Source organism: Dermacentor variabilis, chromosome 7, assembly GCF_050947875.1.
Source record: "Dermacentor variabilis isolate Ectoservices chromosome 7, ASM5094787v1, whole genome shotgun sequence".
NCBI lineage: Eukaryota > Metazoa > Arthropoda > Arachnida > Ixodida > Ixodidae > Dermacentor > Dermacentor variabilis.
The window spans coordinates 121,424,861-121,496,949 of record NC_134574.1 but is presented as its reverse complement, the minus strand read 5'-3'; the positions used below and the strand labels follow the sequence as shown (position 1 = coordinate 121,496,949).

At 46.0% G+C, this 72,089-nt stretch overlaps 2 long non-coding RNA genes across 2 annotated transcripts; both read right to left on the bottom strand.

The window, feature by feature from the left end:
- Window positions 1–32,371: 32,371 nt before the first annotated feature.
- Window positions 32,372–36,167, bottom strand: LOC142587089 (uncharacterized). The gene is made up of 2 exons (XR_012829354.1): window positions 36,098–36,167; window positions 32,372–32,502 (listed from the first exon to the last, which is right to left on the bottom strand). It is a non-coding gene; the product is annotated as an uncharacterized LOC142587089 (long non-coding RNA).
- A 13,569-nt stretch (window positions 36,168–49,736) lies between these two features.
- LOC142587088 (uncharacterized) lies at window positions 49,737–58,528 on the bottom strand. The gene is made up of 3 exons (XR_012829353.1): window positions 58,439–58,528; window positions 57,250–57,334; window positions 49,737–49,817 (listed from the first exon to the last, which is right to left on the bottom strand). It is a non-coding gene; the product is annotated as an uncharacterized LOC142587088 (long non-coding RNA).
- Window positions 58,529–72,089: the final 13,561 nt, after the last annotated feature.

The following is a 72,089-nucleotide window of genomic DNA, read 5'->3' as shown; positions in this document are numbered from 1 at the left end:
AGCATAAAATTTTTCTGCACAGGTGTATGCACGTGCCCTATTCTGTACCACTAAACTCGCAAGAATCAAAGGGGCAAGCATTAACCAGCCTTACTGCTGCCGTTACCATCATCATCATGACACCAATAGAAAGACAGTGCTGCGTTTCAGGAAAGGGAGTGCCGGAGGGAAAGGCGTGATAGCGAGGCTTGAGGCTTACAATAAAAATAGCATTTACAAGACATGTTCAATGCCAAAATATGCTGCATATCGCTCATCCTACTTTGGCATTGCGGCAAGCTTTTACACGTTTGAGCATGTCACAGTTTGTGTAATCATTGCTATAAAGCTGTACAAAAGGTCTATTCGCTCTGCAATCTTTATTTTTATCATGGTGGGTTAAAGACCCACTTTTCATTGGCATCTGCACCACATTTCGCCCGATATGTAATTTTGCCTTTGTGGTTCACGACATCTTCACGCACACTGAGTTCTGCAGAGCATTGGATCTGCATTGTTCTACTGCTGAAGAATTAGAGCCCCATTATGAGACGAAAATATATAGGATTTGTCCATACAGAATAACGCTGACCCCCCCCCCCCCCCCCGAAAGAAAATACACTGAACCACTGGCACATGCACCAACAGTGAACACAGCAAACACTGTGAAGTATTTTTTTCATGCAAGCCAGCACACTAAGATTCTCAATGCATTTTCATTTTGCCGTAAATGCATAGGCACATCAGGCTTGGCGCGACATCCACATCTCGCACTGCAACGAATTGTGCAATGCCTTGCTGTTTCATAGTGCGGCCGATACATGACGCATGACCAAAATTCAGAATTATGCATACTAAGTAATTTGTGCTACGTACTAAGTAATCTGATAAAAAACCCCCAAGTTCTTTGTGAGATTAGCATTCACAGGGTACTTCACACAATTTGTGATATCCGTTTATCTATTTATACTTCATTAACCTCCTTCCCCAAGAAGTGTGCCATATGGAAGGCACCCTGATAGACAAGTAGAACAATCGGTAAAGTGTCAGCAACCAGCGAAAAAGTCAGTATCATAGGCTGCCGCATGTGTGACGTCGGTAACAAAATTTAAATCGGCTACACAGAAGTGACAAATTTGGCAATATGGTGCGTCTAGACATTGCTTCAATGCTAATCACAGTAACGCTGACATTGAAGGCACCTTAATTCCTACGTACGTTCCGTCGACATACCCGACTACGTTCGTAATGTTTCCGCGAAGTAAGAAGCGTTCTTTTATAAATGCCCGCTCAGCCGCAGTCTTCGGGAAAGCCAGCCACCGCTTCAGCACTGCCGCATCAATAAGCGCATCAGACATCGCTGACACAGAGGCTCACAGTAGTTTGATGACGTCCAATGTAACGCTCGGCGCCGACGCTTCCCTGAAAACTCCCAGTCCCGTAAAAACGGAGGGCGCAGAGGACTTGCTCTTCAACGGTGAGCGAATGAAGCCCGCCACGCTGTCTCCACAGACGAGGGTCTTCGCCTAGCTCGTCACACAGCCAGCACACTGATGTCTTCGACAGGCCAAAATGACGCTGAAACTCCACGGCGGTCATGCACGCGAACGGGTCCAGACGGTCATACTGACGCTTGCTGCCGCTGGCTGCAATAACACAGGCTGCTGCCGCCGCCGCCATGTTCCCGAGTTGAACTCGGAGGGGGTTTCGCGATGTACGAGTTTAGCACGAGTTCGCCTGTCAATCAAAGCCAGAGGTCACGCCCCGCGCGAGGCACGTAACTCTTGTGCACGCACCCACCACGGTTGGGCCACGCCCAACTTATCTTTCGGCAACAGCGACGCGGTGCCGAGCTGAGAGGCATCAACAATATTCACCACCGACATAAAACACGCACAACGCACTGTCATCGGTGATGTACTGAGCACCACTATCAAAACCAAAGCGTTGACTGTCGCTGGCTTATGCATACATCTTCTCGGGCTGAGATCGCCGCACAACACGGTTTCATTGCCTGCATTGTGGCGCGTAGCGCACAGTAAATAATTATCGTCACGTCACTGTAGCTGCTCACAAGGCGTCGATGCGGCGAGGGGGACGACGATGCTGAGGAGTGCGTATTGCAGCAGTCGTCTGAGATGGCTGCTCTGTCATCGGTGATGAAACGGAGCCACAGCGTCGTAAACACGATCAGCGTCCGAGAATCGCTCGCTCTTCTAGACCCAGTGCAATGGCATTTCTTCATCACAAGCACTGCGCACTCAACAGTTCCAACACCTTCCTCAGTTCGAAGTCTCATTTCATAACCGCACACAAGAGCCCTCACCTGCCAAAATGCGATTGCTGCGGTGTCGTTACGATATCCTTCTGCGATCGCTGCTGGCTCCAGCATAAGCAATCCGCAAGCACCTTGGTGCGCACAAAACACTCAACTACTGCGTACGTACATGCGCTCAGAGGCACTTTCACTGGGCAAGCGATGACAAGCGATGAATTGTGTCGATGGGAAGCACGCACTTCTTCGCAATGCATCGCCGAGGCTTCGCGCACAAAGATAAACTGGTACATTTTCAATAAACTGCGTCACTACGGCCACTACGGACCGCCATTTTGCATTGACAGCCGTTGCTCCCGCATTTATGACTAGTATGTCGATTTTAGTTGGTGAAGTGGAGGCCTTAAGGCGCCTGCGATGAACAGCCGTACAACGGCGCTGCGTTTCTATTCCCCTAATAGAGAAAGAACGGTGATCACTGACATTATTGAGAATAGCACTGTAGCGCCCCTAGGCGACTTCTCACCGTGTGAACTGCCTCGTGCGTGCGACCCGCTTCAATGTATCCGCTTCTAAGCTTTCGCCTCACTGTCGCCACTCGCGGCAAGAAGTACAAAATTTAATAATTTGCTCGATCTCCGTTTGTCATCACAAATTTCTAGCATTCAAAACGAAAAACAGACACTTAAAGAAATAAAAATGTTCGTTATTTTATTTGTTGTACTTTAACGTATTCGTTTGAGCGAAAGCGTAGGTGCGAGAATGCGCCGCATGTACCCTGTTCGCATTCGAACGAGGATAGAAAGATATCGCCGAAAGAGGAGCCACGCCCTTGACGCGCCCGGGAAAGGCGTGGCAAGCGGCTCACGGCAAGTGTGCAGACAGACAGCGGCACAGTCACAGTATTGCTAAGTTGCGATAATCCGTTGATAAAAATACGCGGCGCTGGCGCGCTTCGTTGTGCAGCCTTCTGCGCTTGAAACGTGGAAGCAGCGTGCCGCGCAGGGTGCGCTCATGTTGTCATACGCGGCTTTTTGTCTACATAATTTCTTGCCTGTAGCTTTTGCGCGTTCCGCGCTATCTCCGTTCAATGACTGCCGTCGAGCAAACTCGGGTAAAACTCGGGTGAACGAGAAACTCGGCGCATCCTGCATAGCACCCCAGGACTATTAGTTACGCTTTTTCTTAACACGCAGGTAGCCGTCGCAATAAGCAACTGCAAATGGCGCAGAGTCGTGAAGCCTGGCTTGGAAACTATTTTGCACAAGATGCTGCGGAAGCTCACAAGGTAATTTTGAAAATATTGGTTGAAGATGCCCGTTTTAACTAATTTCCAGTGTGCAGATGCGCATGGAAGAAGAAGCATCGTTCATCTTGGATCATAACACCATAATGTACGGGTGCTTAAAACATGCAGGGTGAGGTCTAAGAACCTATTCTGCCTGTCAAGATACTCTTGACATGTTAAGGTAAGAGCTTTTAGGCATTTGCGGAGAACGGAGTGGATTGACGATGTGGCAACCACCGAGCAAGCACTGTCACGTTTTAAGATCAGAAAATATTCATCCACGTATCTGAGCACTTTTGCAACCGCTGTTGTTTCCAAGCGAAAGCCCAAAATTCTGTCACCATGCAATACCAACTGGCCCGCCCATCTGTTTTGTTGTGCTCCTCGTCCACATATTTATTTCTACGTGGTGCATAATTACGAACGTTTTATTTACGTAAGATAATATGTAGTATATTTGTGTGAACAATGAGCAAAATGCATAGCGAAAGGCATCAAGTGTGCATCTGAGTACATCTGTCTGCTTTTAAAAAGGTAACAATCAATGTGGAGCCTTCTATAGTCAGTAAACGCGAGTTTATAACACAAAAAATAGGCAAGGGTATTGTTTCGTACATCTTAATGGCAGTGCGAATGTTCGCAGATATTTATTATAATAATTACTCAGTTTTTGTCCCGGTGTTTTATGTTTTCAGCTATTTCACCTAATTATGCTTTTATAGAACATACCTAATAGGCTACAGCAATTTCACTCAAGGCCTTGAAAGCAAGGGCGGCATCCTCTAAGACAGAGGCACAAGGCCTTTTAAGTTTCCGGGCCAAAAAGTTTGGGACGCAAACCACCGGCTTTACAAAAGAAAGCAGGAAGGTCTACGAACGAACGCGAACAGGGCATTGTGTTATGGGTGCGTGAAATCTAAAAGTCCTTATAAACTTGACCAGTAGTGCCTTACATAAAATATTATGTTGACATACAAGATCCCTTGCTACATGGCCCATTGTCGAATAGTTTATTGAACAGCACTTTTGCATTGCAAGAGCTATACCTCGCGTGGTCATCAGAAAACAATATACTCCTGTTCTTCAGGAATGTGCTGTATACTGCTACAGCCACTGTGCATGCTGTTATGAAACAGTCATCCCGTTTTCACTGCTTTGCCAGACGTGGTCATGGTCATCGCATATCGCATTTTTATCTCTTGAGTGCCATATTCGCTAGCGTATGTGACGGCATCGTTGGTCTATATTATGCGTGCAGCAAACACTTTAGCGCGCACTCAAATACACTTGAGCGAAACTAACTGTATTGGCGTTTACAAACATTCATCTACAAATAGAAGATGAACTCAAGCAGTGCCACTTCTTCTTACGATCATGAAGCTTGCCGTCTACAGAAAAATTTCACCACCGAATTCCCATTAGCTTCCCTTGAGGGCGCAAGATTGCCAAAAACTATGCTCCCATCTCTTGCATTGATTGTTTCACAGTGTCCTACACACTTCACATGCTTGCCCAATGAGGAAAACCATCCATCCGTCCCTAAGACGATCACTATCGAGGCAGCGCCAGCAGCAGCGAGTAAATCCACCTTCGTGCTGCGTCACGCTTCAACGCGAGCTACTCGGCGAGAACACAGAACACAACGAAACTGCCAGCACTCGCAGCACTGAACCACCATCACAGATAGCTTTCACAAGGCGGATCGGCACGTCTGTTATCACCGCGAACTATGCGGCGAGAACGCAGAGCACACGAGGCTGTAAGCAGTTAAGGTTTCAAGACACGGCCCTCGCGGCTCTGCAAAACGCAGCCTCCACTGGAGTGAGGTTGATCACAGTTCACAAGGGAAGGACGCGGATGAATCGGGTGCTAAAGAGCGATAACGGCTTATCATTATCGGAACGTCATCAGCGCAGATGGCACCGCCACCTGCAGTACTTTGCTCCCGTCCTCAATTAACTTTGCGCCGCCGTTGGCGCCAGTTCATATCGCCGCTGGGCTGCCGTTTGTGCTCATTGGATCGAATTTTAAAAAACTGATAACCCAACCGGGCTGCGTGGAGATTAGCAAGTGGAGCAAGCTTACGTGTTCTTAGACAACTACCAGAGCAGTTGCTGCGTAGTAGGTTTTCTCTTCATTAGAGCTTGTATTCCTCTGTTGGATTGTTACATATGGCAATAATGAGATTGGCAGCCTCTTGCTCTTGTTGATCGCTGACCACTTACACTGCTGTCTGAATTGAACCCAAATTACAGCTGAAGGGGGACGTTTCCTTCTGTCGTGCGACGCTCAGCGAATATTTAGCATTCCATCAAAATCTAATGGGCTATCTCTAGACGTTATTTTTTTTGCGACAGACACATGTGTCCTTCTGTACCTAAAGCAGTCAAATCCGCTGTGAAAGACCTATGCACTGACTATTGTGTTATTGTACATCTCTGCCATCATTACTTCTTCTCACTGATTACATTTCTTTCCTGATTACTAGAAATTTTTTTACAGTTTTTTACAGCGAAATTTGTATATGACTAGCCTTCCGTAGTTTTTTCGGCGTCTGGTAACAGAAACAGTCTTAGCGATTTCTATCAAACCCATACGGATGCAGTGCGGCGACGCAGATGCCAAGATGCGCAACAGGTTAGAACGCTCACTGTGAAAAATAGCGTGACACCAAGGTTATCGCAGTATATAAGCTGGAGAGGTACGGGCGCTAAAAACCGCTGCATTATCGGTGGGGCGGACACGTATAGTTGGTACGCCTGAACAAGAACATGCATACGAGGAGCACTGGAGGGAACAGCCTCGAGAATGCAAACGGCGCCGGCGCGAAACGACCACCAACAAAAAAAAAGAAAACGTTCCGCAATGCAGAATAAAAACTACAATGGTGAGCCCGAATACCTGCGAACGACCAACGACAACAGACTCGTAACGCCAAAAATGACAACCATTCCACTCTGCGAAGATGGAATGGCAGCGAAAGCACTTTGCTTTTCATCTGAGAGCTTTGACTGTCTCCTGCTTTCGCGGCCATTCCATCTTCACAGAGTGGAATGGTCGTCTTTTTTTCTTCCATTTTACCGCCTCAGTTTCTACTTCTTCCGTTTTCATGAGTGTAGATTTGCATTACCAATTACACTGCACTTGGTTGCCAACACTGTTGATAGTTTCTCAATTCGTGTTCGTGCTTTCGAAGTGCGGATATTTGTCTACTTTAGCCGTCATTTCTTTCATTCTTGTTCATGAGTCCTTGTTCAATACAAGTAATAATCTAGCCTTGTGCCATTTCAAAAGCAGCTAAACTTTCAGAAGTTGCACCACATTACTTGTGATTTTATTGTCGGCCCTGATACATATCGGGCAACCAACTTTCGGAGAACTTCATGCACTGAAGTATCGCATTCTAGGCACAGAAAGGTATATGCGCAGAAGCGCTGGCGCCGTTACTACTTTCGAAATTCCTGACATTAACTACTATTTATCGTAGCCCGGAAGTGGTCGCTTTCACTATAGCCACGTTCCGCTTCCACTTTATTCTCAGATTACGTCGATAGACGTTTCAGTTTGTGCTTCCTTCTTTTTTGTATATCCGATGTATTCAAATTACTTGACTATAGTATGAAGACATGCTCATAAATCGATACCGTCATTAACCGTATATTCGATAAAGACCATAATTCTCTTACTATCTATGCCAAAATAGAGGCCTAGATATGTCACTTCATAGCTTTACATCCGTACGAGTAGGGGACATCTGTTGGTAATGGCTGGCTAGCGCTCTGAAAGACAAATGCTTCGCAATCTTCAATTATTCTTCACTTGTATACGGCGGAGCGCAAACTGACTTTTAAAGGGTGAGCCTGGAGCTAGAACAAATGAGTGCAGCGCGTGTTTTTCAACAACGTTACCCTTCACCAGAAATTCTTGCGAATTGTGTCGTTCGGCTCAGGAAAGATTGAAGGGTCACCGAAGGTTTTCCGTTCCTTCTCGTTACCTGCAATGTACACATACGACCTCCAATATTAGCAACGTGCGGGTTTTGCTCCCCGCGTCGCAGCAAAAGGTCCATTGCTGTGCACGTGTGTCTGCTTCTAATTGGCGCTGTCGGCCGAAGATACTCGTGTCCTCGTAGCAGCCGTAGCAGGCAAATCACGTGAGGTATCCACGTCCCCTTTGCCTGCCTTCTGGTGTGCCGCGGAATACTTAACAAAAATATTGCCGAGGTCCTCAGATTGCACTGAAGGTCAAGTCTCATTTCTGCCAGAGCGCTTATTTTGGCTGGACTTATGGAGGGCACAGTCATTTTCGCAGATTTCCAAAGGGTGTTTGGTGTCCGGACAGATTTTCGCCCTTGTTAGCGATGTGTTTAATTTTCACAGCCTGCTTCTTTTCAGGGCAAAATATGCTTATGTGGTAAAAGTGACGCTTTGGCAGTCAGTTTTTGCACGCAGTAAATGCATTCTCGTGGCTTTTTGGAGTGTGCCGAAGTCCAACTTGCAATGTCTCGTTAGTGAACATTCTTGCATATGCCATAGTGCTTAGTCTATTGAAAATGCTTTATGTAGCAATAGTTCGCGGTAATGTTGACATCACGTATTCAATTCAACGAAACTCGATCTTTTCTCGATCACGACAAGTACGACCCTCGCATACATCACTACCTTCATAGAAATGGCTGCCGGAGAACAGAGGATGCTCAGTTTTTGCCAGGTCCGTTACAACGCAAAAACCTCGGTCATGGCTTGTAGGGCAGATTAACCTCGCCACACGGGAAGTCCTGACATTCCTCAAGGTCGCTTTTGTTGTGGAGTCAGCATCCGCGAAACAAAGATGTGGATATTATTCTGACATACTTTGGAAGCACAATGATTGCAAGGAACATGTGAACTTCATTTTGCTCTATTTAGAGAAATGTTCCTTACTTTTGTAACCAGCGACGCTTGGCTATGCACGAAGTCCGTTGTCTAAGTAAATGACAAGCGTAAATGGTTACATGCACCAAAGATCGGCAGAAAAGCCTCCCGCAATAAAACTGCAACCGAAGCTTCGGCACTGTATAGAGCTTCGTGAGTAGTTGACATCAGGTGGTCCACAACGGGATAAACCACATACATTCTGTCGGCAAATATTTGTGAATGAACAAAACGCGAATAAATTTTTGCACCAGTTCAACCCATGCACAAAACGCTGCAGAATATTGCGGTTTTATCTTGAATTAATGTTGAAATATGCGAGGCGTCAGAGCTGACGTTGTAACAAGTTCTAAGACAACTTGAATTTTGTATTGATGAATAATTCGTGTGCATAAATTTGACTGACACTCACAAACATCCACTGCACATCTGGTAGGCCACTCTAGCTTATTGTGTGAAATGAACCTCCTGCGGTCTTGTGAATGTGTTGTCATGTCCTCGACATGAAATTACAAAAATATGAAAAAGCGGCCAGTAATTCATGCACTGCGTCAATAAATTTTGAATTTTATTCTGCATAAAGGTTATTTCCTTCACAATGACTCCCATTTGGGCGGTAGGCTTGTATACTCATAAAAATTAGCTATACGATTTATAAAGTAGCACATTGTGCATACATTCCTGTTCCATCTAGACTTGGCACTGTTGTACACAGCAGGCAATGGCACGCTGCCAATCGTTTATTCCTCCAAAGAGCTATTTGTTTTGCTCTATTAATAGGTCACAAACGTGCAACGTTTGTTTTTTTTTTCTTTGACACAACTTTTAAGTACGTTCACGTGCGAGCAGATGCGAGTGATTGCGCAAGACACGGTAATATGGTCTTGGAAGGTTACACGCAAGCATATTTTTGGCACATATATAAGCACAAAGTGATATCATTAGGACCTCCGCTTCAACAAAACGTAGCTTGTGCACATAACGGATAAACACCTTTAAGAATGTATTGGCGTCAGCGCACACTTTGTCCCTTGCGCACGTTCAGCCGTCAATTGCGACTTCGCAAAGAATCAGACAGTAGCGTAATATAATTTTATTCTCGCGTCCATCCAAGCTGCCGCGATCCCTGCTGGAAGGCTTGACAACCATCACCAGTGCGAGCGCGGTGTTGATTAGAGGAAGCCGGTCACGTCCAGTGCAGAACTTACGTTTTGTTTGTCCGGTTGGGACAGCTTGACCGAATACCGCATGTGCTCGTAATGGTGGGAGGCTATGGTGTACGTAGCTTATTCGTGTACGTACTCATTGCCAAAAATGAAACTCTAGCTTACTATGCCTAATATAGGAAGAAGTTTTGTATTTCAACGCCCAACACAATTTGACAACGGCAGAGCACTATCCTTATGAGCACAAGATTGTAAGTAGAATTCTGAGCCGCTGCGAGCGCATTTTACTGGGCGCGAAATTTTCATTAAGTGTAAGCTCTGTGACTAGGTTAGATCACTGAAGACAGCATGGGAGCTTCATATAACAATAATTTAGGAAAAACTTAACTCTTTTGAATATTTGTAGCCATCGTAATTAACCTCATATTTTATTCCACACATCATTTCTCTTGTATCCACCAAATTTGAACTTGACTTTAGTGCACATATTTATCATATAACGCTTTCCAGCACCTTATAAAGTAGCAAGAAACAGTTCAATAACAAGAAACGGGTGGCGACGCCTCTTCGAAGTTCTCGCGCCTACTTGACGTCAGTGATTTTGACAGCATCGTTTAGGGCCTTGTTAATTATTTAGCGGTAAACATAGTCAGCAATGCGTTATTAAGGAGCCTAACATTGAACACGAGGACATTGTTGAACGTTCGTCGAAACAGCGCAAAATACGTAAAATACCAACTATGAAAAAAAGGGGAATATTTTGAAATACGTGACCTCTCAGTGATTTACTAGGGTGTAGGATTCGATGCGCAATTTAGACACTTTAACGGTGACCTTCATTTTCTCTTCTAATATTGAACCTATCATTTCGAAATGAACGCCAACAGCATTCTGAAAGAACGCATTATCCCTCTAAACTGGTTTAGTGTATTGCTTTGTTGTCCCTTGAAGGAATATTTTGCAAAAACTGCAATTATCTGTCGCTCCTACATACAGTCCGCGTAAGATTTCCAATCTTTATGCAAAATTTCATTTTTCTGGAATGTGGAGCTCATAGAGGACATTGCACAACGCTTACGCTAGGCTCGAAAAATACCTTTGAAAAGCTGTTCAACGCGTGTAAGTGTAAATTGAACAATTTATTTATCCTACACAATTCTAGTTTTTGGTGCTCGTAATCTGTAACGAAGCAATGTTTGTCTGCGATAAAGAATTGCTGCTGTGTTTGTTTCCAGAAGAGTAGCGGTAAATTTTCGTAAGCGTTTCATGTATCGCCTCTGAACCGATAAAAGGCATTGCTTAGCTATATTTACTTAGGTACTGCTTGCGCAATACAATTCAAAATTTTCAGGCGCATAGCCCCAAACATACCCCAAAGGTTAAATATACGCTCCGTCAATCACCTTGTTCTCTTAGGACGCCGTCAAACATGCATATAACGTTTTCCTGCGCTAATAGCCCTACTAACGGATCTGCTGTAAGACATCACTGCCCCATGCCTCACGAAAGCATATTTGCACGAAAGCATAATTTGCATTGGGGTGTCTGACGCACCAATACAAATTACGCTTTTCGGTAACGTTCCAACATCCATAGCGATCTCGCTCTTACCGCAAGAACAGTCACAATCTGTGCCATTTTTCAAACAGCAAACTTTATCCGGTAGAGCGCACTCCGGATATACGCACGGGTCTGGATCTGAAATACAAGATTTAAGTTGATGAGTCACTAATTCTTACAGAAATCTTTTTTTTGTGCAGATTTGACCAAGTTAACAAATGAAATGAAATTGTTCCTCAAGATTTCTTGAACTAAGATGTGCGTAAATATTTATATTGAAAAAGATATTCAAAATTTTGCATATAAGTACAGTAAGTGCTTGGAAAGCTTCATGGCAATATAAATGCTCTCTTTCTTTAAGCTTGAGTATAAAAACTCCTGTTCTCAAACCAAAGCAATACTTGCAATTGGTTATTTACGCCAATTTAGTTTGATTCTAAAAACGCACTACCTCACCAATGGGTACAAAAATGCGTTGCAGTCACTAAGGAAGCTCTCAGTATGTCACACAAAAAAATTACTGTCGCCTCCTCATTGGAGACGAGATGGGGAGGCAGAGTAGATATTGTAGCTAACTGCGTTTGCATCGCTTGTTTCAGGCCATACGAGAGGGCCCCTCAAGAATTCATTTCTCGCAGCAATATGTCCTCCGTTGTTCTTCTTTTTTGTGTGTGTAAGAGTAAATCATTAGAAAACGCCAAAAATTTCCCACAATGGCCATGCTGACTGCTTTCCCTGGAGCCTGTTGAAGGGTGCTGCAGAGTAACCCATTTCAGATTTGGTCACAATGCTCACTACTACGTGAGCTATTATATGTGGCCGACATTCGCTATTCCTTATCACGATCTGGGACAGATATTTCAATCCTTAAGCTGAGAAATAACATGCGTCAAAACTTTCTCGTCAACGTTGCCCTTGGCCGCCGCCTCGCCTCCCCCCCCCAAAAAAAAATATGCATGCAGGAAAGAACGCCCGGATTACTGCAGAGTCTAGTGCAGGGCAATTTCATCTTCCTCGTAGTAGTATGAATTCACTATTCTATTACAATGTACCACGAATAGAGCCTCATTATAGCAGCTACACACTTATGACGGCGTTGAATCAGAATCTAACTGCTGTTTTTTTTACATTTTCAGTTATACAACTTGGCAGTATTTCCTGAAAAGCGAAGCATTGACAGTGATAACAAGGTTTACGGTGGTCCTTGGCACTTTTGACGGTGTTTTAAATGAGCATAGCTGCGAGGGTTGCGGCCTGGCCGCTGCCAGGCGTCTCACGACGCTCACGTTATGAGGAGCGTCACTGGTGTTGCAGGCATCGCGCCTGGAGATACAGGAAACGGTCAGCTTCAGTCAGCGCCCCATAAATTACTACATAACGTAAGCTTGACGTGTATTGCTTGTCCCGCTCAGAGCAGTGTTTACACGCAGCAGCTCAGCAGGAACGCTGGTGCTTTCATGCACGGTGCTATCAGTTTCACATCGTCCACGGAGATACATATTGACACGTGTACTTGTTTGTCTTTATCGGGCGGCATGTACGACCGTCTAACAAATGTTATCGCACAGGGCAGGACGCGCCTGCATGTATTGGAAGTTTCTGGAATATTATCGATAGTTCCATCCGCCGTCTGTCAGCAAACCTTGTGTATTCTGATTGCATGTGTGCGCGACGTGAATAGTGTAGAACTATGTGGAAGACACGCGGGTCCCGCGATTAGTCTGGAACGTTCGACGATTGATGTATAAAAGCCGACGCGTTTGACCCGTAGATCAGATTTTCAACGATCGCCGTCTGTGTTGGCCGCTGTCGCCGTTCTTTGAGTGTAGCCTGTTTTTGAGGGCACAAGTTCGCCCAATAAAACGCTAATTTCGTCCTTCCCAGTTTGACCGCCACTACTACATTACATGTAGTGGAGGTGCTTGTGCGTTCATGTACCAAACGCCCCTGCAAAGCCGTGATCCAAGCGCGAAGCCCGAGGACAAAACCAGCATCGTCCAAGACCAGCATGCTTGTGGCAGACTGCAAGGGCTGCCCCTAGACCACGGACTTCAGCCTGAGACGACAAAGAAGATCGTGGCCAAGACAACCCTAGTGGCTGCCGTAGCGTCCCCCGTTATCCTGCAACATCCTAGGGACCCACCGATCTTCCATGGAGCAGCTATTGAAGACCCGGAATCCTGGCTGGAGACCTACGAACGAATCGCGACTTTCAACAACTGGGACTCCGACGACAAGCGGCGGCATGTATACTTTGCCTTAGAAGACGCCGCCAGAACGTGGTTTGAGAACCGGGAGTCGACCTCGACAACATGGAACCTGTTCTGTCGCGGCTTCCTGTACACATTTACGAGCACCGTGCGCAAGGAAAGCGCCGAAGCCATGCTGGGCGCCCGAGTGCAGCTACCTAACGAGAACTTTGGCATCTTCATGGAAAAAATTAACCGTATGTTCCGCCACGCTGACCCAGATATGCCCGAGGAGAAGAAAGTCCGCCTTCTCATGCGTGGTGTGAAGGAAGAACTTTTCGGCGCAATGATACGAAGCCCACCGAAGGCCGTAGAAGAGTTCCTACGGGAGGCCACCAGCATCGAGAAGACACTCGAAATGCGGAACCGGCAATGCAACCACCGCAAAAGCTCTATCAACTACACAGGAATTCAATCACTGGCCACCGACGATCTCCGCGAGACCATCAGAGCAGTCGTACGGGATGAGCTGCTGAAGTTGTACCCCAGGTCGCAGCCTCAAGTAGCGTCAATCGCCAAAATCGTCAAAGATGAGCTTGAGCGACCCCTTGAAGTTTCTGAGGTGCAACCTGGATCACCGCAGCCGCAGCCGGAAGCGATGACATACGCCGCCGTCGGACGCCGTCAAGGGGCCCCTCCGTGACCGCGCCAGGGCTCAGCAACGCCGCAATTCCGTCGTCCGCCACCGCCGCCAGCACGCCTACCCGTCGCCCAGCGTACCTACGCGAGAAAGACAGACATTTGGCGAGCCCCCGTACTCCGCCCGCTCTGCTCTCACTGTGGAGAAGCCGGCCATGTGTGCCGCCGATGCCCATACCGGGAGGTGGGACTGCGAGGTTTTGCTGTTAACGCGCCGCGCCTGCAGATTGGCGAACGACCTCGTGATATAGTCGAATACCTCGCCGCCACTCAGTGGAGCCCTCGACGACCGTCCCGTTCGCCTTCACGAGGCCGCTACCTGTCGTCGCAGCGCCGACCATACACCAGCCCAGCCCGGGGCCGCTCTGCGAGCCCATATCCGGAAAACTAAAAGCAGCAACCGATGGAGGTGCGGTTGCCATTCGTCGAACTGACGAAGATCCTCCGAAGAGACCATCTGGACGACATAATAACGACACGCCGCCGTCCCGACGAAGTCAAGAAGCCAAGACTACACAACGAAAGACGACTTGACGACGCGATGTTTCAGCTTCAGTTCAGCATGACGCAGCCATGATCCGACGCCAAGACCTAACTACAACGCCAGAAAAAGAACCACCGACCTCGACATGCTTTTCGACTTCCACGCAGTTACCGCCTTAGTAGACACAGGAGCCGATTACTCCGTCATGGGTGGACCCAGCGCCGTTCAGTTGAAGAAAGTTAAGGCTGCATGGGAAGGCCTTCAAAGTCGGACCACTGGAGGACACCTCATTACGCCGACTGGAATCTGCACGCCAAGAATTACCGTTCATGACCGGATTTACCCTGCCACCTTCGTTATCCTCCAACAGTGTTCACAAGACGTCATCCTCGGCATGAACTCTCTGAATCAACACGGCGCAATCATCGACTTGCAGTCGAAATCGATCAAGCGATACCACCGGAGAGCTCTCGTTGTCACTACGCTTTAAGCATGCATGAAAGTCAAGTCAGCATCCCACCTCACTCCAGCATTGTCATTTCCGTCGGCACCAAAACACCTGCCGACGTAGAAGGCGCCATCGATGGTGGCCAAGGTCTACTGGTAGACCGTGAAATTTGTGTCGCAAGCGCGATCGCCCTACTGCGCCGACGAAACACGAAAGTGTTGCTGACAAATTTCAGCCAGGAGTTCAAGCACATCAACAAGTGCACGGCGATCGCATACATCTAGGAAATTGTGGAGACCAGCACTGCGTTTGTCCTCTCGGATTCTGCCGCACCTACACCGACGACCGTAGTTCCCGAGCCAGACTTCGACATAAATCCAAGTCTCCCCGTGATTAAGGAGCAACAGCTAGAAGCCTGGTTCGACGATAAAAAGACTGCCTTTCGACGTCTTCAAGAATTCAATAGACACTGGTCGCAAAACATCGCATAATAACCGAAGAGCGCGCTCGACGACTCCGCCAGAACCCTCACCGAGTATCGACGCGAGAATGCGAAGCGATAACACAACAGGTAGAAATGCTGTGCGACGACATTATCCTGCCGTCGAAAAGCCCGTGGGCATCTCCTGTAGTCCTGGTGAAGAAAAAGGCCAGAACCCTAGGTTTCTACGTCGAATAACGTAGTCTGAACAAGATCACGAAGAAATACGTATACCCCCTCCCACGGATAGACGACGCACTGGATCGACTCTGCTACGCTAACTACTTCTCATTGATGGACCTCAAGTCTGGCTATTGGCAAATAGAAGTCGACAAAAGAGATCGCGAAAAGACCGCCTTCATCACCCCAGACGGCCTCTACGGTTTCAAGGTTATGCCATTTGGACTGTTCTCGGCACTTGCAACGTTCCAGCGCGTGATGCACACGGTTTTAGCAGGATTAAAGTGGAAGACCTGTCTCATTTACTTGGATGACATCGTTGTGTTCGCCAGAAATTTCCACGATCACCTTAGGCGGCTCGCAACAGTACTAGAGGCCTGCAGGTCCTCAGGGCTTACTCTGAAGCCGGAAAAGTGCCGCTTTGCTTACGAAGAGCTTCTGTTCCTAGGCCACGTCATCAGCAATCTGGAGTACGCCCCGACCCGCAGCAAGCAGGTGCCATCGCAAAGTTCCCGCAGTCCATCGACAAGAAGGCAGTGCGTAGATTCCTTGTCATGTGTGCCTACTACTGGCGCTTTGTCAAGTACTTTTCACGCATCGTTGAGCCGCTAACGCGTCTAACCAAATCTGATTTCGAGTTAAAGTGGCAAACGCCGCTGGCCGACGCAGCTAAAGAAATAAACGACGCATGCAGTCGCCGCCGCTACTTGCACATTTCGACGAAGACGCCGATGTCGAACTCCACACGGACGCCAGTTGCCTAGGCCTCGATGCTTCACTAGTCCAGAAGAAACACGGACACGAACGGGTAATATCTTATTCTAGCTGGTCGCTGTCAAAAGCGGATGGCAATTATTCTCCAGCCGAAAAGGAATGTCTCGCCATCATTAGGAGTATCGCAAAATTCCGCCCTTACCTATATGGGAGGTCGTTCAAAGTGGTCAGCGACCGTCACGCGTTGTGTTGACTAGTTAACGGACTCTTAAGGACGACTGGCGCGGTGGAGCCTCAGACTACAAGAATACGATATCACTGTAACCTACCAGTCCGGACGAAAACACTCAGGTGCCGATTACCTATCACGCAGCCCTATTGAACCGCAGCTGCAAGATGTCGAGAATGACGACGCCTTCCTTGAAATAATAAGCTCGGAAGATTTCGCTGAACAACAACGAGCAGACCAGGAGCTAACAAGCCTCTTCGAGTATTTGGAAGGGCACACCGAAATTGTTCCTAGGGAATTTCAGTGCGGATTGTCTCCGTTCACGCTTCCAAACAACCTATTCGTGAAGAACTTCTTACCAGTCCACGCCAACTACCTTCTTGTTGTTCCGTCGGCGCTGAGTTCAGAAGTACTGCACTCCCCACATTACGATCCGACCGCTGGGCACCTCGGTTTCTTCCGGACGCTATCGAGGATACAAGAAGGATATTACTGGCCGCACCTAACCGCCGATGTCGCCTGTTACGTCAAGACATGTCGAGACTGTCAGCGGCGCAAGACACCACCGACAAAGCCAGCGGGATTACTACAGCCGATCAAGCCTCCTTACCGACCTTTTCTGCAGATCGGGATGGACTTGTTGGGACCGTTTCGAAAATCAACTTCCGGAAATGAGTGGATTGTCGTGGCGACGGACTATCTAACCCGCTTCTCTGAAACTAAAGCTCTACCGAAAGGCAGCGCAGCCGAAGTGGCGAAATTTTTCGTCGAGAACATCCTGGCGCGACGTGGGGCTCCAAAAGTCCTCATCCCCAACAGAGGAAGGGCATTTACAGCAGAGTTCACCCAAGCGATTCTGCAATACAGCCAGACAAGCCACAGCAGGACAACTGCCTACCACCCACAGACGAATGGTCTCACGGAGCGCCTGAACAAGACCCTCGCTGACATTCTAGCAATGTTCGTCGACGTCGAGCACAAGACGTAGGACACGGTCCTGCCGTGTGTAACCTTTGCTTACAACACGGCGCTGCAAGAAACAACACATCACGCCATTTAAGCTGGTTTACGGCAGGAACGCGGCCAAGACGCTCGACGCCATGCTGCCCCACGTCACTGACGAAGAGAATGTTGACGTCGCTAGCTATATCCAGCGCGCCGAAGAAGCCCGACAGCTCGCCCGCCTACGGATCAAGAACCAACAAGGCGATCAACAGCCGACACTACAACCTCCGGCGACGGTTCGTCGAGTACCAGCCCGGCAACAGTGTTTGGGTATGGACCCCAATACGCCGACGAGGACTGAGTGAGAAACTATTGTGCCACTATTTCGGACCCTACAAGGTCATTCGAAGTATTGGCGCCCTGGACTATGAGGTCGTGCCAGATGGGAGTTCGCATTCACATCGGCGCCGCGCACGATCTGACGTGGTCCACGTGGTGTGTATGAAACCCTTTTACGGACGCTGACGAACTTCCTTATTTTGTTGTTTTCTTTGCTATGGGTGCCTTTTTTTTATTACTTTCATTTGCATGCAGCATCGCGTCGACGCTTTTTGAGGGGGGGGGGTATTGACACGTGTACTTGTTTGTCTTTATCGGGCGACATGTACGACCGCCGAACAAATGTTTTCGCGCAGCGCAGGACGTGCCTGCATGTATCGGAAGTTTCTGGAACGTTATCTATAGTTCCATCCGCTGTCTGTCACCAAACGTTGTGTAATCTGATTGCATGTATGTGCGACGCGAATAGTGTAGAACTTTGTGGAAGACACGCGGGTCCCAGCAATTAATCTGGAATATTCAGCGACTGATGAATAAAAGATGACGCACAGATCAGATTTTCGACAGCCGCCGTTTGTGTTCGCCGCTGTCGCCTTTCTTTGAGTGTAGCTTGTTTTTGAGGGCACAAGTTCGCCGAATAAAACGCTAATTTCGTCTTTCCTAGTTTGGGGTCTTTCTTAACCGCCATTACCACGCAACAATGGTATGGTATGGATAACTTTATTGGAGGAATATATTTTCGAAAATTACACTCTCGGCAGCAATGGATTGCAGCACCTGATGTTCGATAATATTAAATTTGCGCCAAAATGAACAAAACAATTAAACAATCACAAAGAAATAAAAGTTTCAATGTAACCTGTATTAAGTTGTGTACTTACCAGTTAAAAGCACTGTTCCGTATACACATGAAAGTGAGGCAAGCAGGATAACAGCGAAAGGTATGTGCATTCCTGTCATATCAACCTGTGAAATGCTTTTGTAAGTTTAATAAGCTCATCTTTCATTTAACAGCAATTGTTTATGGCTCCTGGATTGAATTTGCAACGTTACAATTGTGCATACTTACGCGTACGAAACTTTATGCAAACACGTGTGCCTATCCTACTACAGATTTTCACTGCGCATCATATTCGGTCGTTACTAATGCAAATGTCCGCATGCCAGATACCTCTTGGACGTACATATTTTGGGGAAGTTACTTTCCCAACCTGTTGGACCATTTTTCTTCAAGGCTCAAAGCTGAAAGCGTAGTTAGGATCATCCGAACGCAATACTACCTCATACATACGTTATTCTTTTCCTGGGAAGAAGAACAGCTTGCAGAAACCTGGCAAATACTTCATACATATACAACGCCTGATTGGGTGGTTCAGGTATTGAGGAGAATGTGACTGCACTTTTTGCTTATGTCAATGAAGCAGTATGAAACGTTAAGGAAACGGAACAATCGTAAAACCGACTTCTTAAATTTATAAGGAATATTTAGGTGGAGCTAAAGCACTCTCATACATGTTGTTCGCATATTTAATTAACTTTCCTCGTGAATATTAAACCCTTCTTTCTAACGTTAACCTTACAAGAAATCGTAAAAATTTTGGTGACAATTTAGCTGCGTAAGAACGTCATCGTTACACTTCCCGACGCTGTTTAACAGCTCGTAGATACCTTTCCCCAGTTTTCTGTAGGCCACCTGCATATATATTTAGGTATAAAATAAATACTTAATAAATACCTTACCACATTGAAGACTATGAGCAAAAGGATAACAAAGTAAAAACGGGAGCCAATGTATCGACAAGTGGAATACTTCTTTTTAATGCGGCATATGCTTTGGACAAAAGAGGCGTTTTACAAGACAGGTACACTTGTTGAAACTTTGGATCCTGATTTTACCGTGTTCTCCTTCTGCACATCGTCTTGACTTTTCATCTCCTGCTTTCCCCGTCTTTCCCCACAATAAAGATGGTGTAAATGAATAAATTCCAACGTCTTCCCAACTATGAGTGCGACATTAGGCATATAAAGAAATCGCATTTGCTTAACCGCTAGTGCAAGACATCATAGGGCTTACCACCACAGCAGAAATAGAAACACTCCTCTCTGGAGCTAACAAATTCGAATGTAACGTGAAGAACGCAGGCAGATGTTTGCGTTATTCACTAAAGCACCTGTTCTGCATTGAAGAATAGAAAGCGAACTGTCTTGATTTTCTCCTTTTATAGAAGCAGCTGCAATGATGAGAGCGCTACGCTTCATAGCTCAAGCGAAGGAGTAACGACAGCTCTGTTAGAAAACTGTTACAAAATATTGTATATAGAGAGTCTAGTTGTAGCTCGCCACCACTTGCACCTCGGATTTCCAAAAACGAGGCTTTCGGCGCTCTTCATTAAATACTGGAATCCATAAGGAAGGAATATTTCAGTTACACAGCTTCCATGTTACTTCGGCTTAATAAGGGAACCGTTCTGCTATGAAATTAAACTCAATTCTTACAAATGGTTTTCTGCGCCGTCCTCATAAGTTAAACCTAGTCTTTCAGAATATTGTTATGGAAGGGTGAAAGAAGGGGGAGAACAAGAAGAAGATCGTGAGACACTGGCTGTTGCGTGCTGTTACTAGTCCGCCATATTAACCCAATCGGCTCTCCTTCTATATACATTTTAAATATAGCTTTATACTCCCAACATCGTAACATATTCGTAGGACGTGCGGGGTACCATGGCTGGAAACGCAGCCGCCCAGTGGACGTCGCATCACCATCCTCACCATTAATGACGGTGAGCACTTGGGATCAACGTCGTTGCCACCTCTAACGTCACCATCGCAAGCTACGTCGCTGGGCCCTTCGGTTGTGGTTGTGTAACATAAGATCCCGGAACTTTCTGCAGGAGTGATAGCACCGACATTGAAGATTGGGTGGCTGTGTACGAACGTGAGAGTGGAATCCATAGATGCGACATTACACCTATGCTAGCTAACTTGTTGTTCTTCCTAAGAGGCACGGCAAAGGTGTGGTTCAAAAATCATGAAGCTGGGTCCAAGGTAAAGAAAGGTTAACAGAGTTGCTTGGCAGACCAGCCGGTCGTAAAATGGCCGCAAAGCAGGAACTGGCCTCTTGCGCACAGTCGGCCACAGAGTCGCATGTTTCGTACATCCTGGACCTGTTCGTGCTTTGTCTTAAAGGTGATCAGGACATGACAGAAGCTGAGAAGGTAGGGCATGGGCTAAACAGAATTGCTGACGACGCCTTTAATCTCCTGATGTTCCATAGCTTCTCTGGAGTTGAGGCTATCATCAAAGAGTGCCGACTTTTCGAGCAGGCCAAAAGCCGACGCGCCCTGCACCCATCCACAGACTTCCCAATACTGCCGCAACGTCGACGTGTGATCAGCCCGCACAGCAGCATGCGTCGCCATCAGAGGACGTGGTGCGAATCGTTATACGTGAACTGGACGCGGTGTCGCGTGCAGCTTTCAGTTCGCGTAGCCCTAATGCTACCCCTTTTCCAGTTCCTCTCGTGCAGGCCATCGTTCGACGGGAACTTGAAAACATTAGCCTACATTCTGTCTGTGCTGTCACCAATCCCAGAGTCGACTCTTCTCTCAGCGTTATCGGAACCCGACTGAGTGGAGCACTGCGGACGACCAGCCGATATGCTTCCCCTGTCGCCGCATTGGTCATGTCACCAGATACTGTCGCAAATCGTGGTCCTCAACACGTCACACGCCGACCAACCTGAGCCGTTTTAATGGAAATGCCCGCAATGTTTCGCCCACCGCCGAGTCTACCCACAACTCTGCTGGGAACACGTGGTACAGTCCCTCACCATAGCCGCGTGGACACCAGTCTCGTTCACCGGAAACACGTCGTCCATCTTCCCGTTCCCCGCAGCCACGTCGCCTTTCGTCCCTTGTGGCTTTGGAGCGCACCCTTTCGGAAAACTAATACCCCTGTAACACGGGTAGATTTAATGTCATTCTAATCGAAATACCTTTGTAACATAGAATGCCATTCGGTCTCTTGCGGTGTTACACAGTAAAATGTAATGGCCTTCGCAAATGATAGCAATCATGATCTGGAACATAATTTCTTTCGGGTCCGCAGCCGCTGCATCTGTACCCATGACACCGCACGTCAAACCACCGACGAACCACAACGACAGCACACAACGCCACTGCTGCCGTTACTAAAAAAAAAACATTCAATATGGCTGACCGCCACGACAGACTCCTAATACAAAGAGTAATAGTGCTTGACCACAGCCTGTGGTGTAAATATCATTGCGGCAAAAATAATTATTCCTTTTTAAAAGTGTAAAAAAATATCTCCTGACTTTGCTGATGCACGCGCTATTTTTTCGCGTTGCGTGTCGCTGTTGTCAGTCTGCGGTCAATGTTGTACGTTCGGTTCGAAATTGAATGCGAATGAGCTCCCCTAACTCATTTAATGGCCAATATCGTTCGATTCGAACGACATTAAATTTTCCCGTGTAAATCCCGATGAGTGGGAATATATGCGAGTGCAATTCGATTCGAACGGCATTAAATCTTCCCGTGTGAGAGGGGTATGAGAAATGCAGCCCTCGGAGTTGTCGCTTTATCGCCCATTAGTGCAGCAAATCATCTATCTGTGCCCGCAAAGAGAAGTATAATTGACGTTAACATAGACGACTTACCTGGCCAAGCACTCGTCGACACTGTAGCCCACGTATCTGGGATGAGCGCGAGCCTACGTAGACGTTTAAAGAAGGTCCTCACCCCAGCAGCTGCCCTAGAGCTTCGTGTTGCCGACGGCTGCGTGGCGGTTGTATTTGGAATTTGTACTGCGCGTATAAGTATAGCCGACGGCCCTACTTCTGTTATATTTACTGTGATCGACAACTGCCCTCCCAAAATTATCCCCGGATTGGACTTTTTATCCCATCATTCCGCTCTCATCGACTGTGCAAACGGCGTTCTTCAGTTGGAACTGCCTTAAGTCGCCGATGCTCCGAGCACCACTCCACCGCACTTGTGTTCACTTGAAGATGTGCCTCAATCACTTGTGGATGTCAATTAAGTCGCTTTGACCGCACAGCCACAGATTCCCGATGGTGAATATGTCCTACGCTCCATCATTGACGCACTTTTGAAGCGGAACGTTGCTCTTCCGCATAAGCCACGATTACTAATATCAACGTCGTCCTCCCGCTTCTGAATTTATGCCTGTGCCCTCAAGTGCTTCTAGCCGGCATGTTCTTCGCCAGCGTTTCTAATATTCCGAATTTTACATTGAAAGGCTGAATGCCGAGAGCGGTTTCTTAGCCCGAATTGCAGCTCACAGCTCTGCTTCCCTAACGGACGACTTAGCGAAAATGATTGCACCTGACCTCACCTCTGCACAGCCCACGGACATACGTCTCCTCCTCGAATCACACATTGACGTCTTTGATTCCGGCGACAAGACTTTAAACCAAATATCTGCTGTTCACCACAGTATCAACACTGGAGACACGAATCCTATTTGTCGGCGTCCCTATAGTGTATCGCATGCTCAACGTTGAGTCATCGAATCAGAAGTGGACAAAATGCTCCACAAAGGCGTCTTCGAACCATCAGCCAGCCCTTGGGTTTTGCCTGTCGTACTCGTGAAAAAAGATATGGTACCTGGCGTTTTTGCATAGATTGTCCACATTTAACCAAGAGCATCCGAAAAGTCGTTTACCCGCCACCATGCATCGATGACGCCTTGGACTGCTTGCACGGATCTAAATACTTCTCCAATGATGTTTGATCGCGCTACTGGCAGATTTCCGATGATTAAATGGACCGCGAGAAGACGGCCTTCATTACGCCGGATGGCTTCTACCAGTTCAAAGTCATGCCCTTTGTCCTATGCAATGCTCCAGCGACATTTGAACGTATGATGCACTCTCTTCTGCGAGGCTACAAATGGACCACCTGTCTCTGTTACCTTGACGACGTTATTGTTTTTTCTACCACGTTCGGCAGCCACCTTACCCGACTCGTTGCCAATCTTGCGCTCGTCCGAAAAGCCGGCCTCCAACTCTACTCCACAAAGTATCAATTCGGGCGCCGTCAGATTACCGTGTTGGTACACGTTGACGCATCCGGTGCCCAACGAGATCCGGAAGACGTTCGCGCCGTACGCAGTTTCCCTCGGCCACGTTCTGCTTCTGAGGTGCGCTACTTCGTCGGCCTGTCTTCTTACTTTCGGCGTTTTATCAAAAACTTCGCCGATGTTGCTCGGCCTTTTGACAGATCTTCTAAAGAAGGAGTCGCCGTTCTCATGAGGCCCTGAACAAGCTCACGTGTTCGACGCTCTCACCGGGTTTCTGACTATCCCCCCCATACTTACCCACTTCGGTCCATCTCTACTGACCAAAGTCCACACTGACGCAAGCGGTCATGGCATTGGCGCTGTTCTTGCCCCAACAGCAGAATGGTATCGAGTGCGTGATAGCTTACGCCAGCAGCCTTCTGTCACCTGCTGAGCGAAAGTACACCATCACCGAGTGGGTGTGCCAGGCTTTAGTTTGGGCTATCGCAAAATTCCGGCCATATTTGTATGGCCGCACGTTTTGGGTCGTTAAAGACCACCACGCCCTTTGCTGGCTGTCTTCCCGCCGGGACCCCACAGGACGGCTTGGTCGCTGGGCTCTGCGGCTCATGGAATTTTCGTTTGTTGTCGGCTATTAGTCTGGACGTCTGCATAAGGACGCTGACTGCTTCACGCGTCACCCCGTCGATCCTCCCGATCCTGTTGCGCATGATCTGTTGACCTGCGTGATGGCTTTGGCTGGCATGACTCGTCTGCGCGCTGAACAACAGCGCGACACATCGTTACAGTCCATCAACACCGGAGTGCAATCTGGTAGCACCGACGATACGTGCCGCGTGTTCCTGGGGCATGACGGTATCCTCTACCACCGCAATATCAACCCTGGCGACCCTCAGTTGCTCCATGTCTTTCCTCGTCACCTGCGATCCGCCGTTCTCGAGCAATTTCACAATGCACCGACGGCGGGACACCTTGGAGTTTTGCGTACATACGACGACGTACGACGCCGGTTCTTCTGGCCGGGCCTTTACCTGTCGCAGCTGGCGCATTTTGTCTGCGCCGGAAGAAACCTTTCCTGCCATCTGTCGGCCGACTCCATCGAATAGAACGTCCCTGTGAACCATTCTTTCGCTTAGGCGTTGACTTGCTTGGCCCTTCCCCGACGGTGACTAGCGGGAATAAGTGGATTGCTGTCGCTGTTGAATACGCAACACGCTACGCGATAACAAGTGCGTTGCCGACTACTTGCGCAGCTGATGTAGCTGATTTTCTCCTTCACGACGTCATTATCCAGCGCGGTGCCCCTCGACAACTACTTACGGAACGCGGCCGCTTGTCCTTGTCTCGAGTTGTGGACGACCTCCTCCGCTCTTGTGCCACTGAGCACAAGCTGTCCACCTACTACCACCCCCAAACGAACGCTCTCACGGAACGTCTGAACCGAACACGCACCGAGATGCTGTCGATGTACGTTTCCAACGATCACCGCGACTGGGGCGCCACGCTGGCCTACAAGAAATTCGCGTATAACTCGTACCGACATGACACCGCAGGATATGCACCCTTTTATCTTTTGTGTGGTCGCAACACCACTTAGCCCTTTGACACTATGCTACCTTCTGTGCCCTGTGTTGTCACTGAGTACGTTCGAGATGTCATCGATCGTGCCCACATGGCGCGTCAAGTCGCCCGATATCGCTTATTAACCTCGCAGCATCTGCAAAAAAGAACGTTACGCCCGGTGCCGTCGCGATGTTCGGTTCGCCCCAGGTGCTTGGGTGCTGCTTTATTCACCATGTCGTCGGGTCTGCCTCTCTCGGAAGCTTGTCTCTCGCTACACAGGGCCTTACGAACTCCTATGTCAAATTAACAACGTCAATTACCAGATCGCGCCGTTACAGTTACATCCATCCTCAAGTCCGCCGGCTGTTGACTTCGTAGGCGTTTCGCGGCTGAAGCCATACTTCGCTCGCAGTTCTTGCCCTACCATGCGCCGAGATGGCGCTTCACCACCCGGGGGTCCTGTTACGGAAGGATGAACGAAGAAAGGAGGAAGAAGATCGCGAGACGCTGGCGGCCGCGGGTTGCTGGAGGTCAGCCATTTTAACTATTCGGACTCATTTTATGAATATATTGTAAATATAGTTTTATACTCCCATCATCCTCGTAACAATATATTTGTCCCGCTTCGATGCCTTGTACGTTTAAGCAAATCGGCTTTCGTGCAGTGGTAGCTTCAGAAAATAAATTTTGTTGAGATCCTTTCTCTACAGTCTAATGAAGCGTTTTTGTTCTATAGTATTTGAACAAGCATTTCCTCCTACATTCAAGCCTCTAATGCCGCAATGTTCAAATAAATTATCAGCATAGTCGAATCCTCGCGGGTTTATATATGGGGGCCTGCGAAGAAACGAAAACCGTTTATTTTCTTTTAAATTAAAACTGGACGGTCCTCTTGGGCTAAACGCTGCGCCAGTAGCGTGACGGGGCACAAAATATCTCACATAGCAACGTCAGGGTAATATATAGTTGGACACGTATACATATTGGTACGTCACGAAGGAAACGCGGTTTACTTAAAAGGAACGAAGGCGAGCCTTAGACGGGGCAAAACGGTCTCCTCCTCTTCCACGTGTTCTGCGCCTACACTTCTTCCACTCATGTGCTACATTTACCATAATATCTCTGTCCTCCTACGCAAAGTCCGCCGGGCTGTTAGTTAGGTTCGAGTTGGGTTTGAGGCGAGTTAGTTAGGTTAGTGAGGGGCTTCAGGCGACCCACATGTACAACCTCAGTCTTGGGAACACGTCGTGCAGTTGGAGTGAGAAGCGCTAGTCGGTAGTTCACCTGACTCACCTTGTCAACAAGAACGTACGGGCATCTTTAGCAGGCGAGAAGTTTCTGACACAGGCCAGCTATGCGCACAGACACCACAGCAAGACAAGATTCCCTGGAGTATAGGTGACATCCCGATGGTGCCTGTTGTCTCGTGCTTTTGACCGGTATTGCGAAGCCAGTGTACGCATGCGGAAAAGTGCCGAGCTTCTTCAGCGAGACATGAGTCGTGGCTTGAGAAAGAAAATATTGTGTCCACTGTATGGCGCGGCCGACGAGCGTAGATGAGGAAAGACGGGCTGTAGCCAGTAGTAGCTTACAGCCTTAATTGCGTATGTAATTAAGGGCAAAATTACCTCCCAGTCTTTATGGTCTGATGTGACCTGCATGGACAACGTGTTCGCTAGTGTGCCGTTGGTACGCTTGGTCAACTCATTCGTTCGGTGGTGGTACGGTGTCGGATGGCGAAAGGTGGAAGCGGACAATGGAACCTGTTCTACGACATCTACAGTAAACTCGCAGTGGTATTCAATGATGATGATTAATCGAGGAGGGCCGTGACAGAGAATGATCGAGTGCAGCAGAAAACGGGAAACTTTGCCGGGGGTGGCAGATCGTAAGACAGCCGTCTCGCAATATTGGGTCAGATGATGGGCAGCTGCAATGACCCAACGGCCTCTTTACGATGAGCGGGGAAAGGGACCCATGAGATCAATTACAACTTGTCCAAAGGAGAGCCAGGAGAACTTATTGGTTGTAAAAGTCCTGCTGGCATGGTAGTTAGCTGTTTGTAAGCCGGACACTGAGCGCAACCACTACTGTTATCACTATATGCCACCTTTCCTGTGAACTTGCCATGCTCCCTAGCTGGCAAACTTGAATTTCAGGTACTGTACAGCCCTAAGGAAATTGATTCAGAGTGGGTGGTACTACCTCGGCTTCTTTTTCTTTGTAGCTGCGTGTTATATGAGAGAATAAGTTGTACGTAGAAGCTGATTAGAAATGGCATAGGTATTCAAAGATACTTTCATTACGTTCTAGGTCATTGGTGCTGTTTGGCCTCGTTGCATCATTCTTTGTAGTATGCTCGTTTACATGCAAAAACAAATGTAGCCTGTTGTAATGCATGCAAGGACTGCCCAATAGCTCATGATGTTTTGAGCCACTCAATTTCATTCTTGGCCGCACTCGTGGATTTTCAACTGTACTGAAGCTTTCAAAATGCTTGAATTTCCTGTCAAACTTTGTTGCTTCTGTCAATCCCATATATAGAACTATTTAACTTTCATTACCCTAATAGTCATTGATTGTACTGTCATGCTGCCACATTTAATTCTTGAACTGCAATAAGGTTTCAGCCATTTTCTTGCTCTGTCATGGTATTTGCAGCTGGTTAGACACAATGCAATAAACACATACACACAAACAAAATACTTTTCTACATCGTAAAATTCCAAAAAGGCGCGTAATAAGCTCTCATACCTAGCTGTAAAAGCTCTAATAAAGAGCTAAAATGCACTCCACAAACATCTGTTTAAAACTCCCATAATAAAACTGCTCCCTAAAGCCGCTTGCGACAAACATTGCGTTGTCGGCGCTGGCGTAACCACGATTTGGTCCAAAAAGGCTCAGAACGCTCGACTTCTGATGGGAGTTGAACCCATGATGTTTACAGTTATACGGGGTGAAGTTAATTAGGACAGTGAAATAAGGTGCACTAATTAGGCTGCCGAAACTAACCTTTGGTGGAAGATGAACCCGAAGCCGTTGGTCATAAGTAAGGCGAAGTTTATTAAGGTAGGTGTAATTAAGGCCAATGTATATATAAAACAGAGTTCTTTACGGCACTCAAAAAACAAATTTTATTGTTAAATAAAAGGAAGTTAATAAAGGCACATTTAATTCAATCATATTAATTTAGAACCTCGAACCCACGACCTTTGGTGCAAGTTGAACCCGCAACCGTCAGTGTTAATTAAGGCGAAGTTTTTTAAGGTAAAGGCAAATAAGCTATAGTTTTTAGGTACTAGAACCCGTGACGTTTGTCGGGAGTCATCCCCTATAGCTTTGGTTTGAGTCTTGCCAACAACTAGACATCCCAGAAACTAGTTACCCAACTACTGAAAGAGCACAGGCATCACGCGGTGATCGCAATGCTTTTGCATTCAACAATGCAGCGACCACAAACTGTCCTTTCAATTTCATCTCATCTAACTCGTACTAACGTCATGATTACTAGCATCCTTCTTTGAGTGCCAAAGTCCTGCTAAGAGGTTCCCCGAAGTCGTGATGTTTATCGGTCGTTGTAATAGTGTTTTTTTAGGAGAAATTATGGCTATTTTCTGGTACAACGGGTGAAGCGAAACATTAAAGAAGGCCTGCTTAGGTGTAAACTTGATCAGTTCAGTCTTCTATTTTTCTAGTACCTTAGCTCTGACAGCCTTGCAGAAGGTTCCCGCTAATGTATAATTTTCTTGAGAAGTGCCTTTTTTTGGGGACTGACGACTACTGTGAAAATAACTTATTCTTCTCTTGCGAGGGATTGAATGGTCCTAGCCGCGAAAGCCATTTCATCATCATCATCAGCAGCAGCATCATCAGCATCATCAGCATCATCATCATCAGCCTGGTTACGCCCACTGCAGGGAAAAGACCTCTCCCATACTTCTCCAACTACCCCGGTCATGTAATAATTGTGGCCATGTTGTCCCTGCAAACTTCTTAATTTTATCGGCCCACCTAACTTTCTGCCGCCCTCTGCTACGCTTCCCTTCCCTTGGAATCCATTCCGCAACTCTTAATGACCATCGGTCATTACATGTCCTGCTCATGCCCATATCATTTTATTGATTTCAACTAAGATATCATTAACTCGCGTTTGTTCCCCACCCAATCGGCTCTTTTCTTATCCCTTAACGTTACACCTAACATTCTCCTTTCCATAGCTCGTTGCGTCGTCCTCAATTTAAGTAGCACCCTTATCGTTAGCCTCCATTTTTCTGCCCCGTACGTGAGTACTGGTTAGACACAGCTGTTATAAACTTTTCTCTTGAGAGATAACGGCAACCTGCTGTTCATGATTTGAAAATGCCTGCCAAACTCACCCCAGCCCATTCTTATTCTTCTGATTATTTCAGTCTGATGATCCGGATCCGCAGTCACTACCTGTCCTAAGTAGATGTATTCCCTTACCACTTCCAGTGCCTCACTACCTATCGCAAACTGCTGTATCTTCCGAGACTGTTAAACATTACTTTAGTTTTCTGCAGATTAATCTTTAGACCCACCCTTCGGCTTTGCCTCTCCAGGTCAGTGAGCATGCATTGCAGTTGGTCCCCTGAGTTGCTAAGCATGGCAATATCACCAGCGAATCGCAAGTTACTAGGGTATTCTCCATTAACTCTTATCCCCAATTCTTCCCAATCCAGGTCTCTGAATACCTCCTGTAAACACGCTGTGAATAGCATTGGAGAGATCGTATCTCCCTGCCTGACACCTTTCTTTATTGTGATTTTGTTGCTTTCTTTATGTAGGACTACGGTGGCTGTTGAGTCGCTATAGATATCTTTCAGTATTTTTACATACGGCTCGTTTACACCCTGGTTCCGCAATGCCTCCATGACTGCTGAGGTTTCGACTGAATTACATGCTTTCTCGCAATCAATGAAAGCTAAATATAAAGGTTGGTTATATTCCGCACATTTTTCTATCAACTAATTGATAGTGTGAATGTGGTCTATTGTTGAGTAGCCTTTACGGAATCTGGCCTGGTCCTTCGGTTGACGGAACTCTAAGGTGTTCTTGATTCTATTTGCAATTACCTTAGTAAAGACTTTGTATGCAATGGACAGTAAGCTGATCGGTATATAATTTTTCGAGTCTTTGGCGTCCCTTTTCTTAAGGATTAGGATTATGTTAGGGTTTTTCCAAGATTCCGGTACGCTCAAAGTCATGAGGCATTGCGTATAAAGGGTGGCCAGTTTCAATAGAACAATCTGCCCACCATCCTTCAGCAAATGTGCTGTTACCTGAACCTCCCCTGCTGCCTTCCCCCTTTGCATAGCTCCCACGGCTTTCTTTACCTCTTCCGGCCTTACCTGTGGGATTTCGAATTCCTCTAGACTATTCTCTCGTCCATTATCGTCGTGGATGCCACTGGTACTGTATAAATCTCTATAGAACTCCTCAGCCACTTCAACTATCTCATGCATATTAGTAAATGATATTGCCGGCTTTGTCTCTTAACGCATACATCTGATTCTTGCCCATTCCTAGTTTCTTCTTCACTGCTTTTAGGCTTCCTCCGTTCCTGAGAGCATGTTCAATTCTATCCATACTATACTTCCTTATGTCAGCTGTCTTACGCTTGTTGATTAACTTCGAAAGTTCTGCCAGTTCTATTCTAGCTGTAGGGTTAGAGGCTTTCATACATTAGCGTTTCTTGATCAGATCTTTCGTTTCCTGCGATAGCTTACTGGCATCCTGTCTAACGGAGTTCCCACCGACTTCTGCTGCACACTGCTTAATGATGCCCACAAGATTGTCGTTTATTTCTGCAACACGAAGGTCGGCTGCCTGAGTTAAAGCCGAATACCTGTTCTGTAGCTTAATCTGGAATTCCTGTATTTTCCCTCTTACCGCTAACTCATTGATTGGCTTCTTATGTAACAGTTTTTTTCCGTTCCCTCTTCAGGTCTAGGCTAATTCGAGTTCTTACCATCCTATGGTCACTGCAGCGCACCTTGCTGAGCATGTCCACATCTTGTATGATGCCAGGGTTAGCGCAGAGTATGAAGTCGATTTCATTTCTAGTCTAGCCGTTCGGGCTCCTCCACGTCCACTTTCAGCTATCCCGCTTGCGGAAGAAGGTATTCATTATCCGCATATTATTCTGTTCCGCAAACTCTTTTAATAACTCTCCCCTGCTATTCCTCGTGCCTATGCCATATTCTCCCACTGCCTTGTCTCCAGCCTGCTTCTTGCCTACCTTGGCATTGAAGTCGCCCATCAGTATAGTGTATTTTGTTTTGAGCGCCATTTACTGATAGCCAATTACCGATCCAATCAAAAACAAGGCTTGAATAACCACTTAAGCATTCCAATCATTTACCTTCCATGAAAAAGTACATCTTGTGGGCGAGGGTTTCTGTGTTTGTCACTGGGAAAACCCTGTGCCTTTAAGCGGACACTAATATAGGCTGAAGGTTTTTGGTAGTATTTGTATTGATAGATATGTGAAATGAGGGGAAGGCTGATGACAAAATCCAAACACTGCTGATGCCTGCTTGTGCTTCACCTATCTCATTTTAGGCCCTCTTTTATATCTATTTGCAGTGGTAATTACATTTTGCTCTGCAATTTTTCGAAACAATATACGTGTGTATGGTCCCTCGTCTCGACCTGGTATGTAACCGCTCAACAGGCCTATTGTTAGGGCACAGTTCATTAGCATACCTGTACTTGCAGGTAATTCTTGACGCTCCATAGGAACAGAATGCTGCAAAGGAACTGTATCAAAAACAAGCACAGTATATAAAACACACTTAAAAGCTTCTACTGGACACAATGTTGGGCAAGAAATGCAGTCTGTTCAGAAAAGTTTATTACCTAATTTTACAGTGTATTTCCATGGAATATCATTGGTAATAATCAGTGACCATTGGCGAGCCATAAATCAGTGGTCACTCTGGAATCTCTCTGCTGTAGTGGTTGAAACTGGAAATAATGAAGAAAACACTTGCGTTATATATGCTGTACAAGAACTGCTGTAAGTATAAACTTGTAAACTAATTAACGTAAAAGGTAATGCCAGGACAAAAATTTTACGGGATCCGCAAGTGGCTAGCCAATAAGGAAATATCTATATTAGTTCTCAGAGAAAGCAAGAGCTTAGTATTGCGTATTGATACGCATCTGAGCCTTAATGGCCCGGCACTAAAGGTTCCGCCTGAGGAGGAAGTCTCCTCAACTCGATATAAATAAATGTTTGCTATCTCTTTCTCTCTCGACACTAGGCGCTTCCTTCGTCAGAGGGCGAAAACATGCAGTTTGTCACGCATTCCAGGATCACCAGAGATATTGCGCCTTTCTATGTATAAGCAAATAGTTACTGTACAAATAGGATTCAACTCTTTTCTAATTATTTAGCAGGTTCTTCTGGTGTAGGTATTTAGAGCACTTGCACTGCATGCCTGTCAGGTAATATACTTTTTATCGAGTAGTTTTCGTTGACATTTCGGAAGACTGAGACTTTCACGTAACATTTCAATTCAAGATTCAAGATTCATTTATTTCTCAAAAAAAAGGGCGGGGACAAAAAGCTGCCTTGGAGCAGCTTGACGGGGTCCGGGTCCCATTTACAAAATGGCAGCAGTGAAGGAAAAAAATTACAATTTCACATACATCATGAATTAAAGAACCATACACAATGCAGAATTACAAATAAACTTAATGTAAGACAAAGTAAAATTCAAATATACAATGCACTGAGAAGTAACAAAAAAGCATAAAACAGCGGTATAGCAGAAACAGAAGGGTCAAAACATAATTGCAATTCAACACTACGATATAATATATGAAGTTTAAACACATTACATAGCAGTATTTCTTTATATACAATGGCAAAAAATATAAAACTATTAGCCTAATTTGGGTTTTAACCCACCACATGCTAAAAAAATTGCTCAACAACTGTTTTTCTGTTTAGGTTCATATTTTCTGTGCACCATTTGTCTGTGTTAAGGGTGTTTGGAACCAGGAAATACAACATTTGGGAGCCATACGTTGTGTGATGACGGGGTAGATGCCATTTCTCTTTGCGTCTGGTCCTTGTACGAATGTGCGTTTGTGTCACCGATGAGAGTTGGATTATGAACTTAGCCCGAGGTAAGCTCAAGTTACTCAAGGCTCGAAGAATGGTAAATGACACAAGATGATGAATGGGAGATGTTCCATGTTTAATAAAGAGTGGTCTGGTATGAGATAGGTAATCTGAGACAGAAACTATGCGGATAGCGTTTTTTGCAGAAGTAGTAGTTGGTTTAGACGCATGCGAGCCGCAGTTCCCCACTCAAGATGACAGTAGCTTATTTGAGAATGAAATAATGAATAATATAATAATTGTTTAACTTTCATGGGAAACAAGTCGCGACCTCGTGAAAGAGCTCCTACAGATTTCGACAAGCTTAAAGAAAGATGACGCAAGTCATCAGCTCATTTTGGATGCTCGTCAAATATTACGCCAAGAGATTTATATTACTTACGGTTGCGATAGCGTAGTCTCCAATAAGTGGCGGGATTGATATGGTTACTTTCGGATTTATCGAACGAAAAATAATCGCCTTTGTTTTATTATAATTAATTTTTAAGCCGTTTACATGTGATCCGTTATGGAGGCTTTCTAAAATGACGTTCGCTTGAAACAGGAGTTCCTTCGATGAGTTTCCAGATGAAAATAAACTAGTGTTGTTGGCACATGTTATAAATTTAGTCTTCATGGAGATATGGACGAGATCGTTCATATATACGTTAAAAAGGAACGGACTTAAGAAACTGCCCTTTGGTACTCCGCATCTTATATATTCAAAACTGGAGCTACAACCATCAACACATACAGATTGCTGACGTTTTTCAAGGTATGACCTTATCAACTTAAGCGGATTGCCTCTTATACCGTATTCATAAAGTTTATCTAAAATAATGTTATAAATAATACAGTCAAATGCTTTGCTGAAATCGACAAAAATGCCCATTGTTAGAAGATAATTTTCAATGTTTTGCAAAATTAGTTCTTTTTGTTTAAGTAGCGCAGATTCCGTCGATAAGCCTTGTCTAAAACAAAATTGGAAATCTGTGAAAAGACGATTATCATTAACGTAAATTTCCAAACGCTTAAGCAAAATTTTTTCTAGTGGCTTCGAGAAAATCGGCAGAATCGATCCTGGTCGATAGTTTCCCATGTCTTCTGTCGTCAAAGATTTATGGATCACAATCACTTTGGCTAGCTTTAGTCTGTCTGTGAAGGCAGAGGAAGATATCGATAGGTTAAATATATACGATAAGTGAGGTGCATGAAGCTCAGCTACAAGTTTAGCGGAAGAAAAATTTAGTGGAATTTAGAGGAATCTTGGAATTTTAGAGGAACTTAGAGGAATTACAGGAATATAGAGGAAGATAAAAACACGAAGCTACCCATAAATGTTTATGAAAGAAACGGTTACTGTTCACATAAATACTGTTATAGCATGTGCGTTGTTAAGCCAGTCGGAATATACTTACAGGGCAGGAACTAGCACCAAATTTCACAAGGACGAGGGAGAACACAGAAAAGGCGTTAACATAAAATTGATGCACAATGAATCGAGCCTATCCAGTAGAACACTTCTATCTGGTTATCAGAGATGCTCACACTTAACAGACATGAAATGCACTCAAATAACCTAATTATTCTAACTGAAAATGAAATTTTGTCTTTTGAAAGAAAAGAGAAGTGGCACTGATACGCCTGTCATCAACCCGGCGAAAAAGTACACTTCTAGCTGCGCACGTACACCCCCCCCCCCCCCCTTCCGAGCACCCTAGTAACGCGCACAATGACTTGCACGGGTACTCTTAGCAACGTGCAAGCAAGTGAGGAATGGTCCTATTTCTTACGGATTAACTATGTCTTCGGGGCGTGTTAGCAATGTATATACTTGTCTGTTGGATAATTCCTTAACATAAAATAGAGAAATTTTATGTACAATGCTCCCACCGCAGGGAACAAAAGGCGTGGTATGGTACTTCTTGTCCGCGGTCAATATTCAATTAAAGAGTTTACGCACATACAGACAAGAACTTTTGTAATGGTCTGAAAACACAATCGGCACGGCATATTTTTGGCTTGTTTGTTTCAGATTGGGTCGTGGTTGATGAATTTCACTAGAGTTTAGATTCCGGCTAGTTGGTTACTCATGATTTTAACATAATCGAGCGCCACCAGAACAAGTATCCTCGGGAAAAGAAATCACTTGAAAATTGTTCACTATGCTCTACAATTCCTTCATTAAAAATCCGGGGCGGCAAAGTGCCACTCGTCCACTACCATCATGGAATATCAGGTAGATAGCGAAAATATTCTCCCGGAAGAAGTCACTCAAGAGCAGGGATGGCAAACCGCGGGTGCTAGAAGAGGTGGCGCCAAATCCCGTTTAATCACGTTTAAACGAGGGTGCATTCTTAAGCCTCATTCACACATCTGTCAGACGTTACAGCGCGTCACCATCAGGGCACTGCATTTTTTCAGGGGAGAGGCTTTCTGAGTAGTTCTTACCTCGAAAACGGGCCCCCGGTGACATAGAGTGGCGTTCTACATTTCCGCCTCCGGCTCGGTGTCATAGTCCCTGCTCTAGCAAAATAGACCAATCAGACTTTAAGAATACGTCGCTAAATACAGCCATTTTACCCAGCTGACGCTGGCAACAGCAGCGGCAGCTACTTTGTTTTCATCTGAATTCCCGGTCTGACCCATTTAATACTGAGCTGTATGTTTTGGTGTGTTGAAATGTGCGATATGGCAACACCGAAGTAAATTTCAACGCCGAAATCTTAATCGAGTTAGTCAAGCCTCACAGGTTCCTGTATGATAACCGTGAATTATGCTGCTGTCGATGTCACTACCGCTGTCGGCTATTCGTACACTGCCCCGTCGTGCCTGCGGTATGTTTCCTTTAGAATGCAGCTCTTACATCTTAGTTACACGGGCGTGCTAACCAAAGTTAAGACGCACTTTAGTTACTGGACTCAACTGTGGTTACCGCCGACTACAGATGGACATTTGTTACAAGAGAAAACCACTGCTGAGTTGGTGCCACTCTGGAGCTGTTAAGCACGTCACGGGATACCCAGTACTGCAAATGAAAATATAATTGTGTAACTGCTGTTCGAACTTATATTGACATATATACTCCAATTTATCTAGACTATATATTCCGTGTTACCGTCGGAACATTCTTAGCATACTGATTCAATTGCTTTGGTGGCGTTTGGCAGTAGTAAGAGCCAGTCTGCCGACTCCTGGCCGAAGTCCAGATTACGGTTGGTACGAGAGCCAAGACAATCCATCCCTGGATTGATATGTGTACCTTACCGTGTGTGCTGTTTATTAGCGAGGATCACGTTTATTTGTTCGTTTCTGGTGTGTTCTTGCGGGACTATGGGCGGCTGTACCGTAAAGCTACTCCAAACTTCATTCATTCATTATCATTATCATTATCATTATCATTCATTATCCGCATATTATTCTGTTCCGCAAACTCTTTTAATAACTCTCCCCTGCTATTCCTCGTGCCTATGCGATATTCTCCCACTGTCTTGCTCCAGCCTTCTTCTCGCCTACCTTTGCATTGAAGTCGCCCATCAGTACAGTGTATCTTGTTTTGACTTTACCCATCGCCGATTCGACGTCTTCATAGGAGCTTTCGACTTCTTGGTCACCATGACTAGATGTAAGGGTGTACACCTGCACTACCTTCAATTTTTACCTCTTATTAAGTTTCACAACAAGACCGGCCACGCTCTCGTTAATGCTACAGAATACCTGTATGTTACCAGCAATATTCTTATTAATCATGAGTCGGGCTCCCAGTTCTCGTCTCTCCGCTAAGCGCCGTTAACACAAGACGTGCCCGCTTTTTAGCACTGTATATGCTTCATTTGTCCTCCTAACTTCACTGAGCCCTAGTATATCCCATTTACTGCCCTCTAATTCCTCCAATAACACTGCTAGACTCGCCTCACTGAATACCATTCTAGTGTTAAACATTGCCAGGTTCAGAATCCAATGGCGGCCTCTCCGGCATTCCAATGGAGGCATGTGCAAATCTATGACATGGCAAGACATGAGCATGCGCAGAGCCATTTCTCTGGAGAAGCGCATGGCTACTACGTTGTATCAGTTGGCTAACATCCACCGAACACTGACCTGTGGACAATCTTTTAGGCGCCATTCATTCGACGGTTAATATAATATTCAGCGAGTTCCACAGCGTCGTTGTGCGGCGCCTAGAACCGTAGTGCGTGCGCTTTCGCGAAGGCACAAAGTCTGGCATAGCAGCCGCGTCAATTCACCGCTGTTGCAGGGTATCTACAAGAAATTCGTGCCCTGGATGTTCTCATCGTGAAGTCTGCCCTCCCAAAAAGCACGCCCCCGACTATTTTTATAAGGGGTGGTACCAGCATGCTGTTTGCACATGCTGTGAGAATTAAGACGCAACCATAAGGTCATAGGACTTGTTTCGAAAAAGCTGCCTTCAAGCTTTTACGAGCATCATTCGGCGAGAAAGGGCCGAAGTCGTCATGCACAGCATCTCAAAGAAAATGCAGCTATCTTCACTGACTTGATAATCCGCTGGTTTCATCGTACTAACCCCGACATGCCAGAATAAAAGAAGGTTCATTTACTGATGAAGACTGCGAACCAAGACCTGTTCGTCGCACAAGTCTTGTATCGTGTCACTTGCCTATTAAGCCTTGTTTTAAATGCTAAAGGAATGACTCTATCCCTGAGGGACCTACAACTCGGTAGACATCTTTACGATAGCATGCGCCGTGAGTGGCTAGCTATAATTTTCTTTTTCTAAATAGCTGTTTAGGAATCTTCGATATTGTCTTGGGATTTAGGAACATGTTAATCATGTTCCTCACCAAGAGGCAAGTTGCTAAATATCGGAACGTCCGCTATACTGTTTGAATGAAAAGCAATAAGGAATACATTGTGAAGTTTTGTGAAGAGTGGTAATCTAGTGCGCATATCAAAATGTTTATATTTATATCAAATTGAGATATCAAATCACTGTTCTCTGCGAACCATGTCCTGAATGTAATAACTTTGCACGGACTATTACTTGTCCTGCTACTTTAGTATAATTATCAGTGACCCCTGAAACCGTGGCGACAATAAATGCCATCAGACGGCTAAAATCCCGCTGCCTGGAAAGGTGTACTTCTGCGCAGTATTAAACGAATTCCTGAGGTGATTGTTATGCTTCAATTTCATTACGAGTAACATTATCATCTGACTTCCCCGCATTTATTTGTTTCTATGGCATTTCTGGTCTCCTTACTTCTGTGATCTTAATAACAAAAACAAAGACGTCGAAAGCTTGGGTACTGACGGGTATTGAACCTGGGTCTCCCATCCCCTCACCCCAATTCTGTATTTGTTCTCAGATGACAGCGGAATGTGCAACGAGGAATTATTTGCCAGTGTGTCCAGAGCAAAGCACGACAGAAGAGCCCAGCCGCCGTACTCAACTCATTCGTGACGTGTTTCGGCTTCGGCACTTACACGGCTATCTCAGTTATGTCTACTAACCCTTAAACCGCATCACGCCATAACAAAATGAAGTGGTAGTTACATCCTTAAATACTCATAAACGAATATCTTATGAATCCTCTCAGCAATGAAGCTCTTACTACCAAATTACAGGTGTATCTCAACTTGATAAATGCGTTAATCTACAGTCCCTCGTGATTGGCATGGCCCGAGTTGTTTTTGCTCTCATACCACACTCCAGAAAAGATACAGACATTTTGTTCCCGGAAACTATGCGAGTTGTATACAGGAGCCGTTGTCTTAATTTGTTTTTTTTTTTGTAATGCACAGGATGGTCTTTACTTACTACAAACGCAAGTTGAACTTCCTATATCCTCAGTGCACACGACAATTTTCTCGGAAGTGCATTCTCCTTGAAAAAGGTATTCACATGCATTCGCTCTCGGTGCTGCAAGCCAAAAATAATTACATTCTCACATTGGTATTAATGTTTCGCAGTTTCACTCTAAATAGGTTTGCCCCTCCAGAACAAAACAGGAAACTAGAAGTGATTAAAGAGCCACCTACGACATAATAAACCAAAAATGTCCGCCCCATTGCTAGCACAAAAGTGCACCTGCTTACGAGGTGTGCGTTCTTAGTGTGTGATCCTCGTGAGTGGTAAGATGATTACCTGAATATCCAGAGATGATTTTTCGAAACCCCGTTTCTTTATGAACTACTGTTAATAGTTTTCAGCAAAAAGATGTGCACGACACGAGAGAAGGCACACAGGATACAGCACTACTAACAACTGATACTCTTTTGAACTTGGTCACAGCATATAAAGGCTGTTTTAGCTCATTTTAGCCAGAGTTTTAGCCAATGCAAGAAATACACCACGTGAGATGCCCGCTTGCACGTCGTGATTGCACTTCTCCGAAGCGTTCCGAACACGAACGAACTTAGCATTTAGCCGGGTGTGCTGCCGCTGCGTCTGCTTGTCGCTGTCATGAATTGCCGCGAGAGAAGCACATCGCCGGCGTAAGTCGATGAGCCAATGACTTCGCCACTGCCCTGGCGTCTTTTGAGTGGCAGCACGCCCTGCTAGATGCTATGTTCACTTCTATGCGGAGAGTTTGGGAGCGCTGCAATCACGGCGTGCAAGCGGTTATGCCACGTGGTAACCTTTTGTATTTCGCGAGCATCCGCAGTACGCCCAAAACCCCTAATACATAGAAAGTTAGAAACTGTCTTATCGGACGTTTTGCAAAGTGCTCTACAGCTTTCTAAGTGGGATTTCTTGCCTAACTTCGTTGCTCGAGATGTTGGTAAATAACATTGGCTAATTATCTAGTTAAGCAAAATAACAAAAATAGCGTGACACACTACATAGAAAATTTAGCAACATGCATATGGTCGCGTCGTCTTAGAGTGCATCAGCATATTTTAAATCTCTGGCTAAATTTAGTTGAAACACCCTGTATAGTATCGTACAATAAAAGACGGAAATTAATTGTAACGTTACCACAGCATTCCAGATCACCTGACAACATAATATGCCACCGCTACCATGACAAGAACAGTATCTCCTTCTCTGAATATGTGACAGATGGGCAGCTCGAGAAATCTTTGTTTGCGTTTATCTCAAACGCCTATACGATTTCCCTTGTCAGTTGATCAGAATGCCTTCCCATCGCTCTGGTCTTTTTCAACAAGAGTTTGCAGCTACAGCGCATGCAGTGAGCACCAAGATTACCGGTTACTGCCAGTTTATCACCATTGCTTGAGTGTTCTCGTAAGCGATCGTTGAGACATCTGCCAGTTTGTCCCAACTATTCTTTCCCTCATCACAATTTAATGCAGTAAACTACAGCTTCCGTACATGGGATAATGAACTGTTGGTGATGATTTGTATCAGGAACATTGCCTTTCTGATTGAGATTATTAACTTTGGCGCCCAAGCTACAAAGTTTGTGTGTGGTAGAAAAATCAACGTTCACTACAACTCTTCCTGCAACCTTGAGATTGTTGTCGACTTTAGGTAGGGAAAGCAGCACGACCACTTTTTTACTTCTGCATGGCTTCAAGGCGGCACCAGGACAATAATCTTCCTTTTTCTTAACTTCCTGCCAGCCATCGTAACCAGCAACTGCAAATGGTAGCTAGCTGCGCAGAGTCGCGAAACCTGATTATCGAAGACATTTGGCACAAGATGCTGGCAGGCTTTCAGAAGTGCAATTTTAAAACATTGGTTAATGATTCCCCACTTCACTAATTTCAAGTGTGCAGTTGCGCATGGAAGAAGAAGCATCTTTCATCTTGGCTCATAACACCATCATGAACGGGTGCTTAAAACATGAAGGGCGAGGTCTGAGAACCTAATGTGTCTCAAGAGACTCTTCACATCCTAAGGTGAGAGGTTTTACGCATTTGCGGAAACACAACTAGTTCTAAGACAACTTCAACTTGGTGTCGGTGAATAAATCGCTTATATCATTGTGACTGGCACTCCAAGGTACCCACTGCGCATATGGTAGTCCACTCGAGCTTAATGTGCGAAATGAGCCTCCTGCTGTCGAGGACATGTGCAAAAGCCGCCAGTAATTATTGTTCTGTGTCAATAAATATTGAATTATTTCTGCTTAAAGATATTTACTTTACGAGAATTCTTTTTGGGCGATAACCTTGTATACTCATGATAAATTAGATAGCTATATGATTTTTAATGTTTCGGAGAATATAACCTCTGCCTCAACCGAAGCTCAGTAGAGGTCAGTCAGCTACTCTTAGAATGCTGCAGACGGGATCTTTCCCGTCGCGGGGATCCCTCAGTAGAATGGACACGAATGTGGACCCTAGTTGTGCCGACCGCACAGAAACCTTTTGCACTATGGCTCACAAGCTCTGGCGATGTCCCGCGTTGCCTAACGACTTCCTCTCCAGCGAAGCCGAATGGGAGGAGGCCATCAGAAGTACGGTACTCGAAAAGCAAGCCCAGGCTATCCAGAGCGCCCAGGAAAGAGCGGAGCGTCATGTAGTTCTGTCCTCTACGTGGGTGCGGCCAGCGGCTACAAAGGCCTCCCGTTAGGAGGTCCTGACAGTAGCTCCTCAGGATTAAATAACATTCGTTGTCTGCCTGTCTGTCGGTGCATGTTCGGCAATCCGAGGTGCTCACCACGTTGTGTAAGATCACAATATAGGTGATCCGCGACTTAAAGCCGCTTCCGCGTAGAAACATTCTAAATATGTGTACCATAATTTCGAAATATGAAGAAAATTGATGAATACGGTTTTTTTAGGAGAATAATCACTAAAAGACTGCAGATTTGTAAGATATTGCTCAATCACAGCTGAATTTTCAAAGCAGCTATATCTGAACACGTTTGTTGAATACGTTGAATACGTTTGTTGCCTGCAATTAGAGAGCAAACTTAAAAAGAATGCTTTCAAATCACTTGCTGATTTGAAACATTGCCTGACTATAGCGACTTGGAGCACTTGTTCAAGCAATTTCTAGAAGGGGCGAACTTGATCTAATGACATCATCCAAAATAACACTCCTCCCCCCCCTGCCCACCCACCCAGCCATTGACACTACATTGTTTTTTCAGTGGTTCTCCTATAATATTGAGCTTAACACTGTACTGTAATTGACAAACAGACTTTAAGCTTTGCCTAGACGTCACCTATAATATACCCACCAATTTCCGTTAATTGTAAACTCTGTGATTAGTTCAGATCACCGACAAAAAACGAGGGAGACCTCATATAACAAAAAGTTCGGAAAAATTGAACTTTGTATCCATTGTAAATAACCTGCAAGGTAAAGTTTTCTCCACACATAATTTCTGTCATATCCACCAAATTTGAAGGCGGAGAAGAAGAAGCGCCGAGCAGTGCAGACGTGGATGCATCGGCTCCGTTTCTTCTTCCATGCTCCGCTCGTCACTTTTGAGAGTGCAACGAAAAGAAGCATACCACTGGATCCGCAAAGCGACGGCGAATCTACTGACACCAAGATTCGAGGTGGGGCTTGTTTTTTCACAATCTTACGGAACGTTTTCTGCTCCTTAGTGAGGAGTAGGGCCTTTGTTGGACCTAGTAAGCCCACTTGACCGCAGCCATGGCGGATACAAACATGGAAGATGAAGATTTTACTGGACATGAAGTAAACAATGGTTAGGACGACTACGGCTGGCAAGTAGTGGCTGGCCGAAGATCACGAGCTAGCACAAAGGCTGTGGATCAGGACACCACATTGCCACGTAATCAGCCAGACCATGCAGTCGGTGGAATGGTCAAGTATCGGATTATCAAAGCTTCGAGGATGCCTCAACTGGCCGAGGAGCACAGAAAAATCATTATACGACCTCGAGGAGGGCTCAATTCGAACAAGGTGAGCACCACCACGATTGGTTCCGCAATCATCGAGGCGTCCGGCCTAACGGAATAGGAGGCCCGTGAACATGTCTGCCCGAACTTCACTCAAAATAGCATCGTAGTCAGCACACCTAAGCCCGAACATGCTGCGAAGTAAGTTAGAATCAAGTCTTTCAAGATTATGGAAGCGGAATACGAGGCAAATACATACGAAGGGGCACCACATGCCACATGAAAAGGCGTCATCCGAAGAGTGGACATCAGAGACTCGCAAGCTATAATAACAAGAAACATCGTGCATGACTTGAACCCGCTCGCGCTGGCTGCCAGGCGCATCAAGACGTCGGGATCGGTCATCGTACTTTTCGATGGACTCAAAGTGCCCAATTTCGTCAGGTGCGGATCCACACTAGTGAGATGCTACCTCTACAGGAAGCAATTCGATGTCTGCTTCACCTGCGGAAGGGTCGGGCACCACTCTGATGTGTGTCCACCACCTGACTTTGTTCAGTGCAGGGGATCTGGAACTCGCAACCCAGGAGGTGAACATGTGTGTGTACCTGAGTGTAAGTTTTGTGAAGGCGATCACCCCACCTGCGACAAGTTTTGCAAGCAAAGATTTCAAATCCCTTACGTCGTACGACTTCGTCGAAGAGAGCGCAACAGGACTCGGTCGTCAACAAGAGTGCAACCGGAAGCGCAACAGCTGGCGCCCAACCATCGCCCACGAGGACAGGGAAACTCAGGCTCCAGGAGTCGCGCCAGATCCAGGCATCGCTCACTATCCAGGGATAGAGGGCGCTCCAAGTCAAAGAAGCGCAGGTGCGCTTCGTGCAAAGAGACAATACCCGGCGAGAAGACGACGCCAGGAACCACCTGGGCTGACAAAGTCAAAGGTATGGCGAGGGTTGTTGCGGGCGCCTCGGCGGCTGTGGGTGATGACAATGATGTCAGAAAAGAGCAGTTAATTAAAGAAGTAGCTTCTTTAAGAAAAGCTAATGAAGAATTGACCAGGCAGGTAGTAGAGCTTCGTAAAAAAGACCAGTCGAGCCCTGCTAGAGTAGAGATAGATAGACCTGTAAGCAAAAGCAGCGATCCAGGAGAATCCAGCTCTCCTGCCCCTAAAGAGAGGGTGGTGAGTTCTGAGGATGAGTCAGTCTGCTAAGCCCTCAGTGAAATAAAAGATGCAATTAAAGCGATAAGAGAGACAGTGGAAACGACCAACTTTAAAGTGGATAAATTGTGGAAATGGAGACTAACGACGGAGAAAAGACTTAGGAAAATTGAGACGCGACGGGATGACGACGATTAGTATCTGCTATCGGAGGCGGATAGTATAAAGTCCATTCCTGGATTGTCGGGGGCCATCACAAAGAGGGAAGTAGTGGGTAATAGAAAGGCAGCCTCACCTAATAACAATGGACCGTAATCATGCATTTAACTTGTGGCAATGGAATTGTCGCGGGTTCGAACACAAAAAAGCAGCACTGCGACAGGTGATCAGGTCATCTGAGGCCAGGCTAAAAGTAATTATGCTGCAGGAAACCTTAGCGGCCGAAATTATGCTTACTGGGTACAAAGTTATATGTAGAGACAAAAAAACGGGGAGGGGGTTGGCGACCCTCATTGACAAAAAGTTGCCATACATTGAGCATGATATTCATCTTAGACATTCCAGGTTTCAATTTATTCCAATTGAGATAATACTTAAAAGGAACAGAGGTAAGACGCAAAGCATTTTCTGTTTGAATATTTACAGCAGTCCTTACGACATGAGATAGAGGTTTAGAGCACTCTTCAACAAGGTGCTTTCGGTTGCCAAAAACTCGCCGCTCATTATTAAAGGGGACTTTAATGCTCCCTATCACACATGGGGATACACTTGGAACACAAAAAAAGGAGAGGAGCTATGGAGTCTTGCCATGGATTTGGAGTTATGCTTGATTACTGATCCGGCGTATCCCAGCCGTTGTGGCACGTCCACAAGCAGGGATTCCACACCAGATCTTACTTTCGTAAACAACTCAAGGGGAGCCAATTGGGAAAATTCAAACATGGATCTCGGGAGCGATCATTATATCATACACATAACCATACGCATACTGAGACAGGAAACTAGAATCTTCAAATTCACTGATTGGGATCAGTTCAGAAAAATCAGGGCGAACAGAAGGAAAGTGGGGCCTCTAGATGCCGAGCAGGATCCCCTTCAGGCGTGGGTCACCCAGCTCAGAGAGGACGTCAAAGAGGCCACTAAAGAAATCAGGACAGAGGAAAATATTGAGGCTGTGGACGGCAGACTGGCGCACCTGATTGAGGTCAAACAGTCTATATTACAGAAATGGAAAACGCAGCGACTTAACAGAAGGCTAAGAAAAAAAAATTGCGCAATTAAACAGAGAAATTGATGATCACTCGAAGACTCTCGTGAAGCAACAGTGGGATGAGATCTGTAATTCGGCTGATGGTAGACTCAAGCATGGAGGTAGCTGGAACCTCCTAAAGCACTTGCTCAACGAGAATGAAACAAGGACAAGCAAGAGAACAGCTATATCTATGTAGGTTTATCAGGAAAGCCAAAATAAAACACAGAAGGATATCATGGATAGTCTCGCAGCCAAATATCTCCCACTTAAACAACCAAACGAAGAAGACGAGAGCCCCGAATATACGGGAGGCATATGTGAAGAACTTGACTGGGACTTCACTGAAAGTGAAGTGAGGGCGGCTCTTCACAGTCTTAATAGTAGATCGGCGGCTGGACCTGACGGAATAACTAACAAGATATTAAGAAATCTGGATGATGAGTCAATTTCTTATCTAACTGAACATTTCAATGAGTGTTGGAGAAAAGGGGTATACTCAGAGGAATGGAGGGCGGCCAATACTATCCTCATACCAAAGCCAGGAAAACAACTCACTCTGGACAACCTCCGTCCTATTTCCTTAACGTCCTGTCTAAGGCAAAGCTATGGATCATATCATCCTAAATCGACTCACTAAATACGTTGAGCAGAACGACATCCTCCCATGCAACTTGATCGGCTTTCGTCCCGGGCTGTCAACTCAGGATGCTATGCTGCTGATCAAACACCAATTTATACAGGCCTGCCCAGCCCATACGAAAGCTCTTTTGGGATTGGATGTGCAAAAAGCTTTTGATCATATAAAGCATAAGGCAATACTTGTCGTTCTCTCGGAGATGGGGTTAGGTAAGAGACTTTTTAACATGATTAAGGACTTTCTTAGAAATCGAACTGCACAACTCATGCTGGGTGAGCTTAAATCAGAAGCTAAGAATTTGGGAAATAGAGGCACTCCACAAGGGGCTGTGCTCTCACCCATGCTATTTATTTAGCAATGTCCAAGGTTGCAAGAAATCTGGAGAAAATTGAGGGTATAAATTATGTGGTATATGCCGACGACGTAACCATTTGGAGTGCCAAGGGTAATGTACGACACACAGAGACCAGATTACAGGAAAGTTTATATGTTGTAGAGAACAAACTGAAAGACATGGGGTTGAAATGCTCGGCAGCCGAATCAAAAATTTTGGTCATTAAACATCGCAGAAAAGGTCGCAAACCAAGAGGTTACATTCCGGAAGTTGAGCCAAGAGTGTGCTTAAACACTCATGAAGGATCCGCAGTGAGGCTAGTTGAAACAATGAAGGTTCTTGGGTATCACATAGACGGAAACAATGCTAACTATAGAACAATAAAACATATCCAGAATAAAACAGACGAAGTCATTAGGTTACTAAGGAGAATTACCAATAGACACAGAGGCTTAGGAGAGGACAGCGCTTTGAGGCTAAAACACGCCTTTGCTCTCTGTCACTTCACTTATGTGGCTGGATTATTCAAATGGAAGCAGGCAGAACTTAACAAACTGAATGTGATCCGCAGGAAGCTCGTTAAAGTAGCCCTAGGGATACCCAGTAACGCTGCAACTGACAAACTCATGAGTCTAGGGGTGCACAACACAATGGAAGATATCGCGGAGGCCCAACAGCTAGCGCAACACGAAAGATTGACAAAATCACGAGCTGGCAGGAACATATTACAGGCAATAGGTGCAGAACTGAACACATCAAGGAGCCCAATAGAAGCTGAAGTGGAATTAGGGACTGACGTTAGGAACAAGAACAGAACCAACCCTCTCCCCAGAAACTTGCATCCAGAATATAATGTCGAAAGGAGAAAGGCAAGAGCTAAATCACTCTTGTAGGAAATAGAACAGCAGAACGAATTGGCAGCTGTAGTTGATGCAGCCTGGGTGAAAGGTAAAGAAGCATATACGGCAATTCTCTCAAATTATCAAGGCAAGGTGCAAGATGCTATCACTATTTTTACCAAGGACCCCAAGGTGGCGGAACAAGTGGCAATTGCTCTAGCCATCAGGAGTAATAAGTGGGCCTGCATTTACAGTGATTCGAAATCCGCTATAAAGTGTTTTGATAAACGCTACGTAGCTGGAGTTGCAGCTAAACTTTTTGAAAACATTGGGATTATGAGAACTGAAATTCGATGGTTTCCTGCGCAAATGGGAAAAGTTGACGAGACTCGGATAAACCTCAATGAGGTTGCTCATGGCTTGGCACGAGGGCTTGCTAACCGTGACAGTCACAACCGAGCCGTTCACCATCAAGCCAGGGAATCTAGAGATCATTTAATAACATACAATGACATTACCAAACACTACTATTTAGGATGCAGGCAATTCCCATTGCCACATTCTAAACTGAACAGGGCTCAGGCAGTCTCACTGCGCTTATTGCGAACAGGTACATATCCCGCACCATACACCATTAACAGAATATATCCAGAGAGGGAGATTAAGATGGACTGCAACGATTGTAATGGCATCATTGGAATGAGACATATGCTGGCGGGGTGCCCGCGATTCTCCCCAACCTCGTTGAAGAATGGACACAGTGGGAGAAACGGATTCAAAGCCCATTGTTTCAGGACAAACTAAGGGCCGTCCAGAGGGCCGATGATGTCGCTGAAAGGCTTGGCCTGACAGTGCCAACGTGGGAGCGGCCCGCCTTGACTTGAGAAGTCGAGCCCCCGGACCTCATTCCAATAAATGTTTTCACACACACACCAAATTTGAACTTGGTTTCAAGTGTACATATTTAACGTATAACGCTTTCCAGCACATGACAAGGTAGCCAGAAACAGCTCAATAACAAACCACGGGTGGCGACGCCATTTTGAAGTTACCGCACCTGCTTGCTCTGACGTCATTGATTTTGACAGTATCACTTAGGTCATTTTTATTTCTTTAGCGGTAAACATAGTCAGCATTCCATTATTAAGGAGCCTAACATTGAGCACAAGGGCATTGGTGAACGTTCGTCGAGACAGAGCGAAATACGAAAAACACGAAATACGAAAATAGGGGGAATACTTTGAAATACGTGACCTCTCAGTGATTTACTGGGGTTTACGATTCGACGCGCAATTCAGAAACTTTAACTTTGACCTTCATTTTCTCTTCTAATATTGAACTTGTCACTTCGAAATAAACACCAATAGTATTCTCAAAGAACGCATTGTTCCTCTAAACCGATTTAGTGTATTGCTTTAGTGTCCCTATAAGGAATATTTTGCAAAAAAATGTAATTATCCGACGTTCCTACATACAGTACGCGTAAGATTTCCAATTTTTATGCAAAATTTCATTTTTCTCGAATGTAGAGCTCATTGAGGACATTGGACAATGCTTACGCTAGGCTCGTCAAATACCTTTGAAAAGATGTTCAGCGCGTCTAAGCGTAAGTTGAACGCTTTATTTACCCTGCACAATTGTAGTTTTTGGTACTCGTAACCTGTAACGAAGCAATGGTTCTCTGCGATAAAGAATTGCTGCTGCGTTTGTTTCCAGAAGGGTGGCGGTAAATTTTCGTGAGCGTTTCATGTAACACCTCTAAGCGGATAAAAGGCATTGCTAAGCTATATTTGCATAGGTACTGCTTGAGCAATACCTTTCAGAATTTTCAGGCGCATAGCACCAAACACACCCCAAGCTTTAAATATACACTCCGTCAATCACCTTGTTCTCTTAGGAGGCCGTGAAACATGCATATAACAATTTCCAGCGCTAATAGCCCTACTAACGGCTCTGCTGTAAGACATCACTACACCATGTATCACGAAAGCATATTTGCACGAAATCATAATTTGCATTGATGTGTCTGACACACCAATGTAAATTACGCTTTTCGTTAACGTTCCAACATCCATAGTGATCTTGCTCTTACTGCATTTACAGACGCACTGTGTGCCATTTGTGAAACAGCAACCTATATCTCGTAGACCTCAATCCGGAATTTCGCACCCTTGATAATCTGAAACACAAAATTTAAATTCATGAGTCACTTATTCTTACAGAAGTCAATTTTTTGTGCAGATTTGACCAAGTTAACAAAGAACATCATATTGTTTCTCAAGATTTCTTGAACTAAGATGTGCGTAAATATTTATATTGATTAAAATATTCGAAATTTTGCATATAACTACTGTAAGTGCTTGGGATGCTTTTTGGCAATATAAATGCTCTCTCTTTTTAAGCTGGAGTATAAAAACTCCTGTTCTCAAACCAAAGCAATATATGCAATTGGTTGTTAACGCAAATTTAGTTTCCTTCTAAAAACGCACTAGCTCACCAATGGGTACAAGAATGCGTTGCAGTCAGTCAGGAAGCTCTCATTATGTCACACAACGAAATTACTGTCGCCTCCTGATTGGAGAGGAGATGGGGAGGCAGAATAGATATTGTAGCTAACTGCGTTTGCATCGCTTGTTTCAGACCATACGAGAGGGCCCCTCAAGGACTTATTTCTCGTGGGAATATGTCCTTCGTTGTTTTTTTTTGTGTTTGTTTAAGAGTAAATCATTAGAGAACGCCAAAAATTTCCCACGATCGCCATGCTGACTGCTTTCCCTGGAGCCGTTTCAAGGGTGCTGCAAAGTAACCTATCTCAGATTTGGTCGCAATGCTCACTACTACGTGACCTATTATATGTGGCCGACATTCGTTATTCCTTATCACGATAAGGGACAGATATTTCAATCCTTAAGCTGAGAAATAATATGCGTCAAAACTTTCTAATCAACGTTGCCCTTGGCCGCCACCTCGCCTCCCCCCAAAAAAATGAATGCAGGAAAGAACGCCCGGGTTACTACAGAGTCTAGTGCAGGGCAACTTCGTCTTCCTGGTAGTAGTATCAATTCACTATTCTATTACAATGGACCACGAATAGAACCGCATTATAGCAGCTACACACATATGACGGTGTTAGATCGGAATTTAACTGCTGTTTTTTGACATAATCAGTTAAACAAATTCTCAGTATTGCCTGAAAAGCGAAGCATTGACAGTGATAACAAGGTTTACGGTGGTCCTTGGCTCTTCTGACGGTGTTTTAAATGAGCATGGCTGCGAGGGTTGCGCCCTGGCCGCTGCCAGACGTCTCACGACGCTCACGTTATGAGGAGCGTCACTGGTGTGGAAGGCATCGCGCCTCGACCTCCAGGAAACGGTCAGCCTTAATCAGCGCCCCATAAATTGCTACGTAACGTAAGCTTGACGTGTATTGCCCGTCCCGCTCAGAGCAGTGTTTACACGCAGCTTCTCAGCAGGAACGCTGGTGTTTTCATGCACGGTGCTATAAGTTTCACATCGTGCACGGAGATACATATTGAAACGTGTACTTGTTTATCTTTATCGGGCGACATGTACGACCATCTAACAAATGTTATCGCACAGCGCAGGACGCGCCTGCCTGTATCGGAAGTTTCTGGGATGTTATCGATAGTTCCATCCGCCGTCTGTGACCAAAACTTGCGTAATCGGATTGCATGTATGCGCGACTTGAATAGTGTAGAACTTTGTGGAAGACACGCGGGTCCCGCGATTAGTCTGGAACGTTCGACGATTGATGTGTAAAAGCCGACGCGTTTGACCCGTAGATCAGATTTTCAACGATCGCCGACTGTGTTGGCCGCTGTCGCCGTTCTTTGAGTGTAGCCTGTTTTTGAGGGCACAAGCGCGCCCAATAAAACGCTAATTTCGTCTTTCTCAGTTTGGCTGCTTTCTTAACCGCCACTACCACGTTACATGTGGTGGAGGTGCTTGTGCGTTCATGTACCGAACGCCCCTGCAAAGCCGTGATCCAAACCCGAAGCCCGAGGACAAAACCAGCATCGCCCAAGACCAGCGTGCTTGCCGCAGACTGCAAGGGCTGCCCCGAGAGCACGGACTTCAACCTGAGACGACAAATGAGATCGTTGCCAAGACAACCTCAGTGGCTGGCCCAGCGTCCCCCGTTATCCTGCAACATCCTCGAGACCCACCGATCTTCCATGGAGCAGCTGCTAAAGACCCGGAATCCTGGCTGGACACCTACGAACGAATCGCGACTTTCAACAACCGGGACTCCGACGACAAGCTGCGGCATGTATACTTTGCCTTAGCAGACGCCGCCAGAACGTGGTTTAAGAACCGGGAGTCGACCTTGACCACATGGGACCTGTTCTGTCGCTTCTTCCTGCGCACATTTACGAGCGTCTTGCGCAAGGAAAGGGCCGAAGCCATGCTCGGCGCCCGAGGGCAGCTACCTGACGAGAACTTTGCCATCTTCACGGAAAAAGTGAACCGTCTGTTCCGCAACGCCGACCCAGATATGCCCGAGGAGAAGAAAATTCGCCTTCTCATGCGTGGTGTGAAGGAAGAACTTTTCGGCGCAATGATACGAAGCCCACCGAAGACCGTAGAAGAGTCCCTTCGGGACGCCACCAGCATCGAAAAGACACTCGAAATGCGGAACCGGCAATGCAACCGCCGCACGAACTCTACCAACTACACAGGAATTCAATCACTGGCCGGCGACGATCTGCGCGAGACTATCAGAGCGGTCGTATGGGAAGAGCTGCAGAAGTTGTACCCCAGGTCGCAGACTCAAGTACCTCAAACGGCAAAATCGTCAAAAATGATCTTGTGCGAACCCTTGCAGTTTCTTAGGTGCAACCTGAATCACCACAGCCGCAGCCGGAAGCGATGACATATGCCGCCGTCGGACGGTGTCAAGGTGCCCCTCCGTGACCGCGCAAGGGCCCTCCAACGCCACAATTCCGTTGTGCGCCGCCGCCGCCAGCACGCCTACCCTTCGCCCAGCGCACCTACGCGAGAAAGACAGACATTTTGGCCAGCCCCCGTCCTCCACCCGCTCTGCTATCACTGAGGAGAAGCCGGCCATGTGTACCGGCGATGCCCATACCGGGAGATGGGAATGCGAGGTCTTGCTGTTAACGCGCCGCGCCCGCAGATTGGCGAACGACCTCGTGATATAGTCGACTACCTCGCCGTCACTCAGTGGAGCCCTCGACGACCATCCCTTTCGCCGTCACGAGGCCGCTACCTGTCGCCGCAGCGCGGACCATACAGCAGCCCAGCCCGAGGCCGCTCAGCGAGCCCATATCCCGAAAACTAAAAGCAGCAACCGATGGAGGTGCGGTTGCTGTTCGTCGAACTGACGAAGATCCTCCGCCGCCGACGAAGACGACGAAGAGACCATCTGGACGACATAATAACGACACGCCGCCGTCCCGACGAAGTCAAGAAGCCAAGACTACACCAACGAAAGACGACTTGACGACGCGATGTTTCAGCTTCAGTTCAATACGACGCAACCATGATCCGACGCCAAGACCTAACTACAACGCCAGAAAAAGAACCACCGACCTCGACATGCTTTTCCACTTCCACGCAGTTACCGCCTTAGTAGACACAGGAGCCAATTACTCCGTCACGAGTGGACCCATCGCCGCTCAGTTGACGAAAGTTAAGACTGCATGAAAAGGACATCAAAGTCGGACCGCTGGAGGACACGTCATTACACCGACTGCAATCTGCACGTCAAGAATTACCGTTCATGACCGGATTTACCCTGCCACCTTCGTTATCCTCCAACAGTGTTAACGAGACGTCATTCTCGGCATGGACTTTCTGAATCAACACGGGGCAATCATCGACCTGAAGTCGAAATTGATAACGCTGTCGCAAGATCAAGCGATACCACCGGAGAGCTCTCGTAGTCACCACGCCTTAGGCATGCTTGAAAATCAAGTCTGCATCCCGCCGCACTCCAGCATTGTTATTTCCGTCGGCACCAAAACACTTGACGACGTAGAAGGTGTCATCGATGGTGACCAAGGTCTATTGGTAGACCGTGAAATTTGTGTCGCAAGAGGGATCGCCCGACTGCGCGAAGGAAACACGAAAGTGTTGCCGACAAATTTCAGCCAGGAGTTCAAGCACATCAACAAGGGCACGGCGATCGCATACATCGAGGAAAAGCTGCAGACCAGCAATGTGTTTGTACTCTCGGATTCTGCCGCATCTACCCTGAAGGCCGTAGTTCCCGAGCCAGACTTCGACATAAATCCAAGTCTCCCCGTGAATAAGTAGCAACAGCTAGAAGCCTGCTTCGACGATAGAAAGACTGCCTTTCGACGTCATCAAAAATTCGACAGACACTGGTCGCAAAACATCGCATAATAACCGAAGAGCGCGCTCGACCACACCGCCAGAACCCTTACCGAGTTTCGACGCGATAACGCGAAGCGATAAGACAAGAAGACGAAATGCTGCGCGATTACATCATCCAGCCGTCGAAAAGCCCCTGGGCATCTCCTGTGGTCCTGGTGAAGAAAGAGCCCAGAACCCTACGTTTCTGCGTCGAATAGCGTCGTCTGAACAAGATCACGAAGAAGGACTTATACCCCCTCCCATGGGTAGACGACGCACTGGATCGACTGTGCAACGCTAACTACTTCTCGTCGATGGACCTGAAGTCTGACTATTGGCCAATAGAAGTAGACGAAGAGATCGCCAAAAGACCGCGTTCATCACCCCAGACGGCCTCTACGGTTTCAAGGTTATGCCATTTGGACTGTTCTCGGCACTTGCAACGTTCCAGCCCGTGATGCACACGGTTTTAGCAGGATTAAAGTGGAAGACCTGTCTCATTTACTTGGATGACATCGTTGTGTTCGCCAGAAATTTCGACGATCACCTTAGGCGGCTCGCAACAGTACTAGAGGCCTGCAGGTCCTCAGGGCTTACTCTGAAGCCGGAAAAGTGCCGCTTTGCTTACGATGAGCTTCTGTTCCTAGGCCACGTCATCAGCAATCTGGAGTACGCCCCGACCCGCAGCAAGCAGGTGCCATCGCAAAGTTCCCGCAGTCCATCGACAAGAAGGCAGTGCGTAGATTCCTTGTCATGTGTGCCTACTACTGGTGCTTTGTCAAGTACTTTTCCCGCATCGTTGAGCCGCTAACGCGTCTAACCAAATCTGATTTCGAGTTAAAGTGGCAAACGCCGCAGGCCGACGCAGCTAAAGAAATAAACGACGCATGCAGTCGCCGCCGGTACTTGCACATTTCGACGAGGACGCCGATGTCGAAATCCACACTGACGCCAGTAGCCTAGGCCTCGGTGCCTCACTAGTCCAGAAGAAAGACGGACACGAACGGGTAATATCTTATTCTAGCCGGTCGCTGTCAAAAGCAGAAGGCAATAATTCTACAGCCGAAAAGGAATGCCTCGCCATCATTTGGACTACCGCAAAATTCCGCCCTTACCTATATGGGAGGCCATTAAAAGTCGTCAGCGACCAACACGCGTTGTGTTGGCTAGTTAACTTAAAGGATCCTTCAGGACGACTGGCGCAGTGGAGCCTCAGACTACAAGAATACGATATCACTGTAACCTACAAGTCCGGACGAAAACACTCAGGTGCCCATTGCCTATCACGCGCCCCCATTGAACCACCGCCGCAAGATGTCGAGGATGACGACGCCTTCCTTGGAATAATAAGCGCGAATTATAAGCCGGAGCTAACAAGCCTCGTCGAGTGTTTGGAATGGCACACCGACATTGCCCCTAGGGCATTTAAGCGCGGATTGTCTTCGTTCACGCTTCAAAACAAGCTACTCGTGAAGAAGAACTTCTTACCAGTCCGTGCCAACTACCTTCTTTTTGTTCCGTCGGAGCTGCGTCCAGAAGTACTGCACACCCTACATTATGATCCGACTGCTGGGCACCTCGGTTTCTCCCGGACGCCATCAAAGATACAAGAAAGATATTACTGGCCGCGCCTAACCGCCGATGTCGCCCGTTACGTCAAGACATGCCGAGACTGTCAGCGGCGCAAGACACCATCGACAAGGCCAGCGGGATTACTACAGCCGATCAAGCCTCCTTACCGACCTTTTCAGCAGATCGGGATGGACTTGTTGGGACCGTTTGCGGCATCAACTTCCGGAAATAAGTGGATCGTTGTGGCGACGGACTATCTCACCCGCTTCGCTGAAACTAAAGCTCTACGGAAAGGAAGCGCAGTCGAAGTGGCGAAATTTTTCGTCGAGAACATCCTGCTGCGACGTGGGGCTCCAGAAGTCCTCATCACCAACAGAGGAACTGCATTTACAGCAGAGATCACCCAAGCGATTCCGCAATACAGCCAGACAAGCCACAGCAGGACAATTGCCTACCACCCGCAGACGAATGGTCTCACGGAGCGCCTGAACAAGATCCTCGCTGACGTGCTAGCAATGTACGTCGACGTCGAGCACAAGAAGTGGGACGCGGTCCTGCCGTATGTAACGTTTGCTTACAACACGGCGGTGCAAGAAACAACACATAACGCCATTTAAGCTGGTTTACGGCAGGAACCCGGCGACGACGCTCAACGCCATGCTGCCCCACGTCACTGACGAAGAGAATGTTGACGTCGCTAGCTATATCCAGGGCGCGGAAGAAGCCCGACAGCTCGCCCGCCTGCGGATCAAGAACCAACAGAGGACCGACACTACAACCTCCGGCGACGCTTCGCCGAGTACAAGCCCGGCAACCGTGTTTGAGTTTGGACCCTGATACGCCGACGAGAACTGAGTGAGAAGCTATTGCGACGCTATTTCGAACCCTACAAGGTGATTCGACGTATTAGCACGCTGGACTATGAGGTCGTGTCAGACGGGATTTTCCAATCACGGCTGCGCCGCGCACGATCGGCAGTGTTCCACGTGGTGCGTCTGAAACGCTTTTACGGACGCTGACGAACTTCCTTAATTTGTTGTTTTCTTTTCTACGGGTGTCTTTTTTTATTACTTTCGTTTGTATGCATTATCGCGTCGACGCTTTCTAAGAGGGGGATATGACAGGTGTACTTGTTTGTCTTTATTGCGCGACATGTACGACCATCTAACAAATGTTTTCGCGCAGCGCAGGACGTGCCTGCATGTATCGGAAGTTTCTGGAATGTTATCTATATTTCCATCCGCTGTCTGTCACCAAACGTTGTGTAATCTGATTGCATGTATGTGCGACGCGAATAGTGTAGAACATTGTGGAACACACGCGGGTCCCAGCGATTAATCTGGAATATTCAGCGATTGATGTGTAAAAGCCGACGCATAGATCAGATTTTCGACGGTCGCCGACTGTGTTCGCCGCTGTCGCCGTTCTTTGAGTGTAGCTTGTTTTCGAGGGCACAAGTTCACCGAATGAAACGCTAATTTTGTCTTTCCTAGGACGGCTGCTTTCTTAACCGCCATTACCACGTAACAATATATTTTCGAAAATTACACTCTCGGCAACAATGAATTGCAGACCCTGATGTTCGATAATATGTTATTTGCGCCAAAATGAACAAAACAATTAAACAATCACAAAGAAATAAAAGTTTCAATGTAACCTGTATTTAGTTGTGTACTTACCGGTATAAAGTGCTGTTCCATATACACAAAAAAGCGAGGCAAGCAGGATACCAGCGAAAGGTATGTGCATTCCTGCCATATCAACCTGTGAAATGCTTTTGTAAGTTAAATGAGCTCATCTTTCATTTAACAGCAATTGTTTATGGCTCCTGAATTGAATTTGCAACGTTACAATTGTGCATACTTCCGCGTACCAAAGTTTATGCGAACACGTGTACCTATCCTACAACAGATTTACACTGCGCATCATATTCGGTAGTTACTAATGAAAATGTCCGCATGCCAGATACCTCTTGGAGGTACATATTTTGGGGAAGTTACTTACCCAACTCTGTTGGACCATTTTTCTGCAAGGCTGAAAGCTGAAAGCGTAGTTAGGACCATCCGAACGCAATACTACCTTATACATACGTTATTATTTTCCTGGGAAGAGGAACAGCTTGCAGAAACCTGACAAATACTTCATACATATAAAACGCCTGATTGGGTGGTTGAGGTATTCAGGAGAATGTGACTGCACTTTTTGCTTATGTCAATAAAGCAGTATGAAACATTAGGGAACCGGAACAATCGAAAACCGACGTCCTAAATTTATAAAGAATATTTAGGTCGAGCTAAAGCACTCTCATACACGTTGTTCGCATATTTAATTACCTTTCCTCGTTAATATTAAACCATTCTTTCGCACGTTAACCTTACTAGAAATCTTAAAAATTTTGCTGACAATTTAGCTGCGTAAGAACGTAATCGTTACACTTCCCGACGCTGTTTAACAGCTCGTGGATACCTTTCCCCAGTTTTCTGTAGGCCACCTGCATCTATATTTATATATAAAATAAATAATTAATAAATACCTTACCACATTGAAGACGATGAGCAAAAGGATAAAGTAAAAACGGGAGCCAATGTTTCGACAAGTGGACTACTTCTTTTAATTGCGGCATATGCTTTGGAAAAGAAGGCGTTTTACAAGACACGTACACTTGTTGAAACTTTGGCTCCTGATTTTACCCTGTTTTCCTTTTGCTCATCGTCTAGACTTTTCATCTCCTGCTTTCCCCGTGTTTCCCCACAATATAGATGGTGTAAATGAATAAAGTCCAACGTCTACCCAACTACGAGTGTGACATTAGGCATATAAAGAAATCGCATTTGCTTAACCGCTAGTGCAAGACATCAGGGGGCTTACCACCACAGCAGACAGAGAAACACTCCTCTCTGGAGCTAACAAATTCGAATGTAACGAGAAGAACGCAGGCAGATGTTTGCGTTGTTCACTAAAGCACCTGTGCTGCATTGAAGAATAGAAAGCGAACTGTCTTGATTTTCTCCTTTTATAGAAGCAGCTGCAATGATGAGAGTGCTACGCTTCATAGCTCAAGCGAAGCAGTAACGACAGCTCTGTTAGAAAACTGTTACAAAATATTGTATATAGAGAGTCTAGTTGTAGTTCGCCACCACTTACACCTCGTATTTTCAAAAACGAGGCTTTCGGCGCTCTTCATTAAATACTGGAATCCATTAGGAAGGAATAGTTCACTTATTTAGCTTCCATGTTCCTTTGGCTTAATTAGGGAACCGTTCTGTTATGAAATTAAACTCAATTCTTACAAATGGTTTTCTGCGCCGTCCTTATAAATTAAACCTAGTCTCTCAGAATATTGTTATGGAAGGGTGAAAGAAGGGAGAGAAGAAGAAGAAGAAGATCGTGAGACACTGGCTGGTGCGTGCTGTTACTAGTCAGCCATATTAGCCCAATCGACTCTGCTTGTATATACATTTTAAATATAGCTTTATACTCCCAAAATCACCGTAACATATTGGTTGGACGTGCGGGCTACCACGGCTGGAAACGGAGCTCCCCAGTGGACGTCGCATCATCGTTCTCAACATTAATGACGGTGGGCACTTGGGTTCAACGTTGTTGCCGCCTCTAACGTCACCATCGCACGCTACGTCGCTGTCCCCTTCGGTTGTGGCTGTGCAACCCGAGATCTCGGAACTTTCTTCAGGACTGATAGCGCCGACGTTGAAGAGTGTGCGGCTGTGTACGAACGTGAGAGTGGAATCCATAGATGCGACATTACACCTATGCTAGCTAACTTGTTGTTCTTCCTAAGAGGCACGGCAAAGGTGTGGTTCGAAAATCATGAAGAGGAGCTGATCAGCTGGGTCCAAGGTAAAAAAAAAAGTTAACAGAGTTGCTTGGCAAATCAGCCGGCCGTAAAATTGCCCCAAAGCAGGAACTGGCCTCTCGGGCCCAGTCCCCCACAGAGTACCCTGTTTCGTACTTGCAGGATGTGTTCGTGCTTTGTCTTAAAGGCGATCAGGACATGACAGAAGCTGCGAAGGTAGGGCGTGGGCTAAACGGTATTGTTGACGACGCCTTTAATCTCCTGATGTTCTAAAGCTTCTCTACGGTTGATGCTATCATCAAAGAGTGACGACATTTCGAGCAGGCGAAAAGCCGACGCTTCCTGCACCCATTCACCAGACTTTCCAATACTGCCGCAACCTCGACGTGTGATGAGCCCGCGCAGCAGCATGCGTCGCCCTCAGAGGATGTGGTGCGAATCGTTATACGTGTAGTAGCCGCGGTGGCGCCTGCAGCTTTCACTTCGCGTCGCCCTGATGCTACCCCTTTTTCAGTTCCCCTCGTGCAGGCCATTGTTCGACAGGAACTTGAAAACTTTAGCCTACATTCTGTCTGTGCTGTCACCAACCCCAGAGTCAACTCTTCTCTCAGCGTTATCGGAACCCGCCTGAGTGGAGCACCGCGGACGACCTGCCGATATGTTTCACCTGTCGCCGTATTGGTCATGTCGCCCGATACTGTCGCAACTCGTGGCCCTGAACACGTCGCACGCCGACTAGCCTGAGTCGTTTTATTAGAAATGTCCGCAATGTTTCGCCCACCGCCGAGTCTACCCACAACTCTGCTAGGAACACGTGGTACAGTCGCTCACCATCGCCGCGCGGACACCAGTCTCGTTCACCGGAAACATCTCGCCCATCTTGCCGCTCGCCGCAGCCACGTCGCCTTTCGTCCGCTGAGGCTTTTGACCACACCCTTTCGGAAAACTAATAACCCTGTTACACGGGAAGGTTTAATGTCATTCTCATCGAATGACATTTGTAACATAGAATGCCATTCGGTCTCGTGTGGTGCTACACAGTAAAATGTAATGGCCTTCGCAAATGATAGCAATCACAATCTGGAACATAATTTCTTTCGGGTCCGCAGCCGCTGCCTCTGTACCCATGGCACCGCACGTCAAACACCGACGAACCACCACGACAGTACACAACACCACTGCTGCCGTTACTAAAAAAACATTCAATATGGCTGACCGCCACGACAGAGTCCTAATACAAAGAGTAATAGTGCTTGACCACAGCCTGTGGTGAAAATATCATGGCGGCAAAAATAATTGTTCCGTTTTAAAAGTGTAAAAAAATTATCTTCTGACTTTGCTGATGCACGCGCTATTTTTTCGCGTTGCGTGTCGCTGTTGTCAATCTGTGGTCAATGTTGTACATTCGGTTCAAAATTCAATGCGAATGAGCTCCCCTAACTCATTTAATGGCAAATATCGTTCCCTTCGAACGACATTAAATTTTCCCGTGTAAATCCCGTTGAGTGGGAATATATGCGAGTGCAATTCGATTCGAACGGCATAAAATCTTCCCGTGTGAGAGGGGTATGAGAAATGCAGCCCTCGGAGTTGGCACTTTATCGCCCACTAGTGCAGCAAGTCATCTGTCTATGCCCGCATAGAGAAGTATAATTGACGTTAACATAGACGGCTTACCTGGTCAAGCACTCGTCTACACTGTAGCCCACGTATCTGGGGTGAGCGCGAGCCGACCTCCTCACCGCAGTAGCCAAGAAGGTCCTCACCCGAGCAGCTGCCCTAGTGCTTCGTGTTACCGCGGCGGCGTGGTGGTTGTACTTGGAATGTGTACTGCGCGTATAAGTATAGCCGACCGCCTTACTTGTGCTATATTTACTGTGATCGACAACTGCCCTCCCGACATTATCCTTGGATTGGACTTTTTATCCCATCATTCCGCTCTCATCGACTGTGCAACCGGCGTTCTTCAGTTGGAACTGTCTTAAGTCGCCGATGCTCCGAGCACCGCTCCACCACATTTGTGTTCACTTGAAGATGTGCCTCAATCACCTGAGGATGTCAATTAGGTCGCTTTCACCGCACAGCCACAGATTCCCGACAGTGAATATGTCCTACGCTCCATCATTGACGGGCTTTTGAAGCGGAACGTTGCTCTTCCGCATACGCTGTTAACGATTACTAATATCAACGTCGTCCTCCCGTTTCGGAATTTATGCCTGTGCCCTCAAGTGCTTCTAGCCGCCATGTTCTTGGCCAGCGTTTCTAATACTTCCGAATTTGACATTGAAAGGCTGAATGCCGAGAGCGGTTTCTTAGCACGAATTGCAGCTCACAGCTCTGTTTCCCTAACGGACGACTTAGCGAAAATGATTGCACCTGACCTCACCTCTGCACAGCCCACGAACATACGCCTCCTCCTAGAATCGCACATTGACATCTTTGATTTCGACGACAAGACTTTAAGCCAAATATCTGTTGTTCACCACCGTATCAACACTGTAGACACGAATCCTATTTGTCGGCGTCCCTATCGTGTATCGCATGCTCAACGTTGAGACATCGAATCAGAAGTGGACAAAATGCTCCAAAAGGCGTCTTCGAACCATCAGCCAGCCCTTGGGCTTTGCCTGTCGTACTTGAGAAAAAAGAGATGGTACCTGGCGTTCTTGCGTCGATTGTCCACATTTAACCAAGAGCATCCGAAAAGTCGTTTACCCACCACCACGCATCGATGATGCCTTGGACTGCTTGCACGGATCTAAATACTTCTCCAAGGATGTTTGATCGGGCTGCTGGCAGATTTCCGGTGATTAACTGGACCGCGAGAAGACGGCGTTCATTACGCCGGAAGGCTTATACTAGTTCAAAGTCATGCCCTTTGTCCTATGCAATGCTCCAGCGACATTTGAACGTATGATGCACTCTCTTCTGCGAGGCTACAAATGGACCACCTGTCTCTGTTACCTTGACGACCTTATTGTTTTTTCTACCACGTTCGGCAGCCACCTTACCCGACTCGTTGCCAATCTTGCGCTCGTCCGAAAAGCCGGCCTCCAACTCTACTCCACAAAAGTAATTATTCGGGCGCCGTCAGATTACCGTGTTGGTACACGTTGACGCATGCGGTGCCCAACCAGATCCGGAAGACGTTCGCGCCGTACGCAGTTTCCCTCAGCCACGTTCTGCTTCTGAGGGGCGCTCCTTCGTCGGCCTGTCTTCTTGCTTTCGCCGTTTTGTCAAAAACTTCGCCGACGTTGCTCAGCCTTTTGACAGATCTTCATAAGAAGAAGACGCCGTTCTCATGAGGCCCTGAGCAAGCTCACGTGTTCGACGCTCTCACCGGGTTTCTGACTATCCCCCCATACCTACCCACTTCGATCCATCTCTACTGACCAAAGCCCACACTTACGTGAGCGGTCACGGCATTGGCGCTGTTCTTGCCCCAACAGCAGAATGGTACCGAGTGCGTGATAGCTTACGCCAGCAGCCTGCTGTCACCTGCTGAGCGAAATTACTCCATCACCGAGCGGTTGTGCTAGGCTTTAGTTTGGGCTATCGCAAAGTTCCGGCCATATTTGTACGGCCGCACGTTTTGGGTCCTTGAGGACCACCACGCCCATTTGTTTGGTGATGGTACGGTGTCGAATGGCGAAAAGTGGAAGCGGACAATCGAAGAAAATCTTTTACGACATCTACAGTAAACTGGTGGTGGTGTTCAATGATGATGATTACTGAAGGAGGGCCGTGACGGAGAATGATCGAGTGCAGCAGAAGAAGGGAAACTTGGCTGGCAGTGGCAGATAGTAAGGCTGCCTTTTTGCGGTATCGGGTCAGAGGATCGGCAGCTGCAATGATCCAACGGTCTCTCTACGATGAGCGGGAAAGGGACCCATGAGATCAACTCTAACTTGTCCAAAGGAGAGCTAGGAGAACTCATTGTTTGTAAAACTCCTGCTGGCATGGTAGTTAAGTGTTTGTAAGCCGGACACTGAGCGCAACCACTACTGTTACCACATTATGCCCATTTTGCTGTGAACTTGTGAAGCACTGTGAAGGTACTGCACAGTGCTAAGGAAATTGATTCAGAGCGGGTGGGACTACCTCTGGTTCTTTTTCTTCGCAGCTGCGTATTACATGAGAGAATAAGTTGTACGTCGATCTGGATTAGTAATAGCATAGGTATTCAAAAGTACTTTCATGATGGTCTACCTCATTGGTGCTGTCTGGTCTCCTTTGCATCATTCTTTGTAGCGTGCTCCTTTACATGCGAAAACAAGTGTGGCCTGTTCTAATGCGTGCAAGGACTGCCCAATAGCTCATGATGTATTGAGCCACTCAATTTTAGTCGTGGCGGCACTTGTGGATTTTCAACTGTACTGAAGCTAGCAAAATGTTTGAATTTCCTGTCATACTGGTTTGCTTGCTTCTATTCAATTTACAGAATTATTTCACTTTCATTATGCTAATAGTCATTGATTGTATTGTCATGCTGGCATATTTGGTTCTGGAACTGCAATAAATTTTCAGACATTTTAAGGCTTTGTCATGGTTTTGCACCTCGTTAGACACAATCTACTAAACGCACGCAACCGGAACTGCCTTCAACCTCGTAAATATCCCAAAAGGCGCATAATAAACTGCCAGACCTACGTATCAAAGCTCTAATAAGGAGCTCAAATGCACTCTGAAAACATCTGTTTAAAACTCCCTTAGTGAAACAGCTCCCTGAAGCTGTAAAAAGTCACTCCCAAACATTCTCCTATATATTCCCATAAAAAGCAAAAATAGAACTCTCAAATCTATCCATAAGTGCTCCCTTAAGCAGAGCTCCCAAAATATGGGAACAGTTGCTCCCAAGTTTACAACTAAGCACTCCTACATGGAGGCAAAACAATTTTTCAAAGGTCTCCTTCAAAACTCCCTTAAGAAGCCAAGCGTTTCCGAAAACCAGTACATAGGACCTCTCATCGCCTCTCCTATAGATTCCCATAAGAATCAAAATAAAATACCCATGTAACCTTAAAAAAGCCCCCAAAGCTCCACATAAAAACTTCCATAGTGCTGGTGTTCAAAAGAGGAATAAAAAACTCCCAACGTTCCCCATAAAAGCTCCTGCAACCCCTCAGTGGTTGGTGTTCAAAGAAAAATTAAGAAACTCCCATAATTCCCCATGATACCACCAAACACAAGGGTGTGAAAAAAAACTCCGTTTGAATGGGGGATATTGTCCTCCATTAAGGGCTTGAGGTATGCAACGCGGCCCAAACTCCCTAAAAGGGTCAAACTTGTTTACAGTGTACGTTACAATTTTGAGTATTGGCATCCCGAAACATAGTCAACCACACAATGTTAATTCATGCATATTTGCTTTCTTCTCGCCCCACTCACCAATTAAATTGTTTGTAGTTCATTCAGAATGTATACATATATGAATGAATGAAGTATATATATAAAATAATGTATAGATACGTGTAACTTTTATACCATTGTTTTCTAATAGCATGTTTATTAGGCAAGAATATTGCCTTCGCAGTGTAAGGGATATAATGAGGACGAAAATGGCTGTGTGCGTCGCATGTGAAAGCATTATTCAATGTGGAAATTCCTCTGTGCTAATCTAATTTTGTCAGTCCTACTCTCAAAAATATTACAGGGTTTTACGCGCTAAAACCACTTTCTGATTATGAGGAACGCCACAGTTGGGGACTCCAGAAACTTGTACCACCTGGGGTTCTGTCACGTGCACCTAAATCTAAGTACCCCACAGGTGTTTCCGCATTTCGCCACCATCGAAATGCGGCCGCCATGGCCTGCATTTGATCTCGCGACCTCATGTTTAGCAGCCCAACACCACAGCCACTAAGCCACCGTGGCGGGGGGTCTTATTCTGCAAACAGTATATTTCTTTGCAGTCGAGCTTGCGTTGCAATCCTATATGCATACCGACGGTACTGGTGTTCCGTGCAATGTCAATACAATGTGAGTTAAGTTGCCGAAAAAGATACATGAGTGCTTTTTATTATCCTGTGTCATAGGTATCAGGAAGCGATTTATCTCCTTTCCTCTTTCTAAACCAATGTGCAAAAACTTTATTTGGTGTGTTTTTCTCGCGCGTTGCTTCCTTTCAAAAAGATTGTTGCAGCAAAATCATTCTATGACTCCTGAGGCGGAAAATATTTCGTTGTCGGCGCTGGCGTGACCACACGGTGGTCCAAAAAAGCTTACAACCCTCGACTTCTAGGGGAAGTTGAACCCATGATATTTACTATTATATGGTGTGAGGTTAATTATGACAGCCAATTAAGTAACAGTTAATTAGGGCACCGAAACCAAGCTTTGGTGGGAGGCGAACTGGCAGCCATTGGTCATAAGTAAGGTGAAGTTTATTAAGGTAGATGTAATTAAGGCCGATGTATAATTAATAAAGAGTTAATTATAGCACTCAAACAACAAATTTTATTGTTAAATAAAACGGCGTTATTAAAGGCAGATTTTTTTCAAATATGTTTAATTGAGACACTCGAACCCACGACCTTCGGTGCGAGTTGAACTCACAAGCTTGAGTGTTAATTAAGGGGAAGATCTTTAAAGTAAAGGTAATTAAACTATAGTTTTATTAGGTACGCGAACCCAAGACGTCTGTCGGGAGTCATCCCCTAGAGCTTTGGTTGGAGTCTTTGCAGGAACTAGGTTTCCCACAAACTAGTTACCCAACTACTCAACGAGCAGAGCCATCACGCGCGATCGCAATGCTTTCGCATTGAACAGTGTATTGACCACAAAGTGTCGTTTTAATTTCTTCTCATCTAACTTGTACTAACGTCATGATTACTAGCATCTCTCTTTGAGTGCCCAAATTCTAGAGGAGAGGTTTCCCGAAGACGTGATGTTTATCTCTCGGTGTAATAGTGTATTTCAGAAGTAATTATGGCAATTTTCTGGTACAACGTGTAAAACGAAACATGAAAGAAGGGCAGCTTAGGTGCAAATTTCATCAGTTCCGTCTTGTAATTGTGCAGTACCATAGCTTCGACAGCCTTGGTGAAGTTTCCATTGCTGTATAATTTTCTTGATAAGTGCCTTTATTTGGGGATTGATGACTACTATGAAAATAACTTATTCGTCTCTTCGAGGGATTGGATGCTCCTACCCGCGACAGCCATTAACTGATAGGCTATTACCCATCCAATCAAAAACAAGGCTGGAATAACCCCGTAAGCATTCCATTCATTTGTCTTCCTTGAAGATATACATCTTATGGGTGAGGGTTCCTGTGTTTATCACTGGGAAAACTCTTTGCCCTGAAGCGGACAGTAAAATGCGCTGAAAGTTTTCATTGATATTTTTATTCATACATATGTGGAATGACGGAAAGGCTGATGACAAAATCTAAATACCGCTGATGCCTACTTGTGCGTCACCTATCTCACTTTCAGGCCTTCTGTTATGCCTACTTGCACTGGTAACAACATTTTGCTCTTCAATTATTCGAAATAATGTACGAGTGTATCGTCAGTCGTCTCGATCTGGTAGGTAACCACTCAACAGGCCTATTATTAAGGTACAGTTCATTAGCATACCTGTACTTACCCTTAATTGTTGACGCTCCTTAGGAGGGGAATGCTGCAAAGCAACTGTATCAAAAATAAGCAGAATCTATCAAACACAATCAAAAGTTTTTACTGGATACAATGTTGGGGCAAGAAACAGAATCTGTTCAGAAAACAAGTTTATTACATAATTTGACAAAGTATTTCCATAGAATACCGTTGCTAATAGTCAGTGACCATTGGTGAGCCATAAATGAGTGGTCATTCTGGAATCTCTATGGCGGAGAGGATGAAACTGGAAATAATCAAGATAACACTTGCTTTATATATGCTGTACAAGAACTGCTGTAATTATAAACTTGTAAACTAATGAACTGAAAACATAATGGCAGGACAAAAATTTTGCGAGATCTGCAAGCGGCCAGTCAAAAAAAATATATATTAGTTCTCAGAGGAAGCAGGTGCTCAAGATTGCGTACTGATAGGTATCTCAGCTTAAATGGCCCAGCACTAAAGGGTCCACCTTAGGAGAAAGTCTCCCCATCTCGATAGAAATTACCGTTTTCTTTCTCTCTCTCTCTGTTTCTCACTCTCTCTCGACACTAGGCGCTTCCTTCTTCAGAGGGCGAAAATATGCAGTTTGTCACGGATTCCAGGATCACCAGAGATGTTACGCCTTTCTATGTATAAGCAAATATTTACCGTACAAATAGGATTCAACACTTTTCTAATTATTTAGCAGGTTCTTGTGGTGTAGGCATTTAGAGCACTTGCACTCCCTGCCTGCAGGTAATATACTTTGTATCCAGTAGTTTTCGTTGACATATCGGAAGACCGAGACTTTCTAGTAATATTTAGAGGAAAATAAAACATGAAGCACCCATAAATATCTGTGAAGGAAACGGTTACTTCTCACATAAATAGCATGTGCGTTGTAATGCCAGTCGCAATGTACTTACAGGGAAGGAGCGAGCACCAAATTTTACATGGACAAGGGAGGACACAGAAAGGTTGTTAACATAAAGTTTATGCACAATAAATGGAGCCGATCAAGAAGAAAACTTCTTTCTCGTTATCAGATAGACTCACACTTAACAGAAGAATCCATGAAATGCACTCAAAGAAGCTAATTATTCAAACTGAAAATGACATTTCGTTTTCTAAAAGAAGAGAGAAGTGGCACTCACACGCCTGTCACCAAACCGGCGAGAAAAGTACGCTTCTAGCTGCGCAAGTACATTCAGAGCACCCTAGTAAACGCGCACAATGACTTGCACGGTTTCTCCTTGCAACGTGCAAGCAAGTGAGGAAAGGTCCTATTTATTGCGGCTTAACTATGTCTTCAGGCAGTATAAGTCACGAATATAATTGCCTGTCGGATAATTTCTTGCCATAATATAGTGGAATTTTATGTACAATGCTCACACCACAGGGGACAAAAAGCGTGGCATGGTACTTCTAGTCGGTGGTCAATATTCATTTAAAAATTTACGAAGAATTTTTGTAAATTAAGAATTTTTGCAAATTAAGAATTTTTGTAATGGTCTGAAAACACGATCGGCACGCCATATATTTGGCTTGTTTGTATAAGATTGGGTCTTGGTTGATGAATTTCACTAGAGCTTAGATACCGGCTTTTTGGTTACTCATGATTTTAACATAACCGAGCGCAACCATAACAAGAATCCTTGGAAAGAAATTACTTGAGAATTGCTCAATAGGTTATACAAATTCTCCATTGAAAATTTATCATCTAGTGCAATATTTTCTGAGCTGATTCAGTAATTATTGTTAAGAATTGATCTGCGCTCATAGTAAAACTAATTTGTCTTGCAGTGGAAGACAAAGAACCCTACAAAAATAGTTGCATTCCATTAGTGCAGACGAGGATTATTGTAGCTTGCGAAGGAAGTGAACTGACACGCTCTGTATGCCTCGTAATGTCTCGAAATATATACTTGTTCACATGTTTGCTTCTCCGAGAGACTATATCACTGGTCACTCGTTTGCTTCTCCGAGGAACGCGAGGAAACATTTAGGTAGCGTTATATAGCACCTCCGCACAAGATAGATAGACCAATTACCATTTAGCCCTTGATAGACAAAAATAAATAACCTTTTACTAACAGATGACCTAGAGCGCGCACCTATTTACTCCAAATATAAACGCGGCAAACAACATAGTTTTCCTGTTAAAAACAGAGTGAAAACTCACATGTAACGTTTTGAAATGTCTTAACGAGTGCGCATTGTTAGGCCTCATTCACACAGCTGTCACATATTACAACGCGTCACCATCAGGGCACTACATTTTTTTCATGGGAGAGGCTGTCCGAGTCGTTCTTTCCTAGAAAACGGGTCGCCGGTGACATAGAGCGGCGTTCTACGTTTCCGTCTCCAGCACGGTGACAGAGCCCCGCCGCAGCAAAATGTACCAATCAGAAATAAAGAAGGCGTCGCTAAATACAGCTATTTTACATAGCTGACGCTCGCAACAGCAGCGGCTGCAACGGCTGCAACTTTGTTTACATCTGAATTCCGCGTCTGATCCATTGATTACTCAGCTGTCTGTTTTGGTGGTGTTGAAATGTGCGACATGGATAACACCGAAGGAAATTTCAACGCCGAATTGTTAATCGAGTTAGTCAGGCCCCACAGGTTCCTATATGATAACCGAGAATTATGCTGCTGTCGAAGTCACCACCGCTGTCGCGTATTCGTCGACTGGCCCGGCGAGCCTGAGGTATGTTTTTTTTAATGCAGCTCTTACATTTTAGTCACACGGGCCTGCTAACCAAATTTAATATGCACTTTTGTTACCAGACTGAACTGTGGTTACCGCCAACCACAGATGGAGATGTGTTACATGGGGAAATCACTGCTCAGTTAGTGCCGCTCTGGAGCTGTTAAGCAGGTCACGTGATACTCAGTACTGCGAATGAAAATGTAATTGTTTAACTGTTCTTCCCAATTATATTGACATAAATATTGCAATTTCTCTAGGATATATCCGCCGTGTTACCGTCGGAACATTCTGAGCATACGAATTCAATTGCTTTGGCGGCATTTGGCAGTAGTAAGAGCCAGTCTGCCGATCCTGGCCTAAGTTCATATTACGGTTGGTACTAAAGCCAAGATAATCCATGCCTGGATTGGAATGTCTAACTGAGCGTGTGCGCTGTTGATTAGCAATGATTCCTGTTATTTCTTCGTATCTGGTGCGTTTTGCGTGACTATGGGTGCCTATAACGTAAAGCTATTCCAAACTTTTCTATTCCAATTCTGCGATCAGCCCTCTTCGATTGGTCAAAAACTTTTTTGAAATACCCGCACTTCGCCAACTATGACGCGACGTCAAGAAAACCACGATGGCTTCTCATCTGATATGACGCGTACACATTGATTATGCATGATTGGACTGAACGAAAATAAAATAATTATTTCTGATTAGACGGCTTTTCGCCATTAGCTCTCGGATATTGGTCAAAATTTTTCGGGCTGCACTTACTTCACCTGCCTGTCATGGGACGTCAAAAAACCGTGAAAGATCACCGCGTTGAAGAGACGTTTACGCATGAAAGATGCATTTCTACGCCCAAGAAAGCGGAATTTTTCTATGAACAGCCCCAGGGTGGCTCGCTTCGAAAGGAATAAAAGATGGCTTCCGCCGATCGCTAAGGCACTGGCTCCTCGCACATGTCGGAGAGTATGGTTCTTTTGCGTACAATAAAATTTTTGCGTGGCCGTGAAACGCTTTCGAGCACTTTCGGCACGTTTACGATGTCGCTCTGCCACCTCTTCTTTGCTGTTTCAGCGGCATTCTTACCCTTCCGTTGCATGCCGCCGCGATTATACACCAGTCACCTCGAGCTAAGTAAGGGAAAGCGGACCGATCCTAGACACCGGCCGCACCCTCTGCATCCGTTTATCGATTTTCAGTGCACTGGCTCGGCCCTATCGAATCCCTCTCCACTTGAGCGTGCTCCTCGCCTCTTGTAAACCAATAAGATAATACAATCCACTCACTGTAGGCAATATTATTCGTTTTTAATGAAAGCAAAAGTGACCATCTATAACGAGGACAGCGTTTGATTGGTCTCTTCAGACAACGCTGCGGGTCACTGCCCGATGCTTTCGTCGGCGGTTACGCAAATTTCACTTCAAGAGATTGGAATAAAACATATTGAATATTTTTACGTTTTAAGGCCCTATGTGCGCCATTGTTTTTTTTTTTTGCGTACTACCAGCTTTTATTAGGTGATCCGAACTGTGCAGTGTTGTTCAGGAAGACTGCATCTTGCGATGGGGACCAAGCGCTCGACGACTTCCTCATTATTTTCGAGCAGCGCCGCACGTTAAGCACATGGAAGTACCCGGCGTGCTAGAAGACATTGAGGTACACGAAATGAAAAGAGGGAACGTTCAAAGGCCGTGTGATCGACTAATGGTCAAGGTTGTTCTGCTTGTTCTGGCATGTGTGGTCGCACCCGTGGGCGCAATCATGGTATGAAGAAATGCTGCCTCAATTTCGCGAATCTGAATTCACGGAAAACGTCTGACTGAGTAGGTGTACGTTATGATATATTGCGCGTGCGTCCAAACCCATAGCATGGCAGGACACGAACATGCGCAGAGCCATCTCCAAGGAGAAGCGTGGGGCGACTGCGTTTTGTAGGCTGGCGAACATCCGCTGAAGCCAGAACCGTGGGCAATATTTTTGGCGCTATTCTTCCGGAAATGAATATAATATCTCGCGAGTTCTACAGTGTTGTAGTGCGGCGCCTAGAACATTAGTACGTGCAGTTTCGCAAGGCACAATGGCTGGTAGAGAAGCCGCGTCAATTCACAGTTGTTGCAGGCTTTCCTCGAGGAATTTGCTCCCTGGATGTTGACTTATTGAAGTCTGCCCTCCGAAAGAGCACGCCGCCGACTATTTCTATAAGGGGCGGTACAGCACCAGCATGCTGCTTGCACATGGTTTGAGAATTGAGAGGCTACCATAACATCATAGAACCTGTTTCGCGAAAGCTCCCTTTAGGCTTTTACGAGCATCGTTGGGCGAGAAAGGGCTGATGTCGTCGTTCGCAGATTCCCAATGAAAACCTAGCTATCTTCACTGACGAGATAATCCGGCGGTTTCGTCATGCTGACCTCG